Genomic DNA, 72,089 nt, shown 5'->3' with positions numbered 1-72,089 from the left:
TTGCCTTGTCCCCTAGTCACGCTGTGGCTTCTGAGGTGTCATGTCTTTTGTGTCTCTCCTGGTATATTCTGTTTGTCCCCCCCTTTTTTCTTTTTTTATTAAATATTCTTGTCTGTTTGTTCATCCTTAGTCCATGCTTCCCTGTCTGCTCTTCTTGTCCTGGCCCTGTTTGTTTTGGTTTACATTTGTTGCTGCTTATGGTGTCATTCTGTTTCCTATTTGTTGCATTTGCTCTTATCCAGAGCAACTTACAAAAGTGCTTTGTCCTAGCCAGTACAGAAGGTTGCAGTTCAAGATACCACTGAACTAGAATACTAGTTGTTGTGCCTTTAAAGGGGAAATGACTTCCCTCCTTTCTTCCCATTTTGTTACCCTTTTAGACCTTCCACGGGTCTTGTCTCCCTGCCAACCCCTCCATGAGTTTCTGTTTACTTCTTAGCTCTGCGTCTAGTCTCTCCTTGCTCGTTATTGTCAATCCAATTTATTATTGTCCTCAGCTGTTTGTGCTTACCTGGTCCTCTTCTGTGTGTATATGTATCCCTCTGTTTTGCCATTGTGCTTCATCTAGTGTTTCCCCATTCTCAGGTTTTGTTTTACCTGTATCTCTTTTGTCTTCCTGCATTTTGGTCTGTCACTTAGCCACAGTTATGTTGTATTGTGGAATATCATTTCATTGTCTTTGGAGTCTACATTGTTCAGCAGCAATCAATTGTTTAAATATTCGTTAATGTAACCTGCTTCTTCCCTGCAATCGTCACACATTATCTATTCACTTTTTAAAAAAAAATTATTCTTATACAAATGACTACCTCCCCATTGACTGACATACCATTTAACATCATGGACATGTTTAAAATGTATTGTTAGCTGTGGCAATAAATAACACTTGTAAAGTACATTTACCTGACTTCTTTATCCAAAGCAATTTACAATTATGACTGAATACAGCTTGAGGGTTAAGGTCCTTGCTCAGGAGCCCAACAGTGGTAACTTGGTACTGCTGGGGTTTGAACCAGCAACCTTCTGCTTACAAACCAAGCACTCTGTACATCAGATTATCTTGCAAGATAGCAGGCCCCTAGGAATCAAAGCATTCTTCTCAGCAGTAAGACAAAAAGACTACTCTAATATTCCTTCTGTGATTTCTAAGCATTTCAGTTGTTTTGTTGATACTTGCAAGGTAAAGAGCTTTGCAGTGGATGGTTAACTAGTAAAACTAGGTTTACCTAGAAGTTTTGTTTAACTGCTAGTGTATGGTATGTTGTCTTAAGGAGTATGAAAGGGCAGACTACCCCACTGCACAAATTATGAATCCAGATGAAAGTAGTGTAATTTTAATCTTAATTTAAGGAAAATCCTAGGCTAGTCTGTCTGTTTGTTTGTGGGTGTTGCAGGCATGTCATTGCAAAATGATTAAGATTTGCTGTTACTAAGCCAGGTAATCATTGAGTGTAATCACGTTTATAAATCAATGTTTGTCATTTGTCTGTTTCTGTAGTGGGTTAGATTGCGAAGAGCTGGAAACATTAAAGATTCGGCCCATTGTAAATAGGCTAACCTATACCTTGAGTGTTCCTTTCTTTGGACCTCAGTGTCTTGTGACCAAAATGTTATGCCTTTACTTTTGACTTTACTGCAAGTGGTGCTTGTTCACATATAAACAACACATTTAGTTCCCTGCAAAACAAAGACGGCATATCTGCTGACAGTGCAAAACATGTCTGCCTGTTTGTCTATATTTGGTTATATTTGGTTGTCTATATTAAACTTCTCTAAGCAAATTTATTTCCTCCCTTTCATCTTTGTCATTTCAACATCATTATTAGACTGGTTTGGAATTAACAGTACTTAAAAGGATCATGTCCGAGGACTGTATGGCATAAGTGTGAGTCCATTTTTATGAGCAAACATTGATGCTGAGTGACTTCAGAAGGGTTTTACGATGCTCTCCCTTTTACCAAGAATTCCTTTGCACTAGTAACTGATTTGTACCCAGCATGTGTTCTTCACCTTCAGGTTACAATACTTCTAAAGCATGGTTTGAAATCGGGGTTATACTCATTCTGAGTGCACTGCAACATTCAGGCTGGTAATGTGCACTACACAAGGTTAATGTCTAGTGGTCAGTACCAGCTTTCACCCAAGGATTAAAATTTCTGTGTCTAGGGAATATTTTCTGGGAAATGTTAAATTTAGCAGATTTTGGATTCCATTTCTTACTGCTTTGTCACTCTACCCTATTTGTATATTCTTAACTAACTCATTTAAACTGTCATGCTGTATCCCCATGTATCAAATGGGAAGGTGAAGTGATTTTATTTGATTTCTGGTTTTGAAAAATTGTCCTCTGACTTCTGTTCCACTTCTGCCATTTAAAAAAAAAAAAAAAAAATAGTATGGATCACTCACTTGTTTTTAATTAAGAAAAAGCCATGGGTTAACATTAACAAGAGAGCTCTCAGCTGAGTCTAATTCATGCCAGCAGAACTTATCCAAGGTGCTGTCTAGCGTGCGCGCACACACACACGTACACACGTACATGCTAGCGAATGAAACAACAAAGATACAGTCTGTGCTTAAATAACTGTGCTTAAATAAGTTCTAATGTTTTTGTTAACTCTGTACACCAGCACAATGTGATGTGATGCAAAATAAGGTTGAAGTGAAAAATGTGTGACTTAAATAAGACTATTTACATCTAAATTCGGTGATTGATGTCAGAATAACAGCCAATAGTTGTCATTTCAAGGGAATATAAGTCTTGAATAAAATTACCATATTTTGCATATGACTGCAGTCTATGGCTGCCTGAAGCCTGCTACCAACAAACAACTAAGTCAAATGCAGGCTAATAAGATTCAGGTCAGGGGATTGACTTGACCAGTCAAGATGAAGCCACATTTTAGCTCTGAAAAACTGATGGTTTAAGGTTATATTTTGGGGCAATCTGCTGCTGTGTGATTGCATCTACTGAGTGTGGAGGCATTTGTTTGATATTTAGAGGTCTGTTGTCAGCAGACATGTCATCAGTCCCATGAACCAGTTTCAATGACATTTCTCTTCATGGCTAAAAATATTCTCTTGTCATCTACTATTTCAGTGCAATGCCAAGTTGTATTTATGCTTCTTAACATATCTACAGATGCCAAGGGTAGAATCAACTCTAGACCTCTTGTCAGCTCTTTTGTGCATGGACTAATGATGGAACAGCACACAGGCTAAGGAACAGTGAGCAGTGAATTGTCCAGTTACTTATGGTGCCCTGAAATAAATGATGATGCATAAAAAGGCCACAGTTCCTGTAAGGCTAATTCAATAAAGATTAATACTTTTAAAGTTAAAACTGACATTCTGCACATTAACCTCATAGTTATTATTTTATTTTAAATCCACTGTGCTACAGTACAGGGATTCTACAGGGATCCCTAATCAAATAGAATTTACTGTAGATAAGAACAATAATTAAATCTGTAAATTCAATTTCTGTGAAAGAACAACTTATATGATGCATATTGCCATATGTGAATTTCAGGTTTTAATGTGCAATTAGTTTAGCCTTCAAGCTTTTGATGTACCATAGAGTGCTCCTTCCCCTTGTACCAGGCCGTATAATTGCCTTATTCGGTGTTGTATTTGTGTCCTAGCATGAATGATATGTCTTTTGTTGTGTTGTTTTGAAGCTCTAAGCAAAAAGCTATTTGGGCAATAAACTCAGTGCTTAACATTTTTCATATAGCCTCAAGTAAAAGTGATAATGCTGCCTTACTTTGTGTTCAAAAATGTGTTAAGTCTTGCTCACAGACTTTGTCACTCCAAGATCCACCTTATTAAGTCCATGATTACCATACAGATGCCAAGACATCTTGAACTCAAGTGAACCATGAATGTGTGATTTTATTTCTCTAAGAGCCAGTGTAATCTATTCCAAATCCCTCTATTATATTATTATTGGCAAAAGGGACAAAGGATTTTGTATTTCTAAGGAGAAAAAAAAAAGTTGAATATTTCCAGCTTGAGGGCACACATTTAAATTAAATTTACATTTTGTATATCAGATACAATGTGCACTCATATGTTGGGACTTATGACAACTAGCATTTGATGATTTGTTTTAACATTAACAGCATTTTCACTCAGGGGAATTCACAGTGGTAAACAAATGGGTAAAAAAAATATTCTCAATACATTGCCAGTTTCTTTGTGTTATGTTAATCATGCAAAGATATATCCTTTATGGCCTGATGACAATTAGTTGTATTAATGGAGACCTAAAATCCTCCAACAGATTTGATTTAGAAATACAATTCTATAGGTATTGGAATATAATTAGACTGGGAAGTGTACTGCAAATACTGACATTTTTAGTTATTTACCACAATGAGCCAATAATTTTGTAATTCTGGTGGTTCATGTCCATTCTAGCATGTATTTCTTTTTAGTCATGTTCTTATAAACCTTTCAGATTGTAATAGAATATGTTCATTCCTTATTGCAAAATTGCTGTATAAAGAAGAAGAATAACAATCAACGCAGCAGTGATATGTTTCGTATACTTGGTAACTTCCCATGTAGTTTCTGTAAAAAGAAAATGTCATTAGGCGATGGTAAATTATTACATAAACTTGTTGAGATAATGTTGAGCAGTTAGGAGGCAGACGCATACGCTGAGAAGAGCACATTTATTATGCGCAAATCCAGAATCAGAATCGTTAGGACAATACAGGGTCATAGAACTCATGTGAAGAGTCTGGGAAAACATAAACAAAAAAGAAACAAAATACACTATGACAAAAAGGGGAAACAGGCTATAACAATAACAAACAACTATCACTAGCTATAACAAACTAGACTTTGAACATGTGAACAGCAGAGAGAGAGAGAACACAAGGCATAGATTGCGCAAGAAATCACAAAGACCAGCAAACTAACGGAAAACACAGGGTTTAAATACACAGGGTAATGAGGACTAACAATAAACAGGTGATATAAATGAGAAGATAAAAACCAAAAAAAGGACTAGAATAGGAATGAAGAAAATGAGACAATAACATGAGACAGGGAAACCATGACAACAGGGATGCTAGGAGGGGCCAACTATGACAGCGGGCTTGATTATCAAACTAAAGATATCTTTAGCCATCAAAATCATTAATCTTGGTAAACACCGTGTCATTAATAAAAGCCTGTCAGCTATGAAAAATAGGGCTCAGAAGTTAAGGACTTTCTCCCCAGAGTTAAAGCCCAGCTGTAGCATTGCTCCATCATGTCTTTTGTACATATAAAAGCTATACCCAGACAGCATTCAAAACAGCTGTGTTAGCACATCCCAACTTTGCCATTGTTTGAGAAGGCCAAACTAAGTTTTGGTTATTTTTCCCTTACTGCTAAAAAGAATTTCTCCAAAGTTAGCTTAACACAAAGTTAGTTTTCATCAGACATTAATATGGTAATTACTTTTATTTTTACACATTGCTGCACACACAAACAAACTTAGGCAGAAATTTTAGTACCTAATGAATTATTTATACTGTCACTACAGGGAAGCTCAAGTGTGGAGCTCAAGTGCGTTCAGTGATTCACTTTTGTAGGTTTTGCTACATCAAAGTCTCACCTAATTAAGATTCATAAGGATGGGGGCTAGGAATTAGACACATTTGTGTAATATTCTAAGATGTGCAGCGAATTCATAGAACTATAACTAATATAACAAGCTGTTTTTAATAGATCATCATAAATATCTGTATTTTTATAGTAGTACAAGATGCATTATAATAATATCAGTGGGTTTTTATAACACAGAAAACAGAAAAGAAACAAGAAACATAAATTGGAGCAGATATGTTGGTGTATCTTTATTGTAAAGGTATCAGTTTCATGAAGCGCTTAGGACAGACTCAATTAAGTCAGCTGCCAATACTTAAAGGTAGAAATTAGTAAAGGGGAGTATAATCAAACAAATCTATATTTGTAATAGACAAATATGGACAAAATGGAGTAATTCGAAAGTAGGCAAAACAGGCATCAGAATCCAGGAATCAGAATCCAAAAGAGGCAAGGAAAAATCAAAAACGGGAAACATTAAGTTAAGGTTCAGTACACAGAAAAACAATTCAAAAGAATGCTTGGTATGCGTAGGACTCTAGAGGTAATACTTCGCACTATCCTAATGTTTGAAACAGGCTTAAATAATCAAGTACACAGGTGAATTCAATATTCCAGTGATGATGATCTGATGTGAAGTTCATGATTGGTGGAGTCCTGGTTTGGGTGACGAACAGCCTGCTGGGTGTTGTAGTGTAATGAGAAATTGGGAGATATGCCATTCTGAGCCCTCCCATCTTCAGTTATGTTGATCAAGTAAATAACTGTGTGCGGGGGAAGGGGGATGACTATCATGTGTGCATGTGTATGTGTTGTTATAGCAATGTGTGTAGCTGTGTACTTGGTGAGTGTTCTCGGTGTGCGAATTATCGGGTGCCCACTTCCATATATAACACGATGGGGAGGGTGCTTCAGGGAGTGATGAGCTCACCTGTGATTCATTTGCAATGGGCTTCTAGGGTTACATAAATCCCACATGACATTCTATCAGTGGTCTCTGAAAGACATTTGCCATCACAGGCTTTAAATCCATTCCATTTTGCTGACTCTCCTGTACTAGACACACAGACCTGAATATTGATAAATTAGTTTAAGGAAGATAGTAGTAACTTGAGTTGACTGCATTAGTTCATAAGCTCAATGTAAAAATAAATTGGAATATATGTTACAATTGTTATGTTGCAAAAAAGTTATCTTTAAATCTATGAACTTGAGCTCTCATGTAATATCACTTTACTGTAATCATGTGCTTTGGAAAATACTGCTGGATGCTCACAGTGTTAAAACTCAAAAAGGACAATGAAGTATCTGTTGTTAAGCACAAACTGTTTAAAAAAGTGAATTTCCTTGGACTGTCAATTCAAAAGCTATGATAGCAGCACATATGGTCCCCCTCTTTCATTTGTGTAAAAAATGTTAAAACAAAACAACAAATAAAGAGCGGCCTGCTGGACTTCACTTCCTGTCTCGCTGTCTGGTCACAAAACAATCACTTCACACCCAATTAGATTTTAATATTTTTCTAGGACGCTTTATAAAAGTATGACTGCAACATTTAACATTGGTACAGCCATAGCCTGAAACACAATTTTAAAGATATTATTTCATTGAATGTTTGACATTAAGACATAATTACATAATATGTAATTACACTTTCTGGCCCACTCCACTGGAAAGTGGTTTAGCTCTGAAGGGCACATATGATGGTTATTGTAAAAACATAGTTGACCACTATGGAAATCACACACTGTTGTCAGATTTGAAAGAGGGAAACAAACAAAGGTTCTGTTTTTGCTAAGCGATCAAATGCGTCAATGTCATCCGCACTGATCCTGTTCCCCCCGTGTACTTCCACCATCATTCCTACTAAATGTCCACAGTTGAGAACAACCCATTACTGCCTCAATGTCTCACTCAATGATACACTGTCTGGACATGTGACTATTAAGCAAATATAATATTGTGCTAGGGAGAAGGTGTGGGGGGTAATCCAATTACTTGCTTCAGTGCATTTTGGTCTGCTCCAAAAAAGCAGAGAAAGGGTGGGAGGAGAGAAGCTCAGGAATTTAATTTCAGAATGAATTACGGCGGCTGACTCCTCGGCATGGCTCACCGGCTCATCCATTCCAGATGGTTTAGGGAGCATATGCGCCATAAGCGTTGAGATGAGCGCTGTGGTTGCAGGGCCTGAGACCTGGGATGCAACGGTGGTGGCGGAGTGGGGGTGGGTCAGGGTGGTGTAGCAGAGCAGCTTGATACGTTTGATAGCAGCCACAAACGGAGCTTAATTACCAACCGTAATGAGGCAACAACTCATCCTGGCTCGGGAACATAAGAGCCATCACCCAGCTCTGGAAGCATGGAGATCAGCATCAATTTGTTTATCCCATTTAAGTAAATGAGGCCACAATTGATAGTTGAATTGCTATCCTTTTTTTCCTGCAAAGTTATTCTTATGATTTTAGTAGACTACAGTATGGACAAATGGACTATTGCTTGCACTGAATTTGCAGTACATTTGCATTGCAGTTTCCAAAGATGCCATTATGTAAGGATTCATTTTGGTTATTCAAATAAACATTTAGCTAGACACATTTTATATTTAGGCTGTTTCTTCAGTTGTTTTTCTATTGGGTTCTCTCTGCAATTATGTATGATTTGGTTTTAAAAGATATGGCTTCAATAATGTAAAGGCTTCAGAAATTCCAAAATCCTGCAGTAGCCAGAGTCAGTCAACAGCCTGTACTTGGCAGTCCCTTTGTGTGAAGGTATCTGTGGGTGAAGTGCAAATTTATGGCCTGTCACAGGCCTGAGCCCACTCGCACCCGCCTGCAAAGTCTCTTCTGCCTACAGAATTGTGCTGCTGCATGCCAGAAGACATCGGGCAGTGGCGGCGCCTTTCTGAGTTCCAGAACTGCCTTCATCTGATCCACTGCACGCAGATGAGTGGCTAGTCAGGTATTGGGCCAGGCAGAGTTTTTAGCAGTCTTGTACTCCCTTGGGGAAGTGAAGGCTGAATGGTGGATGAGGTCATGTGGCCTTCATTGGTAATGTAGATACATTTACAGCTTGGCTTTAGCCTCCTCTTATTACATTGATTAGTGTTATTATCTGGCCAGTGAAATGCACTGATTATCACAGGAAATGCACTTAGCCTTTTACATAAAGATGTAAATCTTCTGGAAAAATGTAAACTCATTAGAGCCTAGGTACTTTTATATGGATCCTAATTCCGAAATGTTCAGTGGAACGATCTGTGCAACTGAACGGCAACTGTGTCTACACAGCTACACGTTTCTCGCTAAGCTAAAAATATCTGCAAATGAATACAATGTCCAAGTTATGCTGTAAAATAGTTTATCAACTAATTTATTAGTTGTCCATTTCCAGTAAATTCAATTTTTTCTTCATAATGGTAATACACAAATGTGATGCACTATGCTGGCCTAAATATGATGGATTGTGGCAGTGGAGAATAGCTGCAGGACTTTGATGGATATTTGGATAAGCCTCTCAAATATTTCAACAACAATGCTGGGACAAAAACATATGTAAAACAACATATTCCCACTTTGGATTTCTTTAAATATCTGTGGCAAAAGTTCTCCAGTTCTCCATGACGATGAATAACACCTGCCACTGGTTTGTGTTTAGCAGGCTCTTGTGCTGTGAATGACTGATGAAATAAGCCATATGTTTGGGTCAATCAGCAATGTCGTGTCATCGCCATATGTGCATCTGAACAGGGGTGCTCGTTTAGAAGATCACTCAGATGAATCGGTTGTCTTGTCTTGACTCTATAGGTTTTGCCCTCTCAGTGATTTTCCTCATCAATGCGCATTTGATCAAGTGTGCTTCTACCCCCACCACTCGATTCATCTCTGCCACCTTCCTAAGCCTCCACCCAACGCCCACTAGCATCTTGGAATCCCTCGGCGTCCGAGCAGGCTGACAGGAACATAAGTCACAGGCAGCATTAAAAACACATTAGGCCGGCGGATAGCATTAGGGAGTTTTTTGCTTTGTCTGACTAAGAGTGCCTGTACAAAAACAAACCAAAACACCTTCTCACTAACACCATCCACACTCTGCCATATATCACCATTTTCCTGTTTGACAATTATGACTTATAGTTTCCTCTGATACACTCCCAAGCACTTTGTCAGTATGGATATACAGAATTTATGATGGCTCAAAAGGATCAGTGATTTAATGCTCTCATCACCTCTCCTCACAGGGCTGCATGCAGTAGTTTAATTTGCCATTTCTTTTAGTGCAGACAGGCACATATGAACTTGGAGAGGAATCAATCAACACAGTGTATCACTGCAGTGAGCCTCTGCAATCTTTATTGATGGTCAGAAATGAGAAGCAAAACTCGGCTTCCTGAAGAACTATGCAGAGGTAAGTTTGATCGATAATGAAACTCTATTGTCTCACCACAGTATATTTTACATTTTTCACTATCGAATGCCTGATGGGAAGCATCTGAAATGGAGTCTAAGGAACAAGAAGGTCAATCAGAGGGGTAGCAATGGTGGCAATGTTCCTACAAAATACTCGCTCTTGGTCAGTCATGCCTAAGAATTTAATTACTGGGAATTACAGGAAAACTGCAGACAACTTTAGTTTGGGTTTGGACAGAGAGCACGAATACAACACCTCACTTGCCAAAATAAGTTTAAATTGTAATTTCATTTCTAATTTGGCTAGGATATTCCATCCATGTAGAACTGATACCTTGTACATCATCTATGTATGCCTCACACAAAACCTGGTTTCTCAGGAGCTGAAAAGTTTAGCTTACCTAAGTAAACCACATTCAGCTATGTGAAGAATTCCACCTCTTTCCACAATATCCTCCCTTGCACAATGATCATGCTGTTTAATAGCCTATGTTGAACCTACATACATTTCATGCACAATAACAACAAGGTACATCCACTAGTTCTGTACCTGTAGGGACTGAGGATGAAACTAATTAGGACTACTGATTTTCTTACCATAAGATCTTAAGATATAAAGATATAGCTTTCAAATATTTTCTTTTTCAGTGTAAATTAAATTTAAATCTAACAAAAATTTAACTTAACTAATTAATTAACTAATTTTTGTCACGGAATGCTCCTCCACCCATGAGTCACATTTTACAGCCCACCGCGTGCAGGGGGATTCACATGTGTCGTTTGTAAACACGCCCTTCATGATAGCACACACCTGCACAGGGTTTAATGTTCTGTGGCCATCTGTGTATAAACCCCTGCTAGTGTGTGCATTGTTGTTGGTCATTGTTTGCTGATGTCTGTTAATGTTACTGTAGCCTGTGTCCAGTTAATATGTAGTCATGTCTATTGTTAATGTTGTGTGTGTGCGTGCCCCCGTCGTCGTATACATTCGGTGTTAATAAACGTCTTTCACTGTCGAGGGAGTCTGTGCGTCCTGCTCCACACCCATCTGCACTCGGGCCGTTACAATTTTTCCACTGTTTTTCCAAAACTAGATTGGCCCATGTAGTTTAGTGTAGTTTATTGCAAAATAAGATACATTTTTGAATTAACTTTTGGCCTGCATAACTATTTTAATGTATTCCCTTCTCTAATTTCTGATGGAGACAAAGCCATGTGTGAATTGGCATCCCAATCGACACATACATATGTGTAATATGATATTGCACCTTACATCTGTGCATCTGTGGACCACATATGCACAACTGTGTTGTTGGTGCTCTCCTCCAAGTGTGTTTAACTGTCCTATGACACTTTGTGTGGTTCGGGATTGAACAGATGAAGCAGCTGGCTTCACATCCAAGAAGAAGAATGTATAACCCTCACCCTTGCAGGGGGTACCTATCATGTAATGGGGGGATTACTGTTGTAGGAAAATTGTGCACCCTTTGGGATTGCATGAATCTCCTTCAAATGCCTAATCTTATTATTTATTATCTAATTATTATTATCTAATCTTATTACTTTTTAAAAAATATTTTTTATTTGAGCACCTCAGTTGTTGATTTATTCCTGTGATTGGAATTATTTTCCAAACACAGAGGTAAATCTGTGTTTGGACAACATGATGCATGACCCAACCGTTTGAGTTTCAGATTACAAATAGATGCCCTGACATACAGCTTGAAATTCAATGGTGTCTCATTGATTGCAAGCAATCCAGACCCTGAGGCTGTAAATATATCAGCCCCCTATCATTATATTCTCTCCATCATATTCCAGAGTGGAAATGAGGTTTTGCTATTTGGTGGTATGCAGTGTTTTATAAGCATCTCTTAGACAATGCATGGCCAAAAAAAAAGGTCACACACTCTAACATTTCATTGGACCGCCTTTAGCTTTGATTACGGCACGCATTCGATGTGGCATCATTTCCACAAGCTTCTGCAATGTCAACATTTATTTCTGTCCAGAGTTTCATTAATTTTTCCCCCAGATCTTGTACTGATGATTTGGACCACTGCGCAAAGTCTTATCCAGCACATCCCAAAGATTGTCATTGTGGTTCAGGTCTGGACTCTGTGGTGGCCAATCCGTGTGTGAAAATGATGTCTCATGCTCCCTGAACCACTCTTTCATAGTTTGAGCCGAATGAATCCTGGTATTGTTATCTTGCCATCAGGGAAGAAAAAATCCATTGATGGAATAATCTGGTTGTTCAGTATATTCAGGTAGTCAGCTGACCTCATTCTTTGGGCACATAATGTTGCTGAACCTAGACCTGACCAACTGCAGCAACCCCAGATCATAGCACTGCCCCCACAGGCTTGTACGGTAGGCACTAGGCAAGATGGGTGGATCACTTCAGCTGCCTCTCTTCTTAACCTGATGCGCCCATCACTCTGGAACAGGGTAAATCTGGACTCATCAGACCACATGACCTTTTCCCATTGCTCCAGAGTCCAGTGTTTATGCTCTCTAGCAAACCGAAGCCGTTTTGCCGGTTAGCTTCACTGACAAGTGGTTTTCTTAAGGCTACACAGCTGTTTAGTCCAAATCCCTTGAGTTCCCTTCACATTGTGCATGTGGAAATGCTCTTACTTTCACTATTAAACATATCTCTGAGTTCTACTGTTGTTTCTCTACGATTTGATTTCACCACACGTTTAAGTGATCACCGATCATGATCATTCAAGATTTTTTTCCGACCACATTCCTTCCTCGGAGATGATGTTTCCTCACTGTCCTTCCACTTTTTAATAATGTGTTGGAAAGTTCTTAACCTGATTTTAGTAGTTACAGCAATCTCCTTAGATGTTTTCTCTGCTTGATGCATGCCAATAATTTGACCCTTCTGAAACAGATTAACATCTTTTCCATGACCACAGGATGTGTCTTTCAACATGGTTGTTTAACAAATGAGAAGCTTCTTACTGCATCAGTTAGGGTTAAATAACTTGTTGCCAGCTGAAACATAATCACCCATGCAGTAATTATCCAATGGGAGGCTCTTACCTACTTGCCTAGTTAAATCCAGCTGGTGACCATTTTTTGGCCAGGCAGTGTATTTATCTCCAAATGTAATGCTGTATACAATTAAAGAGTTTTTTAAAAAGTTTTAAACAAAAGGAACTTTTGTTCTTTCAGTTCATAGAACAGCATGCCATTAGTGCTTTGGACCATCTAGGTGGTCTTTAGAAAACCTGAGATGGTTAGTAGTCTTGTTTGTTGTGTTATTTATTTACTTAGGTAACTGTCACATTCTCTGTCCATGAGTACATCTTGCAACAACCACCTACTATCAGCCCACCTGTCACCCCAACCAGCTCTTCTAAGGACAGCCAGCTCCTGTGTTCCGCCTCCCAGATTACTAATTGTTTTCACCTGTCCCTAGTTAATCCTGTCTACTTAACCTGATGTGATATGCTACACAGTTACCTGTTGTGAGGCATTGCCATGATTCCTCTATGCATACCGAGAGTTCCTTGTGTTTGTCTCCTGGTGTTGACCTCAACCTGATCCCATTCTTGTTTGTTTACCTACTCAGACTGTTTACTAGTTTTGTACCTTTTGGACTGTTCCATTTATACTGTTCTTGCCCACTCAAGTTTTTGACCTGCTTCTGTTTATTGACCATTGCTCTGGATACTCCTTCTCTAAATAAACCTAACCTGCCTGGTTTTATCTACAAGTGTCTGTGTTCCACCTGTCACATTACAGTAACTTATCCACTCATAGTAACAGTTACAGTAAGTCACTCAGTAATTCACTCATTTATTCACTTATGTTTAGCAGGCTAAACATTTTCCATCAGGGGGCATTATTAGCATTCAAGTAGGAGCACTATGTAAGAGTGCTATCACTGACTGCAAAGGATGCTTGCAGATCCTTCACTGTTACCCTAGAGATTTTTGGCAATTGTTTGAGATCTTTGTGGCATGAATGTGCTTTTATCTTTGTAGGAGACCCATTCCTAGGCAGAGTATCAATGACGTTGGATTTCTTATATTTCCAAACTAGCTGCCAGCCTGTGGCTTTATAGAATCTTTAAAAACCCTTTTAAAACCTGATTTATTCTTACTTCTAGCTTCAGGAACTTTTAAGATCCTCTAAAGTCTTTTTTCATCAGGCCATATAGTATTTTACCATACCGAACACATTTTGTAAAATCTTGTTATGAAGAGCAGATGACCAAAGCTGTGTTTTTATTTGGCAGGGTAGACCAAATGCACACCTGAAGTTTGTGCAGCACATGATTATAATTTTCATCTTTTAAAAAAATATCCTCAAAAATCTTAAACTCTTGCTATTTTCTCTTAGAGGATTTTTCCATGAATGACCTTAACTGTTTAAATCATGTTAACTGTTTAAGTCTTCAATGAAGATTTGACACCTGTGCTGCTTGTTGTTGTTGTTATTATTATTATTATTATTATTATTATTATTAGTTGTTGTTGTTGTTGGTATTGGCAAAATTAAAAATAAACAATATGTGGTCACAGTCTTTCAATATATTTTAATACATATTACAACAAATTGCTTTTGCGCTGAGAAACATACATCTCTACATAGTCTGATGAAATTGCATATTATAGCATCAGCATGGAAGAAGAATCAAGAGAATCTTCTGAAAGAAACTTCTCTTTAATGCAAAGATGTAAGTCTTTAGAAAGACTTGCACACATTAAAAAAGCAGAAATGGGAAGCCAGCAAAAAGAAAATGGGGATGGTTATTACAGACATGATGATGGTAGAACATTTCTAACATGTTCATTAACTACAAAAAGACAGCACTGGATTACACACAAATTGACTATTTGCAACAATAAATGTAACCAGAAGTCCACGGACAGGTGCGTGGCAATCTAGGAGTTCTCTGCTCTCACTGTCTGTGCTCATCTTTACTCTGCAGACTTGTCCAATATGTTGCACTGTATGTGTTGTATAATATTACCTCTGGAACGCAACATGCAAACATATGAAATGCAGCATACGCAAGTCTTTCATTCATTTTGTTGATGTCTAAGAGTGCCACATTTGAACTGTGGATTTTCAGCCTTTTGAATTGCTAATGAAACTGTAAAACAGACTGGGCACCAAATCAACAACTACATACAGGCCTAGTTATGTTACATGATATGATGCAGAAAAATGCAATACAGAGTGAATTTAACTATATACAAGTCTATGGCCTCATTGCAATATATTGGGGGACACATGTAGACTACTGAATGTATGTGGGTTATTTTTACTCATTTGTTACACACTAAACAGACCCTTTCACAATGCATAGTGGCTTTAGTTGTCCATTACTAGGATTAATGGCTGGCACCACTGTGGACGTAGATATCATTGACTTACTGTGTGCCATCAGGGTAAGAGGTAGCAACAGTGTATGTGTGGGAGAGCACATTCCCACATAAACGTCCCATTGTCGGTTGGCAGAACAGTCTAAATAGCAACTGCTATGCGTCATACTTGTCAGAGGAGGTGAATGCATGGCGTGGTACCACTCCTATGGACTTAATTAGAAATATTAATCCTATTGGTCTTTGGAACTGGCATGAGAAACTGAACTCTTTTGTAATTGAGTAGCACTGGAGCCATGTGCAGCTGACTTACACTCATGTTCCCCCAAAGGATGAACAGAGTAACAGGATTCCACTGATGCCAGCTTGGAAAAATTGACAATTTTACGCTGAGTGCTCCCAGAGAGATGTCAAAGAAAAGGAACACCTGAACAGAGCAATGATGAAACGGTGCCGATTATCTCTTATCCTGCGCATTTTTCTTATGAGAAACCAATGCTCTACCCAGCTCATTCTACACACACTTTATCTGAGACAGTGCATAATAGGAAGGACTGAAGACACAAACTTTCCTAAAAATAGTATTCATTAGCTTTGATTTAGGTTGTGAAACAAATTAGTTTTATTAAACATAGTATAGCTGTGTGGTTTCTGAAAAATAATATTTTCATGTGTTTAAAGTAAGTGACAGGGACGGTTGCCAGAGTTTAGGGTACGATCACCTACACCTACATTATATGGACAAAGGTATGTAGACATGCCTCCTAATTACTCAATTCAAGTATTTCAGCTACTCCATTCATAACAGGTGTATAAAGCATATGGAAACCATGCAATCTCCATAGATAAACATTAGAAGTAGAATGACTGAAGTCATCAGTTACTTTAAATGGCGCTCTGTAATAGAATGCCATCTTTGTTACAAGTTAGTTTCTGAACTGTCTGTCCTGAAAGACCTACTCTGGTCAACTGTAAGTGCTCTTATTGTGAAATGAAGCATATAGGAGCAACAGTAACTCAGCCACAAAGTGGTAGATCATTCACAGTGCAGAAGAATGTTGCGCATATAAATCGCCTATCCTCTGTTGCATGACTCACTACAGAGGTCCAACTGCCTCTGGAAGTAACATCAGCAGAAGAACTGTGTGTCAGGAGCTTCATGATATGGGTTTCCTTGAGCAGCTACTCACAAGCCTAAGATCACTATGCACAATGGCAAGCATCATATGGAGTGATGTAAAGCATACTGTCACTGGACTCTGATGTAGTGGAAATGTGTTCTCTGGAATGATAAATCATGTTTCACTATCTGGCAGTCTGATTGATGAATCTGGGTTTGGAGGATGCCAGGTTAATGCTACCTACTGGGATGCATAGTACAGTTTGAAGTTTGGTTGAAGCAGGACCATTGACATGGGGCTGTTTTTTAGGCCTAGGCTTCTTTGTTCCAGTGAAGAGTAAGGTCAATGTTACAGCATGATATGCGCCCAACTTTGCGGCAACCGTTTAGGGAAGGCCCTTTCCTGTTCCAGCACGACTGTGCCCCTGTGCAAAAAGCATAGTTCATAAAGACTTGATTTGTCAAGTTTGGTGTGGAGGAACTCCAATGGCCTACACAGAGCCCTCATGACAATCGAAATGGACATCTGAATGTGGACATTGACAGTGAGCCAGGACTTCTCATGTAATATTAGTGCCTAACCTCACAAATGTTCTTTTGACTGTATGGGCATAAATTCCTACAAACACATTCCAAAATCTTGTGGAAAGCCTTCCCATAAGAGTAAATGCTGTTATAGCTGCGGGGGTGGGGGGGGGGTTTCAATAAGTTTGATGTCCAACAAGTTAATATAGTGCTAAGCAGGTGTCCACATACTTTTGACAACACATTGCATTTCTTCTAAAGCAAATCCTTCTGTTTTTGTGGGAAACATCAATGTACGTGTTGTAACAAAGTTTGAATACCCTGTAATTATAGCAGGCCAAGAGCATAAGCAGATGACATGTTTCAGCATGTTACTGAAGCAAAAATAATGAGTGCAATGTGCCCTGCTTTGTATATTTGCACTGCCTATTTAAACATAAGTGGTAATAAAGTTGAGTCAGAGCAAAATCATTATTTAGCAATACATTTTCAATTGCAGAGTAATTTCTAAGACAAGGCAGAGTGGAAACTGCATCACATTTACCCTTAAAATGCTTGAACCCTTGTAGAAGCATCTCCTTGGTAAAATTTAGAGTCAGATTCCAGACTAAGATTGTCATGATTGGCCACTCCCTAGCATCTTCGTTGTCATGGTTACCCTGTCTCTTGTGTTTGTTTTGCTTTGCTTCTTTGATATTTCACCTCTCGTTTGAGTTCCCGGCCTTACATTTGTATCACCTGTTCCTTGTTAGCCCTTATTAGGTCATGTATTTAATCCCTGTGTTTGTGCAGTCTTGTTGCTGGTTATTGTTAGTCTTAGTTGCGGTTTGTGTTTTGCCTCGTTTTTCTGCCTGTTTTGTTTTTGGCTAGTGTTAAGTTATTTGTTGTTATCATTGCTTATGTCTTTGTTATAGCCTGCTACCTCTGTTTGTTATCATGTGTTTTGTTTCATTTTTGTGTATCATGTATTCCTGGTCCCTCTGTATTGGTTTTATGACCCTGGACTGTTATAACAATTATGACTCTGGATTTGCCCATATTAAATCTCACTCTTCTCCGTGTATATGTTACACAGATTAATTAGTTGCATAATATACAGCATGGCATCTAAGATAATATCAATAATATCAAATAAGTGTAATTTCATTATAGTCTAGGATACTGTAAAGTCATGAAGAAATGTATATCCCTAGCTGGGACAGTTAAGGAAAGCAGGGAATTTACCAAGAACCTTAAAAGTCAGTTTTATGTCCTGGTCACATGCTGTGTGTCACATACTGAGAAAACTGTAAATTTTGTTCTAGTTTCTTGAAACTGGCATAAGACAATGGAGGAATGTTTTTTATTAAATCACATGCATGGCACATGGCCATGAACATGGATGCATGACACAAGAAATATTAAACATTTAAAAAGAACAGAAAAAGATACAGCATTTTACATCCATGTACATTACATATTAAAATAATTAATGCCATTTATTATCTTTTTAATTTTATACTATAGGAATTGTAACATTTTGCAAGCAGCATTAACGAGAGTAAATACAAAGTAAAAACTAAGTTTTATTTAACAAAAGCACCCAGAAGATCCCAAAAGGGCTAGCTCATGAAAGAGAGCAAGTGAGGAGGCATGAGGATATGAGGCACAATGAAAAGCACTGAGTGACTTGAACAGATGGTTTTAAACAGTGTGGGCAAAATAGGAAACAAGTGTGTGAAATGTGAATCAATATCTGGGTGAAGGTGAACATGATCGGAGGGATTGGGAGGTGTGTAGTGATTGGGGTGTGTGATAGAATAGTGTCTGGGTGTGGTGTCTGTCCTGAGACAGACAATTTTGTACAGCAATGAGAACACAAATGGAATACAAAAATTAGATGATTGACATGCCATGTGTATTAAAAACGCAGAGAAGGAATCTCCTCTCTATCAGCACAGAGGTGAGTCATTGTGCATAGCTATTGCGGAGGGCAGGAATGAGTTCCTGTAGCAGACCTTATTGCAGCAGAGCTGTGTTCTGACTGAACATACTCCGCTGTCTGTCCAGATTGTGTAAGGGGTGTATTGTGTTGTCAATTATTTTGATTTGTATGTGCAACATCCTTCTCTCCACAACCATCTCTAGTGGCTCCAGAGTAGTTCCAAGCACAAAGCCAGCCTTCTTTAACAGTTTATTCAGTCTCTTCGAGTTGCTAGCTCCGATACCACTTCCCCATCAGATGGCTGCAAAGAAAATTGCACTTTCCACAGCAGACTGGTAGAAGATATGCATCATCTTCCTGTACACATTGAAGGACCTAAGTTCCTCGAGAAGCACAATTTGCGCTGTCCTTTCCTGTAGAGAGCCTAAGTGTTACATCTCCAGTACAGTCTGTTGTCAAGGTGAACACGCAAGTATATGCAGATTTCCATCTCCACATCTTCTCCCAGGATGGAAAAAATTCAGCACAGTCCGGGTTCTCCACAGCCATCTCTTTTTTTCTTGGGTATATTTAAAAAGAGTTGGTTGTTTTCACACTATGCCACAAGGCAGTCTACCAGTTCTCTGTATACAGTCTCCTGTCCACCAGTGACAAATCCCACGATTGCAGAGTCCTCTGAGCATTTCTGTAGGTGACAGGACTCAAGAGTCATACTGGAAATCTGAGGAATATAAGGTGAAGAGGAAAGGTGAGAGTATACTCCCCTGTGGTGTATTGCTAACCTCTCGTACTCACATCTCCTCAGCTGCACAAACTGTGTTTCATCTGTCACATAGTCAATAATCCAGGAGTTTGTGGTGGCATCTACCTGCATGTTTTAGAGCAGCAGAAAGGGCTGAACTGTGTTAAATACACTGGATAAGTAAAAAAAAAAAACATGATCCACACAATCTTGTTTCTTTTGTGCAGGTGAAAGCACTCTAAAACAGGTTGATAATGTCACTTTCAATTCCAACCTCAGGGCTGTAGGCAAACTGCAATGGGCCCAGAGGTGCTCACCTGATGTCTGAGATGAGCTAATATAAATCTCTCCAGAACCTTCATGATGTGTGATAGGGTGACCAGTTTGTAGTTATTGGGGTCAGATGGAGATGACTTCTTAGGTACTGGAACAAGGCAGGATATTTTACATAGCTCTGTAACTTTCCCTTGGCTTAGGCTAAATTAAAAAAAGGTGCTGTAGAACCCCAAAAAGCTGGGGTTTTACCAAGACAAAATCTTCACCAGCTCTTTCATATAAAGTTTGCTTTCTTCAGAAGATCTTTTTTAGCTGGATCCAGTGATTTAGATATATATTTGAGCTGACTCAGGAACAGAAGTGATGACCACTGGATGGCCCATGATGGCCTATATCTCCTAAAATGTAAGTCAGTTAAAAGAGAAATGTTGCCCCCAATTATATTACAAATGTCAGACTAGTCTTTAAAAAACAGTTGATCATCTTAAAATCCACTGTAATACCATTTGGAATTTTCATTACCTAGAACTAATATTGATAAGTAGATAGATGACAAACTATTCATGCAGGTATTTATGTGAGTAATAAGAAGCTGTGATTAAAGTAGCCCTTCCGGGAATATGTTGACTGGACTCTTGGCTGAGACTTCAAACTGATTCAACTGATGTTTTGCACAAATTGGCACAATTACAGTAATCCAGCTTTTTCTGGTGTCTACCCAGGTGCTATGGAAACAGAGAGGAGTAAGATGGGAATAGCCACACGATGTTTGCATTGCACTTTATTGTAAAACCCCTTGACAAGCAGACTATAAAGATATCCATACTATTAGTTCAATGGTTAAGTATTAATAACAGTGTGGTATATTAAGGATGTACGTTGATAAATTAATGATAACTAATAATTATATGAATTAATAAGGGCTTTGTGTTGCTTAAATCATGCACTAAACTATTGCATATGCTTTAAACACCCCTCTTAACCATTCTGTTGTTTTAGACTCATCATGAAACCTCGAGGCAAGTTCATATCGATTATTATCAGTGTTTGACACCAGCATGTGTGGACAATGTCTGATCACCACACCACAGATGTCAGTTACTGAGTTAATTTACAAAAAGCCATTCAGTGTAGGGAAGGTTCTATTAGCATGTGCCAGGGGATATGTGACTTTGTAGCAAGAGGACACTTCACTTCTGGTTAAGCAGAAAGTGGATTAGCCTACTAGTGGATAAGATCTGTGCATAGACTGTCTTTGCTTCCTCAGTTCCCCTGCTGTTCCTCAGAGGGACAGGGGTCTGTTGAGCTCTAAGCACAAATGACAGGCAGAAATGGTACACGCACTCTTGAACTAGGCTGAGTTTTATAAGCTAAGGTGGGTGAGAGGTCAGAATCAATAAACACCTCCTCTGAAGCTCTGAAAATCCTTTTTTTCCCCTTTTGGATCCTTTTTTTTTTTCTTGTATTTTTAGATAAAACCATTAGATAATGACTGATAAAATGAACACGCAGTGAAATGAAAGCAGACCTCTTGTGCTCCTGTTTCTTATGTCCAGTGTGTTTAAGGGTCTTTCCTTTTTGTTTGACTGGTTTTTTGTTTTTTTTTGTATTATGGGACATTGCAGCTTTTTTCACTGAAGCAAAAAGATGTTCTCATGTTTCAATGCTTTTTTATATAATAAAATTAAACAACATATTTATTAATACTAAAAAAATCCTGCTGATGAGGTGAAAGGAAAATAAATGAATCCATCAGACAGAACACAGGAATCTCTGCCCAAAATCAAGCCAACCCTGTGCTGTACTAATACAATTTAACAAGAGACCACTTGGTTTCACGGTTGACCACGGTTTTGCTATTTGCTCGTGTTAGTCAACTGTTCTTATTAATGCTTGTGTTTCTTGTTACAGCCTGTTACCACTTTTTGTCTTTGTGTGTTTTGTTTCCTTTCTGTTGATCATGTATTCCCAGACGCTACATGTTGGTTCTATGACCCTGGATTGTTCTAACCACTCTGAATATCGATTCGCCCTTAATAAATCTTGCTCTTCTCAGCATGTGTCCGCCTCGTGATCGCACTGTGTTACACCTGATCTATGTCCCACATGGGCCGCGTGACATTAAACCACATGCCAGCACAAGCTCCCTCCTTTCAGCCGGTCCAGAGATGTGCTTCTTATTAAAAGTACAATAGGCTCATTAAATGGTAATGAGTCCATGCTAAAACTCCATTAGTTGTAAAGGACAAGGGTATGAGCTGTTTGGGTGGTTCCTCCAATCCATTTGAAATCATTGCACTCCGCAAATACAAAGAGAGAGTTGGAGGGAAAATATGGGGAAAACCCTTTAGCCAAAATATTCTCAACAGTTAGGAATAATTTGATATAGATTTGGAAATGACCTGACTGTCATTGGATCAAAAATGCCAGTCTATTTTACAAAAAAAAAAAGGACTATCAGAAACATTCATAGCTGATCTTGTGTCATAAAATACCTTTTTCTTTTTTAAGCTCTCAGACCACGAATTGAAAATGGTTGGGGCTGAGGGAGGGGTTCAATTTGACTTGGGTCAAGAGGCCCATGCCACAAAAGAGGGGCCGATTAGCGTGCACTGTTGCACCATTCCAGCAGGTCTTGGCTTGCTCTTAAGCACCAGAGCTGCTAAAAGCAGGCCCTGAACTCTGGGGAGGCTGCCTCGTTCTGTATGCACAGTGCGGGAGCGCGTGCTGTCGGTGTGCCAGAAAAATTACAGATGTGCTAGAGAAGGGTGAGTCATGGTTCGATGTTGCAAAATGAACCTGTCTTTTACAGCCACTGACATGCCTGGGATGTTTTGAAAACCAGGCTCTAGAGAGAAGTACTGCAGCTATTTATAAGCATGCAGTTGAGAACTGGCCTTCCTCTCAGGCTTAAAAGGTCAGACTCATTAAACATGTCCTTCATGCATAGGTATTGCACACCCAGACTGCATTTCTTGAGAATGGGGATCTTTTAACACTGAATGTGTGTCCTATATGCATGCTTAATATAGAATATTGTAGAATTTGTGTTCATATGTATAAACTGTAATAGGTAATTGTTAGGAACTAGATATCATGCAGAATGTCTCAGTGAATTATTTATAAATCAAAGATATTACTAAAAAAATGTTTCTTGCAATTTGCCACCAGCTACACTTAAAGGTTTAGCAAACCTTAAAAGAATTATAATCATTGACTGCTTTTAATATTTTTAAATTGTTTTGGTTGATTCTATCATATGGATTCAACATTACACTGTTCTCCACTGGACTGAGTTTTTTTGGCAATATGTGCACAGACATCTCAGCCTAACCATTTTTGTATAACTTCTACTGCCATTAAAAGACATTCATCTGCTCTGGAACAAAGGAGCCCAGCTTTAGTCTGTCTCATCATTTATTTTAGAAAGTTCCACTTGCCTGATCTTTACCTTCTTCAGCTCCATTTTGGGGATGCAGTACATCATTGTGTCATTTCAATAAATAAATTAGTTCCAGCCAAATTATTCTCTAACTTAACCATGTAAGAGCTTTGTATGCTGAGGGTGCCATTAGGCACATCACAGAGAATGGAGAGAGGCAAGCCATAGCTCAAAATAATGAGAAGTTTGTTTTTGTCCTTGAAAAGCAAATGGCAAGATGACTGTATTGTTTGATGTTTTCTTACAAGGTAAATAGGATAGTTTATATATATATATATATATATATATATATATATATATATATATATATATATATATATATATATATATATATATATATATATTCAAAATTGTAAATTGGATGCCTTTGCTTGTGTTTTACCTGGACCTGGATGCACTGACCTATAAACAATCTACTGCTAAGACTACAAGAATTCTTTTGGTGCTGATTTATCATCCTCCAAATAAAACAGTGGCTAACATTATACTTGAGCACTTAAGAATTCTCCAGGATGATGCAGAGACTGAATCCCTTTTTAAAGGATCCTCCAATAATATCGTACAGATGAGAAAAAAACATCAAAGACATGCTCGACAAGAGTGAGATAAATGACCATTCAGATAATAACTGTGATACTGCAGCCTGCAACCGCTCTAGATGTGCACCTTGTTCATTCATTAACACAGACATTAAAATAACTGGCACATTGTGATTGCCCATTCCTTTTCATGCATTACAACAGGACTTTTAAATGTATTACTTGATTATTGTATTACTTGCAAGATATGTAATCAGAATTACACTGGAGAAACCAGGAGAAGGCTTGCTGATCAGTTTGTTTAACACCATCAGACCATCAGAATTAAGGCTGTCATTACCAGTAGCAAGGCATTTTATTACATTGCATTAATGACATATCTATTTGTACTGCCAGTTGTTGCTATGGCAGCAATGAAATTAGGAAACTCAAACAAAAAGCTCTACAGCTCTTACTACGGTACACTGCATTTGCTCACCTGGAATCTTCTTTGGATTTATATATATACAGCTCCGGAAAAAAATAAGACACCACTATAAAATTATCAGTTTCTCTAGTTTTACAATTGATGGATATGTGTTTGACCAGGCTGAGCAGTTTTGTTTTATTCTATAAACTACTGGCAACATTTATTCCAAATTCCAGATAAAAAATGACTAACGGTCGAAATAACAAAACACTCACAGAAATTTCAGAGCACAAATAATGCAAAGAAAACAAGCTCATATTTATTTATAAACAACACAGTACCAATATTTCAACTTAGGATGAGTCGAGAAATCAATATTTGGTGAAATAACCCTGATTTTTAATCCCAGCTTTCATGCGTCTTGACATGCTTTCCACCAGTCTTTCACATTGATGTTGGGTAACTTTACGCCACTCCTGGCACAGAAATTCCAGGAGCTCTGCTTTGTTTGATAGCTTGTGACCATCCATCTTTCTCTTGATAACATTCCAGAGGTTTTCAATGGGGTTCAGGTCTGGAGATTGGGCTGGCCATTAAAGGGTCTTAATCTGGTGGTCCTTCATCCACACTTTGATTGACCTGGCTGTGTGAGATGGAGCATTCGCCTGTTGAAAAAAAAAATCATCAGGGTTGGAAAACATTGTCAGAGCAGAAGGAAGCAAGTTTTCTTCCAGCACAGTTTTGTAAGTGGCTTGATTCATGTGTCCCTCACAAAGACAATTCTGCCTAATTCCAGCCTTGCTGAAACACACCCAGATCATCACTGATCCTGCACCAAATTTCACAGTGGGTGCGAGACACTCTGGCTTGTAGGCCTCTCCAGGTCTCCATCTTACTATTACATGAGCAGGTGTTGGACAAAGGTGAAAATTGCACTCATCAGAGAAGATGACCTTACTCCAGTCCTCTACTGTTCAATCCTTATGGTCTTTCGCAAACTTCAGTCTGGCTCTTCTTTGCTTCTCATTGATGAAGGGCTTTTTTTCTAACTTAGCACGACTTCAGCCCTGCCTCCAGAAGCCTGTTTCGAACCATCCTCGCTGTGCAGTTCACCCCAGCTGCTGCATGTCATTCTTTTTGTAGGTCACTTGACATCATCTTACGGTTGTTAAGTGACATTTGAATGAGGTGGCGATCATGATGGTCAGTAGAGAGTCATTTTTCGAACTCTGCCAGTCTGTAGTTCTTGTTGTCCCATTATTTGCTGCTTGACCTTGTTCTTTTGAACCACAGCTTTTTAAATTTTCGAGATGCAAGCAGCCTGACGCTCACTGTATCTCTCTGCCAGTAAAGCTACAATTGAACCCTTCTTTTCCTCATTAAGAATCTTCCTTTTCAACTCTTTTGGCATGGTCTGTAGATGTATTTTGACTACACTTACTTTTTGGGTAGTCCTAGCACTGTGCTATAACAAGAGAATAGTGATGACACCAGCAATGTTTTTTCTACTGTTTTATACTGTTGCTCGTTAGAATAGGATTTTGTTAAGGTGATCACCTATTCAATCTCATTAAGTAGAATAAGGTGTGTCTGTGAAGGAATTCAACAAACACTTGAATGGAATGGCTGCTGTACGTGTGGAGAGGCTGAGTTAAGAAAAAATTGGAGTGGTCTCTTATTTTTTTCCTGAGCTGTATATATATATATATATATAAATATATATATATATATATATATATATATATATATATATATATATATATATTCAGAATATTGTAATGTGATATTCAAAATTGTAATGAATACATATCCATGAATGAAGAATTTTATAACCCTAATCCTAGGCTTGAACTGAATCAGGAGCAGGGATGATAACCACTGGATTATGGTAGGATGGCCTACATCTCTTAAAATGTAAGAAAGTTAAAAGAGAAATATTACCTATAACTGTATTACAAATGTCACAATTGTCATTAAAAGATAATTTTAGTATATCTCCTGTAGTAGCATTTTGGATTTTCATTATCTAGCAATAACATATTAACAATATGTAGATAAATGACAAAATGTTCATGCAGTTATTGATAAGAGTGGTGACTACAGAAGCTGTGATTAAAGTAGCCCTAGTGAGAGAACATGTTGAGTGGACTCTTGGCTGAGACTTCAAACCAATTTGAATGATTTTTTCCCCCCTTGTTGGTTCAATTACAGTAATCCATCTTTTCCTGGTGTCAGCCTTTGGCTTGTCTAAATATAACTCTGCAAAGACCTGCAGGACTCTACATAGGAGGTGTCCTGCAGGAGAATTTTAAACACTGGATTGTTTGTATTAATACCTTTGAAAGAGATTTTAGTCACAGAAATTTCACAAAACCAAATAAAAAAATGTAACCTACCAATAGAAGAATACTACATACTTAAAGATTTAAATAATATAAGCAAAATTGTTATTAAGATAGTTAATAAAAGTTGAAGCTGTTTAGAAAAAGGACCTTTACAAGAAAGAAGCAATCATGCAGCTTTCTGATACCATCTTTTATTAGCAGAACAGCTCTGACATTACTCCATAGATACATTTATTCATTCTGTTGACTATTTATCAATCTATTTGAGTAGGACACCTTCCAGAGTTTCTGCACTGAATCTTACTATAGATAATCCTTGCTGTAGCCATTTCTATCTTCTCTCTAAAATTCATAAGAAAAACATTCCTGGATATCCTATTGTATTTCTGAGTTTTTGCCCAACAAAAATTATATACCCTGTTTTTCTAGCATTTTTCAATCTATTGTTCATTCCTTACTCACATGTTAAAATCCTCTTCAGATTTTCTGCAAACGCCTGAAAGAACAAATGCTGCCTGCTAGGTTTGCACGTTTTCAATGCACATTAAAATTTTGCACTTGGTAATTCCTAACAAAAATGGTTTGAGAGCTTTAAAGAATTTTGTTAATGCAAGACATGAAAAGAACCCTCCGACAAATATTCTGTTAAGGTGGTCGAAACTTGTGTTAAACTGTCTAAACTACTTCAGCTTTTACTACATGTACTATTCACAGACATGAGGACTTAGTATGGGTTCTAAAACAGGACCATCCTATCCAAACCTTTTTGCTGAATTTTTGAGAAACATACTGGACCTGTACCTATAGTGTTTTAAGATATACAGATTACATTTCACATTTTTAGCGAAACTCCATGCACATAGGAGGAATTCAACCTGTTTATTTCTTCCTACTCCTATTTACCCCAAGCTCTGGAATGAACATGAAGTATACTTCCTAGCATGAGGATAACATTTTGGGTCGTTTCACTTAATTCTGAAAATTAAAGGTTTAAATATTACAAAAAATTATAAATGTACAGACTCTCTTCTTTTTTTGGAGAACAACTATTCACATTCCAGGGACTTCAAAAACTCCAACCCTTATTTACACTTTTAAGGGTTACATGTATTTGAAGTGACAATGCAATGAGAATTAAAAACCTGCTTCAGAAAAGTATGAAAATATGTGAATGTGAAAATATGTGAATATTTTCATAGATATGAATTTCATAAAGAAGTCATAGTTGATGCCTTTGCTCATGTTTTACCTGTTCAGTGAACAGATGCACTGGCACTATAGGCACTATAAACAATCTGCTGTTAAGACAACAAGAATTCATTGGTGCTCACTTATCATCCCACATCCCACTTAAGCACTTCAAAATACTCCAGGATGATGCAGAGACCACATCCATTTTTAAGGAGCCTGCACTAATGTCCACTAATCTAATTTCCTTTTCTTGCACATCTGATGAAGGGTCTCTGTCTGAAGACTACTGTTTCTCTGGAAATCTCGTGTATCTACTACACTACAATTTATAGGACCTCTACATCTTTAACCACAGTATACTGCAGTTACTATCTGCTACCTTTGATGTTTTTGTTTGATCTATACAAGATTAATGCAGGCTCCTTAGAAAGGGGTGTAGCCTCTGCATCATTCTGGAGGATTTTGAAGTGTTTAAATGTGATATTAACTACTGTTTTATTTGTAGGGTGAGAAGTGAGCTCCAAAAACTGAAACTAGATATAGGTGTGTGCTCAATGTACACACTGAACTGAACTATGTATTCAAGCATGTTTTATTCAGACCTGCCATTTAAGAAAGAGCATTGTGATTTTGTTCTTCATGTCACCTCCAGCAAAAATCTGAATAAGAACAAAAGAGAGCTTTGTGCTCAGAATTCTAATTTAGAGTCATCATAATATGCTTAACATGCCTCATAGAATGTTGTTTTTAACCAGAAAAGGAAATGTACACTTACCAGACACCTTATTAGAAATATCTATCTTGTACCTACATAGATTGGCCACTTCATTAGGTGCACTTGTCTTAGAACTGCATTTAATAAGTGTACAAACTAAAATCCATCTGTTGGCAGGCACATTTCATCTCCCATGCTCTAACTCATGGTTTCTGACCACAAGACCACTGCTGTTATTTGGGTGATTGACCATTCAAAAGATAATACTAACACTGATACCACACAGACATGGCTGTGGGTGTTTATCAGGCATTGCAGTGTTGCTGGGGTTTTGACAAATCACTGTGACTGCTGGGTGGAAAACAGTATGCCACCCAAATCATCCAGCCCACAGTGGACCAAAATTGACCCTTAATGAACAGTTGGTGGATGGCCAATGCAACCGGTGAATAGCAACAGATGGACCATAGACTCTAACAATATACCTACAAAGCTATGCATCATGTGTAAATATAATTTTTAAAAATAATAAAAAATAACATTAAAAAAACAAAGAATTCCAGTGATGTGAAATCTTACCTTTTTGAAAGCTTTTCATTACTAAGAACTCACACGCAGGTGATGTTTACTTTGCTTTTCATATATCTGTTTTGTTTCATCGCTGAGGAAAAATTAATTAGGCCTTTGAGCATGTTGTCCCCTATTTCTGCTCCTGACAGTTAGAATATACAACCATTTATCTAAGACCTGACATTGCTTTGGAGTATATTCATGTGCTAGAATATTTTTGACAGGTGCTTTCACATCTCTGCTGCACTCTTTGGTAACTCTGGTAACTTTGGCACTCTTTCTGCTTGCTTTCAGGTAAATAAAATCATAGTCTTCACTTTAACCACATAGCAGTTATACAGAATAAGTAGGAGACAGTTTCTCTGGGGTGAATGCAGTTACACCTGGTCAGCCTTTTGACATCTTCTTGTGACAGTGCATTGTAGCTATTTCCAGAGAGATTATGCAAAAGCCTTGTTTCCTGCAGTGACATAAAGAAGTACCCTTGGAGTTTTATTGCCTGCACAGTGGAACATAGACGTCTGAGTCTCATTTTAATGCTCTCAAACAATTACCATAATCTTAAAACATCCAGTTACAGTTTTCTCTCTCTCTCTCTCTCTCTCTCTCTCTCTCTCTCTCACCTAGTTGGACCTTTTCCTCTGGGAGATGGATCACTTGGCATTCTCCCATTCTTTCAATATACCAGCTTTTCATGATCTCAGAACTGTAGCTGTACATTGTTAAGTGTAGTTCCTTGAGTTTACTTACATCGCATAAGATAACTTGTTGCTATGACTCATCTCAGTTGTTCTCTGTTAAAGGCAAATCCATTTTATGCACTTAAGGCATCACAAGAGAGCATAAGCCATGAAAAGGATCCAATCTCCGTGTAATTAATGATTGGGAAAACAAGATTGTTTCTGGCAACAACAAAACATACTGATGAAAAGCATGCTTAAGCAATGACATTACAACTTGAACATTTTTTGACATACGCATTAAAAAAGAATAGCTATGTGACGGTGCTAAAGAGCAGAAGAGTCAATTCATAAACATGGGAATAAAATCACCAATGATCAACTGAATAGTACCTGAATAGCATGAGCACATTAATAAGGAGATGAGCCCTAACAGTAGAACATCACAAGAAAGTATCAACAAAAAGAGGGGTGTCTAATCTTGTCAGGACAATTCTTTCCCATTAACATTAACATTGTAAATCCCATTTCACCGACCTTCAAATCCTGTATCCATGCATGCCATGTAATGAACAGCTGCACAAGCCTCTCAAGAGGCCTGCAGATGTTCGTTGTTTGTGTCACACTCTTGCTTTTCCTTGTTTGGTGGGGATGTTGAAAAAAGATAGAGGCTGTGGGCAAATTATAAATCCTCTGTAAAGCCTGATAATTAACTGGCCACCCTTGAGCTACTTGGTGAGACAAAGTTGCAATTATTTATGAGTTGCAATTATTTCTGCTGAGAGAATGCTACAAGTTTTCCATGAGCGTTGAGGGCACTCAAAAGTGAGTTAGGCTACACAAATTTCAAGGACATCTCAGCACCAATTGTGTGAAGAGGAATGCCTTGGTGACAGTACAAAGAACGAACTTTGTGAGCAAGGATGAAACTATGCAGCACTCAGATAAGACTGGTGACTGCAATTGTACTTCCAAATGAATAGCCTAATCATAATGTGAGCTAGAGGAGGTTGGAAAAACAGTCTAGGGTTCTGCTTCATTAGCTGTGCAAAGATGAAATACCAGAAGACATACATACAATAAAAGGTAACCATGGATGAAATAAACTATGAATCTGCAGAAAAAGCAACAAAAAATACAGCAAATATTTTTTCCAACAAAAAATACAGGGAAACAGGGTTTAAATGCATTGACCTATGAGGGAGAAACCAGACACAGATGAGAACGATTAAGGGCAGAGAAAAGAAGACACACAGTGGGGATGAGATAAGAGCAGAATAAAAACAAACACAAGTCCAGATAGCTTGAGAATCATGGGAACCTTGATGCCAAAAAGGCAACCACAGCAAAAATTAGAAATGTTAAGAATAACCTCATTGATGTCATATCCATTGCTTCCTAACACGACACGGGAGCAGAGAAACGAAAGGAACAAAAACAAATATGGTGTGAGTACCATGGGAATCAAGATGGCAGCAGATTTACTTAGGGGACCAGCAGGTCCTGGAGTTGGCATGTCAGAGGAATGGAAGGTTGGAAAGGAGGTATAGGCAGGTGGTCAAGCCTGCCACAGAGAAGGGCAACACAATCTCTCCCATGCAGGGCCCAGGGAGTGGCAACCTTGGTGCAGGCCACAGGTAGCATAGGAGCAGGAGTAACCAGAGCAACCTCCAGCTACCCTCTGAAGCCAACAATCCCCCCTATGCAGGGGCTAGGGGAATCATGGCTAGCAACAGTGTGGCTGGGCCTGAAGACATATAGACACTCCCCAAAGAACCTTCCTGGAGGGAGCTAGAAACATAGATGAGACAGAAGCAGCTAAGAATATAGGCCAGGGAGTAGGAGAGCATTGGACACCAGGCAGCAAAGCTGAAGTGGAGGGCACCACAGGAAAATGAAAAAGAGGCTGACACAGTGGGCAAAAGATTGGAGTAGCCAGGATCACAAGAAATTGAGCAAAGGAGAGCAGGATTACAGACAGCGGAGCAACTAAAGCCAGCACTGTGTTCGGTGGAGCATATGTGGCCTGGGGCCACAGGCAAAACAGCAGGTGTGGCAGAGTTTGAGCTTGCCCTCACCCCTGCTATCAGATTAAAATGAGCCAACAACAGGAGAAAGAAACCCCGGGAGGTTTTCGCTAATTCATCCCCCTGCCCAGTTTCTGCATGTACTTCAGCTTTACCAATAAGCTCTTACTTGATCATGGATATGCACAGTTTGTATGTCATTGAGTACACTCTAAAGTTACACTGGCAATGAAGTGAGGAGTTAACACACTCACCGAGGAATGCATCAGAACTGAAACCCAGAGGAGGAATCATTGCAGAAAATTTCAACAATTTGTGGAATTTGTTCCCATGGCATGAAGAGGAATACTGTTCATGGTGCGACCACATTGAGAGTGACTAAAGTCTTTTTGCTGCAGGGTAACAACAAAGTTTCACACCAGTGATGGCCCCACGATCCAGGCCATATTACACTCGCTGCATCTGTAATGATGAGCAAGGCGAGGCTGCATGAAAATGAGTGAACGAAGTTTATTATGAATAATTCCAATTGTTGTCAAATGTTGTGTTCATGGTTGAAAAACTGGAATACATAAAAAGGTAATCATGGATGACTAGAAAAGAATTCAGGAATTAATGCCCCCCAAAAAAACAAGATAGGGAAAGAGGTTTAAATGCATTGACCAAATGAAGGTGAAACAGGACACAGATGAGAATAAAGGGTGGGGGGAAAGCAGGGAGGAGACAGGACCAGAACAAAAACATAAACTTAGAAAAGTCCATATAACTTGAGAATCATTGGAACCCTGATTTCAGAGATGACAACCATAGCAAAAATAACAATGTTAACAATAACCTCATTGATGTTATGGCCATTGCTTTGAAAGTGTCTAGTCAGTAGAAATGAAAAGTCCTCGATCCCGATGTTTTAGAGGTGCTCAATACAATAATGCGATTGTCCAGTCTTCTTTAGTTTCTCCAGAGTGGACTTGATTATTGCAAGTCTATTATTTATTTTAATTTGCCATTACTATTTAAATTCAGTCCATATCCAGTCATGTGATTTCCTCAACCTCCGAAGCCTTTTACACATTGCTGTGTGCAATAAGTGTCAAAAATATAAAAGTTATTGACCTTATCTTTCTGTGCTGCAGATAAGGAGCATCCCTATATTTGATATTTAGAGACCTTCAAGCTTTTCATGGACATTCATCTGATGTTGCCACATTCTAAACTGAGGCGGTGATAATGGGAGCGGATACAGTCGTTTCCAAATGGACTCTCACTTATCAGTGAGGGCTCAGTGTGCTTTGAATGTGACTTCCCCCATCACTATTCAGCTGATGTGGCTGCTGGGCTTGTGATTTGCACTTTGTTCAGGGTGTGATTTGATAGCTCTCTCATGGTGTGTAGCCTCCCAGGCACATTAGATTTCTGCTGAGGTCTGTTGCCGAGGTGCACAGTAAAGACCAGTGTTGGGAGCACTTCATTACAAATTGACAAATTAGAACACTCACACTCACTCATACTCCTTCCCAACAATAAAAGTAATGCAACATTTTTTATTGGAAGTCATCCAAATAACCACTTTCTTACTTTTACATAAACAAAAGGGAATATGGTAGATAAAGATACTAACAAAGATACTAGTTTATGTCTCCAAAAGGTGGCAGTGATGCATATACTACAATAAAGGCAAAAAAAGAAGGTATCAACCCGTTTTAAGCCTAAACATTCTTTTGTCCAGATCTGTAAATGCTCTGTGGAATTAAATTCTGTGGAAATGGCTGAGTGATACTAATTTCAGAGTCCATATATAATTGGAAAAAAAAATTGCATCTGTATATTTGAATGTTTTGAAATGCTCAGATTTGTAAGTCATGCAATACCTGCTCCTTTTACATCTATGTCCAACAAGGCATGATGAACACTGAAAATACTATGCAATTTATAATTTATCCAAGGTGCATCTTCACCTATCATCCAAATGAGTGACAAATGATACAGTGTACTGCATGTCACTCCCTGTGGTTGAGTAATGAAAACCATCAAAAAGATGGCATGAGTATTTTTTCTGTATATTATAGATGTGTTGGTTTGCTTGATGTGTTGGAGTTAATTATGGGACATCTGTTCTTTAACCATTGAACTAAAGGCAATAATGACAAAAATCTAAACATATTAGAAACAAAGCCTGTTTAAAATTGCATGTTTGTTTAAAAAAAAATAGATGGCACAGTTCAGTTGTATTTGTCCTTGGTCATAATTGATCTTTTTTTATAGTTGTTATTTGTATTTTTCTGAGATGCAGGCCCAGATTCTAATAAACATGCCAGTCTAGGACATTAAAAATACAAATACTTGGCAAGTTGGTACTAGAGAGCTCTTTAGATTTTCTATATCATTGATGGTTATGGAGCTATAGTTAACCCTTCAGCTAATGTGTGAGATTGTGAAGTAATTTTTGATTCTGTACTAACCTTTGAAGCTCATGTCAGTTATAGTTAAATCTGGATTTTTCTACCACTGTAACATTGCCGGTTCAAACCACCTCTTAGCATGTCAAATGCACTTCCAATACACTTCCAAAGTCTTGCCTGTATTACTATAATGCCTTATTAATTGGTATCCTTGTTGAAACATCAAACTGATTTCCTCATGTACAACACAAAGCAGCTAGAATTCTAACTCATGATTACTAAATCGGGTAATATTACTCTGATACCTCAGAGTCTACACCAGCTACCTACCAGGTACCCCATTCAATACAAAGTGCTTACAAGGCTATGCATAGTTTTGCCTCAAACAATTTATCTGAGCTTCTTCATCTGTATGTCCCACAGCAAGACCTTCTGAAACTTGACTGCTACAGGCTCCAAGGTTTAGGCGAGCCTCGATGGAAAGACTATCCTTTAGTATCATACCTCCCACATCCGAGAATTCTCTGTTTAAGTCATGTTTAGTGTTTCCATCCCTCCTTGTATATTCCATATTCCATCTGTTTCTAAAATATTGGTGTTAAAATCTATTGTTGTTTATTTTCTATGTTCTTATTGATTTCCCTGTAAAGTGACCTTGAACATTGAAAAGTTGCCATATAGATAAAATTATGATGAATGATATTGATCATTTAGAAGGCCTGCCAGAAGAAAGGGTCTAAACTCACTAAAACCACTAATGTAAGCAAAGGGATTGTGCTGGAATGAAGCTAAAAATAAAACATTTTGTTAATTTATAAACCAGGAAGATTTAGCAGGAAAAGAGGGGTGAAATAGCCTTAAATGAAAGAACATTTCACTTTCGTGTTGATCATTCTGTGATGTGACTATGCTTTCTGCTTCTAAAATTCACCAGTCTCCTTAAGATACATGGCTTCACAGTCTGTGTCAAGTTTAACATATTTTAGAGCAGAATCATGTTGCATTTTCCAGGAGTCTAAAAGTGGGTCAACAAGTGGGGCTTCCAGCAGGATAGTGATGCAAAGAATTCTTTTGGATCCAAATAAGTCTTTGAAAGGACCATCCCAGTCCCTTGAACTAAACTATGAAAACTAAAAACCTGTTAGTTTACTGGAAAAGGTGAATCCACAAGCCAGCATGAAGGTTTCTGAAGCATATTTAAATACATGCAAAGAAGATTTGTCTCAGAGGTCTTGCTGATTACAAATTTCCTTAAGACACACTCTATATTACAATCCAGGTCATTTTGTCCAGTATGACAGGAGGTCCACAATACAGTGAATATAATCATTTTATGCAATAAAGGTTTACATTTATTCAGATATCAATTTGAGAGCAATCAATTCTATTTAGTCAAAATAGTAAAAAAAAAAAAAAAAAAAAAGAAAAAAATGTATGTTGTCCTCTCTATACATTTCAATCATAGCAAAGTATCAGTGGTTGCTTGAAAGTCTTATAATTTAAATGTTTGGGAAATAATTTTCAAAACCTCTAACTTCTAACATTTATAAGTACACATGTTAAATTTAAAAAACATTCAAGCTTCTTAATCTGACAAATGAAACACAACTCATTGTAATGCTTGCTATATGCATTCACTACCCCTGTTAAAATGTGTAATAGGTACACTTTATAGGTGTATAATTACACACTGCTGCCCATCTGTTGTCATGTGCAATTTGTCACCAACCCTCTACCCCATTTATCACTGGTCAGTTTTTGACTACGAGGTTATAGATATAGCCATTATTTAGTTGGCTGACTATTCTCAAGTGGAATACCAGTAGGTGTCCCATTCATATGAAACACAGCAGAGTTGCTGGATATTTTCACATGCCAGTGCTATTTCTGGGATAAGTGTGGTCTGTTATCTAAAAATATCCAGCCTGCGCTACTCCATGACACTCCCATGGACTGACCACTCATGAACATCTGGAAAATGCCTAACACATCCTGTGCATACCAACAGATGGCTTTAGTTTAGGAATACTGCTACTAGATGTTTCTAATGAATAAATGTGTACAAGTATACTTGGCATATTAAAGTTGTCAACATTCTGACTTTAAACTCCTTGACCAAATTTTCATAAAAGAGACAAAAGAACATCAATAAAAACCATCTGGTTATATGAAGCAAAAAAAAACAACTTTTTTTTTTTTTTTTTTGTAAACCTACAGCTAAATCTACAGATGCTTCTTCTAAAGCTACAGATGCTTCTTAGTTATCTCTAGTTTGCCTTAATTGGATGCTTCCAAAGGTGGCGAGCACCTTAATGTCAGTGTGACTGAGAGATGGTGTAGCGGCCGGAGCCAGAGTGAGGTTTTTCATTTATCCACAGAAATGGAGGGCACATCATGCTCTCTATGCGTGCATCACTACCCCTCATTGCTGTTCATTAACAGTTGATGAATGTGGGCGCATAGGACAAAGGTTCGTTAAAGCCCTTTAGCATGACTCATTAATATTTTGTCCATTGCCTTCGCCTCGCTCCCTCAATTTCTCCCCTCTCCGCCCCAGACACATATGAAGCAGGTCATCAGTCAACTAGCCACTCCTTATTAGCCTTTTCCTGTATGGCAAGAGAGCAGTGACTCTCGCTCTGCCCACAGCACCAAATGGGGCTAAATCGAAGTGACTGTTGGGTCAAAACATTTTACAAATTCATCCCACATTTACTGTAGGCTGATGGAGCCATCCATTTTTTGGCATTGCTGTCCCACACATTTAAATGATTGTGAACACTTCCCCCGTATTAGAGGATTTTTTGCACTTAGATGCAAAGCACAGGTGTCGCCTTGGCTTCTGTATTTGGTACATACAGTATAAACACTGATAAGGACTATGCAGAGTTAATTACTTAAGTAATTAACTCTGCCTCTTTGTCTATGTGTGAAATGTAGTGTTTTATATACCAGTGGCAAAAAAAAATAAAATAATAATAATTCACTTTATGTAACTGAACTGGCAAAGTATTCTGAATTCATAAATCATTTACTCATTTATTCACCAATTTCTTTGTTTCAGTTCAAAAAGGTTTTTGTGGTGATTGACATTGAAGGACTTAAACAATTTAATGCTAAAAATTCTGTCAGCAATTTTACATTACTTTAAATGTATTCTGTTCTACACTCGTGTTAAAAAGGCTTAGAAATAGAGCTGATATGTTCGTTATTAGTTCTTAAGGTTTTAAAGAGGCAGGGCATCATAACAATAACCATTAAGCAACAATTTGGTAAGCCTAGATGCCTAATAGGCAGATTAAAATCATAAAAATAACAAAGAGAACCACCAAACTACACAGCATGGTACATTTAAATTAGGTTTTTTGTTTGTTTGTTTGTTTGTTTTCTTTTTACAAAATACTGCTGTATACAAGTTTTATTTAAATAGTTTATCAAAGTATGTGACATTAGATAACAAATACACAATTAATGTACTCCATATATAACATGCCATTTTACGCTTCTGTAATTTGTTTTGGTAAAGTCAATGTCATTGCTTCCCTCTTGTGGCTAAAATTCTTGGTACACTGTGTAATTTTATATAAGGGGTGCAAAAGCTCTAGACCTAAAAGGTTCTAGAGGGTCAGATGATCATCCACGCCACATGCCAAGTGACAGTATAGAAAGATTATGTGTGGGTGGTTGAGTTAGAGTTAATCAAAGACAGATAAAACATGCTAACATGCTAAGTTTTTTCTCAAAACCAAAAGACAAAAAATGTGCTTCTCAAATTTGAGAAGAAGCAAATGGGCACCCCAGTAGTCACTTGAAACTCTGTTTTCTAGGAATGAGGCCAATCTCAGACAGATATATAGAGCTAGATGAAAGTAACAGCCAATGAATTAAACAATTAGCTCTGAAGTTGCAGTTGCTTTCCATGCACTATAACTGTAATTAGCTGCAATTTGTGTATGATTGTAATTGGCAGGAAAAAAACCTCTATTATTAATCAGCAGTAATTGGCCATACACTGCTTTTCTCTCAATCTGCTGATACATTCATAATTAGCTCACAAAAATTCATTGCGTGGTCCCCCAGTAATCTACTAAAGGAAAAGTTTTTCTAAATTTCCTATTCAAATCTATAAATATGTATCTCATAATGGCAAACTAGTCTAATGCTGCATTAGCCAGATATCAGTGCAATAGGTGTCATGGTAGGCCAGGCCAACTCCGAGAAGGAGATGCCCACATTAGAGGAAGGAAGTGCCGGTCATTTATCCCAATCGAAATCACCTGTTTACTGATGGGAGACACTCAGGAACAGCACTGCGGATTAACGGTCCTGGAGAACACTGGAAGGCTCCTAGACATTAAGACTCACATTTCAGAGTTTACTCTCAGACAACTTTGTTTCAGGCAATTATCATGAATAATAAAGAGCACGTCAGTTCAAGTTCGCCTCTCACTTCTTCTGTGCCACCAACGTCACAATAGGCCTACTGGAGCTCAACTGAGAGTGAGGAAGCAACTGGGCTAACCTTTCCCAAAACCAAACTTGTCAGAGCATCTTAATAAAGGAGACACAGGACAAGCAGGAAGAGGGCTTTTACAACCATCCGGCCTCCTACTTCATCTGATCCCAGATCTGTGGAACAGCTCTTCTTATGCTTATTTAAGCAGGTGTCCCTTCTACCAATTCTCTCCTGGGAAACCCTCACTGAGGTTTGTTGACAAGCTTGCTTCCTGTTGATCCTTTTTTTTTTTTTTTGTCTCTGTATTAATCCCCAAATCAAAATCAATCTCTCAAATTTATCCTGCTCCCACCTCCCTTTTCTCTAATCATGACTTCCATCCGCAAAATGCCCAGCATGGCTCTGTTCCACTTGCTCTTAACACAGCTGATGGAACCTATTTCCTCATTAATCCTGGTCCTTATGCGTCTTCTCCTGATAACTACAGGCCTCTCTCTCCATCTCCATGAAAGCTCCACCTTTACATAATACACCTCACCATCCTTGGATAAAATTGATGTTCACTTTGCTTTGCTCCCATGTTCACTAACAGTGTGCATCATTAGCAGTATTTCCATCCAAGTATGGAAAATAAAACTTTTAGAAAGAAGCAATAAAATAAGCCTGCCTTGGCTTGCCTCACCAAAAACAACAAACAAAAAATTATATTTATCCACTATGTCTTTCTGGAATTTGTGCTTTCACAGTCTTCCCCATGTGTAAGAGAAAACAGCCAATAAATGGCTTTTCCAGTACCAGTGTACTGGCCAGGGCATTGTGCAGTTATTTACAGACAAAAGCATTCGTTAGCTGAAACTAAAGGGAAAACAGAACTTGACCAATATTATTAACTTGTTCCTATACTCTGTCGATTGTGAGTTTTTCTACACATGTAATGTCTTCTTTACCTGAAGTTGATTTCTAAGACTTGATTCAACATTTTGATGTAGTTCATATTATTCATGATACATCTTTGCATAACAGACTCTGAAGCTTCATAAATTCAGCCTAATGTCTCCTCTTTTCAGCACTATAGAGGTTTTAATGTCCAGATGTTGAGTCCAATTTCCAACTGAATATTTAATGAAACTACCTGGCAACTTTGTTGGCACCCCTCTTATGTCAATGGAGGAAGGAAAGTGCATGAGCCTTGAGTGATGTGATTCAGATAGTCATGTTCCATCAAATTAATTAACTCCCAATGATTACAACATTGACATGGATTTTCTGCTGGTGTCTGAAGGAATAAATCTTACAGCTAGTGTAATTTAATACTTATGAAGTGTTTCTTGGCATCCACTCATAGTCTTTAAATGTTTGGTGCAGTCCCATCAAACAAAATATTTTCATTTATAATACACTGTAAAACCTGTTTTAATGGTTATGATTAAACCAACCTCCAATGAAACATAAGCTTTTTTTTTTTAATCATCAGTCCCTTACATTTTCACAGCACCTACAGTACAACCACCACAAGTCTCATCACCAGTAAACTGTGCCGTAAACACATAAATACAGTAAACTTTCCACACTAAATTGTAATGGGGGACTCATCCTAAGATAGGATCAATCCCAGGCCTCTGACTGTGGGAGACAAGGGTTGGACACCAGTAAATGATGTGAAAATGCAAATATAGAGAAGGTCCTCCAAGGAGCTTACCAAAAGACCTAATATGGAGTTAGAACCATCACTCTCAGGAATACCAAGCTACTTAACACAAAAAAACTCAACATAACAGATCTGAGGCTGTCAGGGGAAAACAGGCTGACATGCTCAAATTAGTAGACCAAAAGGAAAACTACAGCTGACCAAAGAATTGGCTTTCCCTAAAGAAAGGGAATGCCAGAAGAATCCCAAGGGCTGGGAGAATGCTGGCAAGGGCTTGAGGAAACCTGAGAGGGCAGAAGATGCAACTCAAGGCTCACTGTACAGGAGGAGCTTAAAGGGCAAGAGAGAAAAAAAGACCCAGAAGGCAGCTGTTGAGGTCCCTACACAAAATACCAGCCTATTCTTTAGTCAGACCACTGAACAAAGACAGCACACCAAAAATGCCTGTAAGGTGCTCTTAAGTAGGCAGTTATACAGGTGACCTCAGAGCCACCCTATGCCTCCCCCCGTTGGCTGAAGAGAGCCTAGCAGATGGCCCAGTCCTGGGCTGGGACCTTTCATAAACAAATCACGTCATACCCAGTGTTGTAGCTCAATTAGTGCCTTACAGACTCACTTTAGCTTGGTAGTTAGACTATAATGAGCCTGTAGTATTTATATCGAATGAATGAATCTAAGTAACGTTACCTAGTACAATATGATGCATTAAGGGAAAGTAACATTTCTCAGTATAGAGTTTGAAACATTCATATTCATTGATTTGGTTCTCATTATACTGTCTTCTTTTACATGGTTTTTTAAGGCTATTTTAAGTGACAGTGCTGAAAACTGTAAAAGAGTAGCCTGAGAATGGCTGAAAGAAAACTTGATGTCCAAGCTCTGTTGGTTAGGGACAGTTTAACATTCATAAGGTACTGAAACAGTGATTGGAAAAGAATGTTAATGAAGCAGTAGAACTTTCTAGCAAATGTCAAAAAAGTCACAGCAGCCAAACCTATAGTAACCTATAAATACATAAAAAAGAATAGCTCTGCATTACTGACCTTGGTCAGTACTACTATACTGTCTTGCAGCAAGCCACCAAAAACCCCCAGCAAACATGCACACATGAGGTCTTAAACCCATGGAAGCACTGCATCTGTCATAGGGCAGAACTGTCACATGGGTTTAAACACAACAAAGCTTGAGATGTCACTGTTTTATGTGTATTTATCAATACTGATACAAGTTTCAAAATCTTGCGTAAAGATAAAGTGCTGTGCAAATTCCAATGCAACCTCGGGCAGGCTGGGTCACCATTACATCACTATGACTGAACATTGTCCAAAACATTTTGTTTCTGTGAAGTTGGTTGCAGGATGGAGTTGAAAGATGGAAAATGAATTAGAGGCATATCCAAATCAACTGCGTGATACAGAAGCAATGGGTTATCATGGCAATAACAAATGTCTCAATCTACCTGGGAAGACTCCAGTAGTGGATGACCAAAAATTATGATTTACAATGATGAATAAAAGAGTGTTCAGCTACTAAGTAGCTCAAGAACAGGAGGCATCGATGTAAGACAAAGGCAGAAGTGAGAGGAATGCACTGGCACAGCTTAAGAAAGTTGAACACAAAATGCAATGGCCAGGTAACAGTTTGCTACAAAGTATAAGCTGTTGCCATCGGGGGGCAAAGTCTTCAGCACAGATGAGAAGATGAGCAGAATAATGAAAACAATAAAGTGGGGGAGAAAAAAGGAATTGCTCTTGAGCATAAGCAGACCACCTCATCTGTGAAACAGTGCCATGGGCATATAAGGCTGCTGGCAGACCTGGATCACATTTATGGCGGGAATGGTTGCTGATGCAAGCAGCAGGATGAAAACTGAAGTGTACAGAAGCATCTTAACTGCTCAGAGACAAGTTTCCCAAAAGCCTTGTAACATATAAAGAACATTATTAACTGAGATCGAGTGCAACACTGAATATTCTCTCTCTCACTAAGATAACCTTAACACTACACCACTTTGGGGAAATTGGCCCCTGATATGACCAGGAAAATGACCCAAAACAAAATCCTAAAGCAACTATCCAAGCTTAAGCTATATGGGCTGTTTATGGTCTCATTTTAAAACTGAGACTGTCTGGGCCCTAGATTTACTCCTACATTAAAAGGCCTGCCGCTTTTAATTATGCATTATCATTTTGGTCAAATATAAATTTAACTAAAATATTCTAATATGAGGTTGCAAATCTCTTGCTTGATTGCATGCCTTCATAATGTAAATTACAAGGTGAAGTTCTTTATATGTAGGTCTTTTCTCCATATGCAGCCACCTTATTAGAATATTATCTGGCACTGGTTACATGGTTTTCCTTTAAAGTAGACAGCAAGAGACAGGAGAGGCAAATTAATTCCTTAGGTGTACTGTACATTTGCACAATATTATTTATTTTCTTGATGCTGTGTAACAGTAACTTCTAATTATTAGAATTACTAACATATTCATAATACAAACTGCTGGTAAAAATCAGGAGAGATAGAGATTATGTTATAAATAATAAAATTAAGGTTCTGCATTTGTCCACAAGATGGTGACATTCGTCTAATAATGGAATGAAATGTGTTAAGGACAATCTGGTACAAGAGTCTATTTATTTATTTATTTATTTTGGTACTGATTATTATTGTATGATTTTTGCACTCACATACTTCTCATATGTTTGTAGTATATCTTCCATTCCAACCATTAACCAATGCTTATTTAAATAAAGCATCAAAGGCAGCATAAACACGAATTCACAATTAACATCTTCCTAACATGACATATTTCAAGGATATTTAGGCAGGAAAATAGGTATGGTAGGACTAGATTTTATTAATTGAATAGTTGGATAAAATTGGATTGGACATTGATTGTGTAATGACAATATTATTGTCCCAACTGCTTGGCCTCAGTTTCATCACCTAGAGTGGCTAAATCATTGTATTTTGATTAGGAAACAAAAATGTGAGGATTTTGAGTCCAGGCCCAGGTTCATGTTCATGTTTCAATTCAGTGTTCTTTCATTGTGTTATTTCATTGTTTTGATACCTTCCCTGTTCTAAAATGTAGAAAAGGTTAAAAAAAAATGATAAAGAGTAGATGTGTCCAAAACATTTGACTGGTGCACACACACACACACACACACACACACACACACACATACTGTATATATATAGCTGGTTCTGCTTCTTGGTTGATAACATCACAAATGGACATTCTGAGGATATTTGTTTAATTTTTAATGAAAGAGCCGGTTTCACCTGGTCTGAATTCTCTAAAGTTTTTAACAGAAAAACATACACATTTTGAGAACCTAAAACTATCCATAGATGTAAATATTATTTATATATTGACACACTCTGTGTAATAAATTGATTGAGTCAAAACTTCTACAGTTCAAAATGACTCAATGATTAGGGATAATGTAAAGGGTCTAGGTTCAAAGAGTGAAGTCATTTTGTGTACTGGATGTCATACTCAGTGTGCAATAAGATGTCCATAGAAGTTTATTGACTTATTTCATTTAAATGGTCCTTTTCACGCATATGCTCATTTTCAGAGATTTAGCTCATAGAGGGCTGATGGACCTATATATATATATTATATAATTTTGTGGTCTTTTGTGTTTTAACTTTATTATGTCATTGCTTTAAGGGAATAATTACTTAATTCAATTGGCAAATTATTGAAATTCAAAGTAGCAATGGATAATCCCTACTAAATTTAAGAGGTTTTCAAAATCGTACACATTTTTTTACAGAGCAAATCTTTTACAGATCTTATGTATAACTCTGTTTATCTATCGCTAAATAAACAAGGATTTTCACAAACACAGTTTACTGGATTTTGGTAATCATTTAGCTTTGGTAAAGTCAGTAGCCAAAAGGATATTGACCTGTTATGTACAAGCTTTTACTGGTTCTTGTTGCACCTGAATTTAAAAAGGTTTCAAATACTGGTAGTACTAACTAACATTTAGCTATTTCATATTTAAAATATGAATGCAATATATACTTATAGTATTTCTTAAGATGTCAATGTACTTTGTCATTTTGGAGTCATTTCTACTATTGTAGTTGAGTGATTATCTACAGTATTTGTACTATATCACCCTTTATGTAAAGAAGGAGATCAATTGAAATCTGGAACCACCAGTTTATAAATCACAGATGCCTGTTTCTCATGCACCACATCACATGACTACATAGTGTCTCACTAATACTGAGTGTTTCTTATCTTTTGTTAGTTATTCCTGTACACCAATAGTTGCCTGTCTTAAGTTTTAAACAAACACGTCTATTCCTGCAATGTCTATTTGCCTGGGTTGTGACCTTTGCTTAATGGACTGCTCGGCTGTCTGTCAGATTTAATCAAAGAAATATCTACACCCAGTCTTGCGTTTACAAACTTGTGTTTACAAATGCAGCAGTAATGAGACATTCACATAAACCAGAAAAACTCACTGGGTATTGCTTTACTCTCTCTCGCTGATAACTTCTTGGACATCTTGTATCTGTATAGGCTGCTGGGATGAAGAGGTCATACATGTTCCAGTTTAAACTTACTATAACACACACACACACACACACACACACACACACACATGCACACACACACACACACACACACACACACACACACACACACACACACACACACACACAACTTCAATAGCAATTACTGGAAATAATATTAACATCTGGATGCCCCACCATTTCTACATAAAGACAAAACAGGGATAATTCTATTTGGTCTCTGTTTTGCCCAAGGGAGGTGATATGAAGCCCAGGAGACAAGAGTTTCAGTTCCATTTATTATTATTATTTATGAGCGAAAGGTGACGCAAAAATCACATTAAAAAAAAACATCAAAAAAACAAAACAGCTTTCTTGCACCAATTCCAGTGAACACATTTTTCAGACAGCAAAATAATTTTAATAACCAGGCATAGCAAAGCCAGCAATAGAACACTTCCCTCCCAGGAAATTGGTCAAACTGAGTTGTATATCTTAAATACCATAAAAGATGGGTGTAACCCATTACACCTAACCACGGTTACCAGGGATATTCACACAGGCACAGAACCTACACAGATATCTACACAGAAATGAGTTGGAGCTCAGACATTTAGCTAAACATAATAATACTCATAATTCTTATTACAAAGCATTATAAACACTAAAACAATTATTATTCTAGTTAATTTGAATAATGTTAATTTGTGATAATCACATTATGCAAAACCAGCCTTCCATCATCTCAAAATAATGCCAAAGATAGAGATAGTCAAAAACATAACCGATCAATGCCTATTTTTCCAGCAGCCTGGACTGTGCTGTCTGTCCCACAGTAAGTTTGAAATGGTGACTCCTAGATTTCAGCTTCTATGCAGGATCTAAGTGGAGCTAAAACCTAAACTTAAATTTAGACTGAAAACATTTTGATAAGTTGTGTACTATACCATTTCTGTGTTTGACCTTTTTTTAATTAGTGATTTTTTTTCTTTTATATATGTCTATTTAACTTCTTATTGTATCTTTGTATGTTTTATATGCATTTTGTTTCCTGGTTTGGTAAAGCACTATAAAATGTGGTACACAATTAAACTTGCCTTGGCCCATATCTATCATCCACACACAGACATGATTCATCAAACTCACTTCTCAAAACTACCCCTTGCAGTTGTTTCATCACCCTCCTTTTGTAAACATAATAATAAAAAAAACATTTGTGGTATGTAGCGAAGAAATTGTGAAATCAAATATTTCAGATGCTCGAAGGGCTGTGGGTCATGAGTTGAAGGATGACACGCACTTAAAAAGGGAAGCATTATACACAAACTTATCAAGGTCTTTATTTCCAGTAACCTGGACTACTGGAGTACCAGCATTTCACTAGTTACCCACAAAAGGACTGAAGAATGCAACTGATGCTAGAATGCCATTCAGGACAAAAATAAATCAGCATATTATTCCAATTCTCACATGAGGTTAATCGTAGCTCAGTGATGATTACTTGATGAGTAATCAGAAGGTTGCCAGTTGAAATCCCACCACAGCCAGAGTGTTGAGCAAGGCCCATACATTTAACTGATGCTTTTATCCAAAGCAACTTACAATTATGATTGAGTAAAACATAAGGGTTAAGGGCCTTGCTCAGGAGCCCAACAGTAGAAGCCTGGCAACAGTGGGACTTGCTCCAGCAACTGTTTGCTTACAAGTCAAGTATCATAATCACTGAGCTACCATCACCCCTAACCTGCAATTGCTCAAGTTGTGTTCAGTCAGAATTGTAAGTTGCTTTGCTTTTTTGGGTAGTTGTTTGCTTGCTTTTTTTTCTAGTGTAAGCTAGATGCCAGAAATGAAATGTAGAACATACAAACCCTCTTTGATACACAGGGACTGATCAATTAGTAGTGCTTAGAATTAGAACAAAACATGGTGACTCCCAGCTTTCAGCTACAATGCAGCTGGAAGCAACTCCAAAAAGATCTATGAAATCTAAACATTCATTTGTCTAGACCAAAACCTTGTTTTTTCAGTGCCTTTGAGTATATTCATAGCCTATGTACTACACCCATTTCTGTGTTTTAGAATTCCTTTAATCATTGTCAATTTTGAGTAATTCCATTTATATTTTGTGATTTTTTACTTCTATTTAAAGAATATATCATTTATGCTTTTATGATCATTTTCCTGTTTTTGTAAAGCACTATGTGCTAGACATAAAATAAACCCCCCCCACAAAACTTGCACTTATGTCTTCCACCTCAAAAATGATTAATCATATTTAACTCCTCCAAACTGTAGGTCTTGTTGGTGTTTCATCATTATTACTTGTGTAAGACTGGAACTTGCATAAGATCTAAAGAAAAAACTGTTGAAATCTACTTGTTTTTTTTTTTGGGGGGGGGGGGGGGGGGGGAGTGGGTGGACTCTAAAAAAGGCTGTGCAAGAGGGCTGGTTTGGCTTCTGTAAATGATTAACAAAGGATCCTCATTGATCCATTATGACCAATGCAGTCAAGATATCAGGAAAGAGGCCACAAAAATCCCAAAGTTGCAATCATCTAAAGGACTGAAATCTAGAATGCAAATGGCTGTAAAAAACTTCATGGTTGCCATTTTAGTATGTTCTTTCACACTAGCTCAAAGTAAAGGTAAGGTGCTTTGTGTAATTAATCTTGTTATCTTTCATTTTGTTTAGATTTATAGAAAGATTAGAAGGTGAGATCATTCGGATTGCTTTTAATAAAGACAGTTTTTCAGATTCTTGAGTCTGCATAATCATGCTTTCCCATTTGATCAGTGCAACCACAAATTTTCAGAAACTACATACAAGCCACAGGTTTGGAGAAAGCTTTTTGGAGAATGATCTAGATATGATATAAGCTATAATGATATATTGTTTAGGACTTTCATCTTCTAAACAAAGCTATAATCAATCAATGTTAAATCGATTTTTAAAAAAATATGAATTGTTAATATGTATTAGATGACAATAGGTACTAAATTACTTTGTTTTTCAGAATGTCTTCAAAGTCAGATTACTTTTGAAAATATTAAAAGAAGTGATCTGAAAGAACAATACGAGGATGGGGAAATAGTCAAACTGGCCTGCAGTACTGGCTATATTGGTTCTTTTAAAATGATTTGCAAAAATGGCAGTTGGCAAGTTAGCACTAGACGAGAGTGCAGAAGTAAGTATACCTTGGTCAAGAGGAATCTGTGTGAATTATTATTGTAATCAATGTATAACCTTTATATTGTGTATGGAAACTGGCTAATTTCCACAGAAAGACCATGTGGACACCCAGGAGATGCACCAAATGCAGACTTCAAACTTATAGGGGACAAAGAGTTTGTGTTTGGAGCTACAGTGGAATATACTTGTAGGAAAGGGTAAGAGGAAACTTTGTTGTACAATGAATGCCTTGTAACTGCTTATTCTTTGATTTATTTTTGAAGGAAGGCAGCCAGTCACCAAAATGATGATAACTAGAGTCTGCATAACAAAAAATAATTTCTATAATGTAACTCATTATATTATCTTGATAAATTAAAAATGCCATAGCCCTGGACTTAGTTTTACCATTAATTTAATTGTACCACAAAATGTATAATTTGTTTTTTATAGTGGAACTGCATTATTTGATTTTTGCATATTGTTCTCAATTGCTTATGTCTGCGCGTACTGGATTAAATTCAAACTATTCATCAATAAGGCTCACAACTAGCTGTTAGTTCAAAACTATCTCCTGATATTGTTTGTGAATGTGGCTATCCATTTCATAGCTGACATTTAAGTTTTAATACTTTTTCCCTATACTGTCGCCCTAATCAAATGAGTGAAGTGCTGTACTCGTGTATGTAGCCAGCTGAGTCTGCTGAAGTCTGGATGTCAGAAATTTGTTTAGAAGTAAAAATACAGTTTCAAGATAAAAACAACTAGATAAAAAAAAATCTGAGACAAGTGAATGCTCGAAGATGAGTGCATGCTCAATTCAGTTTAGATTTGGTAGTTTCTGTTGTATGTGTGAGAGGGTGCAAGCACAGACCTTTGCATTAGTACTTCAACTGACAGCAATTATAATTTATGCACATTGCTGGCAGCAGCACTGTAACAGGTTGCTTGTGTGTAAACGGACAGGTACCATACCATTTGGTAAGACAAAGCAATGGTCGTTATGCCATTATCTGTAAGAAAGGTACAAAACAGTGATCTGGTACAGCATCTGGAATAAAGGCAACTGTATACAATATTAACTGTGCACACTCTGTCCATTATGATGGACTAGGATATTTCTTTCACATTAGTAGGTCATGCTAATAGTTCATACAACATTGATTAGAAAGCAGCTTATGTAGGTGATGGTATCAATAACAGTAGGCTTTCATAGGTAGGCCTATTGTTATTGATACCTAAGCTACATAAGCTTTCATAGCCAAATTTGGAAATGAATATGATTGTATAATGAGGTTAGCTTGTTATATTACTCAAGGTTTTTTTAATTTTTATTTTTAAAGCTAACTTAGGATAGTTTAATGATCATACTTCATACTGTAGCTGTACATTATATTCTGACTATCGATCTATCTATAAGGTTCTGACTATTAATTCAGCAAAGCATAGTAAAATGAAAGCTCATCACCTGCCTTACAGTAAACTATTGACACATTGATAATTGGTCTGATTTAATGATCTCCCACAGAAACAAGTAGGAAAGATCTGGACAGAACTGCCCCGAAATTTAAAGCAGAGTACTTTAGATATATTCCTGACAAAGAAGCCATACCTAAACAACATCATGAAGAATAGATGGGCAGCCAGCAGGAGAAAATCGAAGAAGACAGAGAGAAAAGGAACAGATAGGTGGATTATATTAGAGAGGAAGGGAACACAGTGGGGCAGGAGAAAGAGAGTGCAGGCTTCAATTTACCATCTCTTTGATCCTGGGAAAATAAAAATAAAATAATTGAGGGTAAGGCAGTTGCAGGTGGACAGAATATGTTTTCTCTGACCTGCCCTGATTTTTCAAACCCTGGCTACAGCTCTGTATGTATCAGGGTATGAGTTCTATTTTTGTAAATGGTCATCATTTGCATCATTTGTGTGATGTATCATCAACTGTCATAATAATAAATAAACTTATAAAAAACTTTTACTTATTCTAAGGTACATAATGGCCAGCCGTGAAAACCGTCGAAACTGTCGTGCACAAGGATGGGATAATTCTGTCCCTGTCTGTGAAGGTAAAGTTTCTCTCTCTCTCTCTCTCTCTCTCTCTCTCTCTCTCTCTCTCTCTCTCTCTCTCTCTCTCCAGTATTCTTCCACAAATGTATAGTGTGACTCACTAAAGTTACTGTTATTGTAAACTAGCAGTGAATTTGATCTGGAGCTGTGTGAGGATGTGACAAAGACAACAGAAATAAACATCTCACTTCTATGTCAAAACAAAACCAGTCTTTATTCAAAATGGCATGTTTGCAACAAAATTATACATACATGCACCAATTATTCTTTCACACCAGCAACAAATATACTAAAGACTGTATGTAGTTTGCATACTTTTAAAAATTTCTCATACAGCCTTTTGTAAAAAATTGTTCCAATTCAGTACATTTACTCACATTTCTTTGAACACAAAAATAGAAAGGCTTCGGAAAACAGTTTTATTTGGATTGATTCCACCTGCCATATGTTTGCCAGTCATACATTTTATAACTCTAAGCTGAAAATAATTCCTTAATTGTACTCAGAAATGGGGAGTGAAGAGGCAAATATAAAACTGTGAAGTTGTTGTGGTTGATGAACCAGACTGGACCACAGCAGCCCAGTGAAAACTGATAGCTCAAATGTCCTCCTGCATAAATGTCAGTATTATAGATGTAGTGACTCAGGTGGGGCTGGATCTCTGTCCAGTTTCCTTCACCGTCAGGGTATGACTTATAACATGGTCCACCAAAGTGACCCTAATGTCGCCGGACATATGTCTCTGTCTATCGCCTCGTCGCCTTCCATGGTTTTCTCCTCCTCTTCCTCTAACTCCCTCCATGTTTGTAGGTTTGCTAAGACAGATTGGTGTTCAGTTACTGAGTAAGGGTATTCAGGTGTGTATTGCCAATCGAGTGTGCTAGATCAGCACGGGAACTAAACAGGCAGTAGATATCCTGAAAAAAAAAAAAAAAAGCATGTATAGCATGTATGCCCAAACTGTCAGAGACAACATTTTGGGACCTCACACAACATTCTTGATAATAATGTCTGGTGTTCTGGTTGTACTATTAAGGTTTATTGCTGTGATGGGAAGCAGGAAAGATGCGCTGAAGTCAGCTGACTATTCGGAGCAATCTGATATTTGTCATTTTTGTTTAAGCAGTTCAAAGTCAGAATAACAAAATACATAGCAAAGAAAGAAAGAAAAGAAAAACTAAACAGGACAAAAAAAACCAGGAAGACTAAACACAGGAGCATAGACAGTACAACTATAAAACTTTCAAAAATGAGGACTCAGAACACTTGAGAATAAATGCATACATAAGGAAACAGGATAGCAGCAGAGATCAGCCAAACACAAGCCAAGGAGCAGAAAAAGAAATGAAATGAAAACAAAAACAAAACCATACCAAAAGAAGGAAACTCACAATAACAGAGAAACAAACCAAAGTAAACTGTATCAAGAAAATAATACAAACAGTGAATGTAAACAAGGCTAAACATTGCTAATGTAAAAACATGGCTAAATGACAGACAGATCTTATAGGAAACAAAGACCAACAACGAAGACTCTAAAATAAGGGATATTTATTCAAAGACTAACAATAAGGGATAGAGAACTAAACAAGGAGACAGAATAGATAAAAACCAAAACAACAAACAGTGGAAGGGTATCACCGTGGAAACCACCATCCCAGGGAAGGTGAAATCATGACAGTTGTGCAGTACAGTTTCATGTCTTCTGTCTGTGCCTGCTGACATTCAGCAAATAAAGGGGAGCTCTTCAACCCTACCTGTTGTGTTATTGACTTGCACAACAACAACAAAAAAATTATGACTTAATGACAGAAGATATTGAATCAAGTGTTGTAAAGTATGTTGTTTCTCTGGACATTCCTAGATTTTGATGTACTTCAATTAACTTATATTACACACTATTTGAAGACTTGGTTGTCACTGTATATAAACTCAAAAGGCTGTGCAGCCATTTGCCATAATAGCAATGCAGCAGGCAAACGGCAAATAGCAGTTACCCTCTGTACCTGACATCCTGATTGGTTCAAGTGCCATGGGTGCCTGATCTCCCACAACAGGCCTCCCTTTCCCCAGTGAGGTCACCCATTCATAGGGTCACTATGGGGCTTGCCAGGTCCGATATACCAGCACAGTTAATTGCTTTGCCCGAATCGAGCAGTTGACCTTGCCCAAGCACTCCTTCACCACACAGGGACCTTCCCATGATGATTTGTGGTTGGGGCACAGTCCCTTACAGTGATGCAAGTAGAACAGCCACACCTGCTCCTCTAGCAAGTGTAGCTGGCCTTGGGAGTGCATGTTATACATACTTCTGGCAGCCACTAGCAGAGCCTTGGTCCCTGGTGAGCTGGTACACAGTACTCTTCCAACCCAGATGGGAAGCCAAACGTGAGCTCTGTGGACATGATTACCTCATGGCTGACTATCAGAAGAGCCATTCCCAGGCACACTGTTGTGGTGTCGTGATAAGAGCTAACTGGGTGGTGAGTTTACAGTTGAAGCACTTCACAAAGCTGTCACTCTTGGGGTTGGAGCAGCATAGTTCAAGTCTTCTCAATGTCCAGCTAATAGCAGACCTCAGCCATGACCACTGACCCTCTCCATGGACATGCTGGAGTAGAGCTACTGAATTGGGGTATGTTCCACCTGTCCACTGGTTGCAGCAGTGCACGTAAAGCTCCATTGCTGCTGCTTCAGCATTTTCCCCTGTTAAAGGCCTCCTGCTCACTGGCACTGTGTCCAGCATAGTTTTCCTCAGATTGTGTGGCTTCAGTACTTTCCATATGCTGGCCAGACACTGGCTTCTCCCACAAATGGTACAGTAGCTCGTCATGTAGCTGGAGACTGTCCCAGCCAGCACAAAATGCCTTAACTGTAGTCTCTGCATGGCATAAAGTCTGTCCAGCTCAATTTCCATCCTGTCTCTAGCCATCCGTATGTCCATCTGAGACCTCTCCACCCCTGGGCATGGCAGAATTCCTCACAGGGATAAGCCAAGTGTCAGTGGGGGTGACTGCAGTGGCAGCTGCACTCCTTTCGACCATTGCTGCCCTTTCATTAATGTGTGCACAATACTAGCATTCCTCAGTGGCACATAGGTGACTGGACAGGGCATCCGCAGTGGCACTGTGGATCTATGACCAACCCGACAGTTAAGGTCATAGAAAAAATATAACAATGTCATTCAGTGTGTATTCTAGAAAAAGTCCACCATGTCAAACATGGAGTGGAGAATGCTTCAAATCAGTGCTGAGTCACACTGCATCAAGAAATGGGATCTCTGTGCATATTTCCTGGAACTACTTTCAAAATGACAGCTTTTATGGAAAACCATGAGCAAACAAGCAAATAATTTATTTAAATTGGTTTATAAAGGCTACATTTACTTTTTATTTTTTAACCAACCACAAAATCTAGTAATAATTTCAATCATAAGGTCAAAGGAATTCTGATGTGTGAATTCCTAGTGTGATCATTATTCATTAAATGTAAGAATGAATACCTAGTTTTCAGTCTGAAATAAGAAATGTAATAAATCTTTGAGAAAATGTGGTGTACATCAAGCAAAGTGCAAGTGAAAGGCATTTAATCAAAATGAAAGCAAAATGTGTTGAGCAAACAGCAAAACAACAACATTAAAACAAATGGGTAAAACTGAACTTGAAGAGGAACAAACAGCCGAGTCAGAACAAACAGCCGACTCAGGGCTCTGCTGAGGGACAGGCCAGGGACTGGTCAGGGAAACAGGCTGGACCAAGAATGGGACAAGAGGCACTAGGACACTGACCGGGATAGGAAGCGCCAAAAATGGGGAGAGATAGGAACATTGAGTGCAATTGTGACAGGGACAGAGACCATGATAGTAACCAGTACAAGGGCTGGAGGTCAAAGGGCTGGAGAAGCGAGGGTCCAATGTTTGCTTCGGTATTTTCCTGCACGTTTTTCACCCGTGACACTAACAATTTTAAGATGGCTAATAAGTAGAAGTATAGTGAATGTCAGATTCATTGTTATTCTTTATCACCACATGTGTGTTGGGTGAGTAACAGAATAGTTACTTTTAGATATTTATATTGTAATGTTATATTGGAGGGCTGTCAGGAAAAATTCCCTATCCTCCTTAACCTTGTCCCTCTGCTCCTTGTTTGGGTTGCTCCTCCTCAGAGCCTGTGGCATCTTTCTCAGAATGAATGACACAGAATCAGAGAGGCGGAGAAGCACGCACGCTTTATTCATAGATACATGAGTGTATATGGAGAATCAAATCATTGAATAAGTGGAAATTTGTAAATGATATAGCAAGTGCAATATGTTCAAACAAGACATAATATCCTGATCTAAAATGAGGCATTTGTCTGTTGCCAACTCCGGACCATATTTGACATGGCTTATCAACTAAAAATCTAAAAATAAACAACAAGACAGCAAAACATGAGAGCAAAGGAAAATGTGGCACTACAGATTAATGAATAGGTTATTTACAGAAAGGGAGCTGCATTGCATGGAACTCTAACTAGTGCTGCCCGGGTGATCCTGGGTGAAGCCCCCTGATAGGCTTTGACCTCGATTGATACTCTAGGAAAGAAGGACCATCTAGAGGGACCCAAGTGCAGATGAGGTGGTGAAAGGAAGGCATAAACCAACAACAGAGCAAGGCACACTTGACAAGCCAGGGACTAAACCAGGGTCTGCACTAGTCAAATCAGGGCAACTGATGGAACTGATGGGACTGCTCTGCATATGATGTCCACAATATCATCATACAAAAAAAAAAACTAACAAAAATAAAAATGGAAATTGTACATTGTATATATGCATAGTATACGTCCCAGTCGCTGGAATCTGTGTGTCCTGCCCCTCACCCTGCAACACTTGGGCCACGACGCATTACAAAACAGCATTCCATTTACCTGTATCTCTCCTCAGCCATGGACAGAGCAGTTACAAAAAGTATTTCACTGCCAGTTATACCATGTATGACTATGTGCATGACAAATAAACTTTGGACTTTGAATAAATTCTTTAATCTTAATCAACACGCCGAAGAGCTGGTGCATGAAACAGACACATGAAACAACTGGTATACAGACAAACAACTGACACAGCAAGGAATTTTGCAACAGTTGTTGCGGATGCTCCAGAGGACAACTTGGTTAAACACCCATCTATAAGCAATTTCATCACAGTCAGGTATGAGACCGATGAATGTGGTGTCTGCAAATTTCTGGATATTGACTAAGAGGTCCATGGAGGTGCAGTCATTTGTGTACAGCAAAAAGAGCAGTGGGGAGAGTACACAACCTTGTGGGGCACCCTTACTGGTTGTCTGGGTTCTTGAAGTGAACTTTCGCAACGTCACCAGCTGCTCTTTGCCAGTGAGGAAGCCAGTGATCCATGAGCAGGTCAAAGCCAGCACTCCAAGTTGAATGAATTTGTTGTATTGTTGGGCCGAGATGCCAAGCTGAAATCCAAGAACAGAATTCTTGCCTAAATTCTTGGGTATTTGAAGGATTAGGTTAAACCCCATGTTCATAGCATCGTCCACCGACCTCTTGGCCTGGTATGCAAACTGCAGGGAGTCCGTTAGGGGGGATGTGATGTGCCTCAGATAAGTTAGTATCAGTCTCTCAAAGGATTTCATGACCACTGAGGTCAGGGTGACATGTCTGTAGTCATTAAATCCTGTGATGGTGAATTTTTTTGGGTATAGGTATGATTGTGAGGTATTTGAAACAGTACTTTGCACAGCTCCAGTGTTTTGTTGAAGACCTTTGTAAAAACAGGTGTGAGCTGGTCTGTGCAGGCCTGCAGACAGGAGGATAAATCTCCATCAGGGCCAGGTGTCTTCTTCTCTTTTTGTTTTTTGAAGAGTCGGTGCACATCTTCCTTGTACATCCTCAGGGCAGGTTGAGTGGGTAGCTGGGTGTGAATGAGGTGTGGATTGTGGTTGAATAGGTGTGTGATGCTGGGTTTTGGAACCTGCAGAAACCTGTGGGGGTGCCTTTTGTAGCTGGTGATGTCCTGCAGGCTTTTCTAGATGACTGATGGCTTGTTGCTGGACATCATTCGTTATCCTCATTTGTCAATTTCTTAACAGTACTCACTACAGGTTCATCAGTGAGTTTAGCTCTGTTGAAGTCTCCAAAAATAATGAAAAATGAGTCAGCATGTTTGTGCTCTGCACTCATGATCTGCTGTTCTAGAGCTTGTTGTGCCTCGCACATGCACGCATGAGGTTAAACGTAAACTCCTACCAGCACAACAGAGGAGAATTCCTGTGGACAGAAGAATTGTTTATAGTTTCTGAAACATGATTCTAAGCTAGTTAGAACTGCACAATTTCATTAGAACAGTGACATCTGTACATTAACCTTTATTGATGTAAAAGTAGTATCCTTTACAGCATAACCTGTAGCATAACTGGAATAAATTACATTGTATTGTATATTGCATACACTTGTTTGGTGTTCTTTATACAAGAAATCCTAGTTAGAAAATCTATACTATGTGTCCTGTCTATGTTCAGATCTGTGAGTCATGCTGATCCAGTATGCTGATCCAGTAATAATGGGACTGGTCACAGGACCCAAACAAGCACAAAAACTAAATGGACCAGTTTGAGGATCAGCTCTCAGAGATAAATTTATAGGATCCATCTGCGAAATATTACAAGAACAATGAAATCCATTAATTCATGGAAAGAGACATGATCCAGAACTCTGTCGAGAACATTGGCTTAATTTTTTGTTGCTCATTTAAACATTCTGTCTGGATGCTGCCCCCTGGTGCACATTCACGTTATGCTAAAATATGTTAGATGACTCCTCTGTGGTAATGATAACAGCTCCAACTTGTCGCTCAAACCCAAAAAGGTTCAACACAGATGAGTTCTGCATCCACGTCAAACATTTTGTTTTTGCCTAAGAAAAATATTTAAATACAGGAAAACCGGTGAACGCAGCATGTCCTCTTAAATCAATTGGATGAGCAGTTTTTGAATTAATCTGTTCATATGAGTAGCTCCTGCATGATGCCCTAAGATGTGGCCCCCAATGGTACTTGTGATTTGTTTGTCTGCCTCTAATGTATTTGTGATTAATTTGACATATTTTTCAGTGGTGAAATGCCCCACAATTAGAACCTCCGAAGGTATCATTGCAACAGGCAGCATTGAAGAAGCAAGCTTTGATGATGTTATTCACTTTGAATGTACATCTCCTCGCAAGATGTTGGATGGAGCAGAAAGCATACACTGTACAAAGGATGGGACGTGGAGTGTATCTGTTCCAAACTGTATAGGTATCTTTCCCAGTAGTTGTAGCTAAAAGGTTTCTAAAATGTAACAGATTTTAATAAATAGTGAGGTGATTTCCTCAAAGCTATAAAATAGTGGTACATTCAGCCCTGCCAAAATATTGTATTATTAGAAGATCATGTTTTTTTCACACTCTTAAAGCTGAAGTTACATGGTTACATTTTGATTCAATGCTAGTCTTACCAGTGGAAAAGGTAATGTGCAGAATTACTCCACTTAGCTTCAGAATGTAGTTTTGGTTCAGTTTCAGTGACCTTTGACTGTGTTGAATCTACAAGATGTGAGGATTTCACTAGCCCTTAGTTCTAATGGCAGTGGTAGTTGTGTACGACTAAAAAATTAGATGAGAAGTGAATTAGATGAGAAGCAATACTAATTAATTGCCAAAGACCTTTATTTACTCCAGCAGTGCTTAGAAAAGTCTGTTAGACTTTTTTTTAGACATATTATGTAAATAGGTCCCTCAATGTCTTTCTCTTGCAGACATAAAATGTCTCCCACCTCAAATACTATTTGGGACCATTATTGAACCACAGGAAGAGTATCAAGAGAATGAACTGATAAAATACGCATGTGATAAAGGATACAAGGCCACACCTGGAACCCCTAAATGCACTAAACATGGCTGGAGTATAAAGCCAGAATGTGAAGGTAATCGCAAATTAAACAAAAGATTACATTCAACTCTTATCATATGTGAAGTTGGTCATGTGTTACATCATTAATTCACAAGGACATTTTTTATAGACAAACTGGCTTGCAGTCATATTTTCCATCTTATTTTTATTTTTTTTTACTTGAATCTTACCATTATGTTGATATTTATGAGAGGTTTAACCTTTCTTTTTTTTTCTTTCCTTTTGTCTATAACAGAAGTTACCTGCGTGCTTGAGTTTGGCATACCTGGAGTACATAGTACATCTCCAAGTGGAAAAAATATATTTAAGCCTGAAGAAAGCTTAACACTTACTTGCAGAAAAGACCACTGGATATTTGGAACAAGACTAAACTCACAAAAAATTAAATGCAAAGACAATGGTGAATGGGAAAGGTCACCGATATGTAATGGTAAAATAGCTAAAATATAAAAACAGAAATATAAACACAAAAATATTCTTTTTGCTACAGTTTTCACATGTATCAAAACATATCTTTGCAGAAATTACCTGTAATGTTCCCCATAATGAGAATTTGGCTTTCAACTACTTTTCTGGTGATAAAAAACTGGGGGACAGAATGTTTTATGAGTGTAATTACAATTATCGAAAAACAGCTTCATACGCTACATGTACAATCGACGGCTGGAGCCCAAAAACACTGTGTACAAGTACGTGCTCCTTTTGGATTCATTAGCAAGTCAATAATAAGCATGTGTATACAGTGTATATAATGAATCAGTCTTTTGATTATTTTACAGAGATGACTTGTCCTGAACCAGAGATTGCACATGCAGAGATACTGAGACCTAAAGATACTTATACAATAGATGACAGAATTACGATACAGTGTTTTCCTGGATATGAACCAGTTAGTTCTTTTGTCATCACTTGTAAAAGGCAGCAGAAATGGGAAAATATGAAACGCTGTACTCGTAAGTATCTGTTTGTTAATCATTTGAACAAATCATGTCAGTATGTAATCCCACACGATAGTATGCGCTGAACATTTGTCGTTCCTAAATCCTCAGTCAGATAGTTTTAAACATTCAAATAGAAAATAAAGATGCAGACTTAAGAATTAGTAGAAGAGAATATTGGGTCCTGTCCTTTATTGCAGGTTAACTTTAACAAGCATCCTTGAGGCACCCTTTGGAGAATGTCTAACAATCAAACAAAGAACCCACATTTTTATACATTTGTCAGAAGTGATTATGTATTCACCCTGCCTTTTTTACAAACTAGTGTTAGCATTTGTCACCATTACATCCAAACCATACATTAGCCAACATATTCACCCAGACCAGTTTGAACCCATTACCACCACATTCCAAGAGAAGACTTCTCTTAACCTTATCCTAAAGAAGATTGTTTTTCTATATGGTCCTGGGCCTGGTGGAGAGATCATGTATCTTACCCTGAGGTCCACCAAAGCCTACCCAGGTTCCTTTGCTGAAGCCTGCAGAGGCCTCTACAGAGACCTCTGCCCTGTACGTAAATCATTCTGAAAGGACACAGAATCTCGATACTCCCTTATGTCTTATATTATTATGTCTAATGCAATGTTAGGCCTCTTTTCCCTGTAAACACTCTTTTTATTACCTTACACTACAGAACAGTGTTCACAACTAACAGTTATGATTGTAGACAGAGTGGCCTATATTCATAGGACTGCACTGAATATGCTGAAGTGGTGTTATTTAGACATATTTAAAAGAAAATACTGTATAAAACTATATAAAAGCATTGACAGCAATATCATAAGTAGACTAACACACCTGTCCAGATCAGCATTGCAGGTTGGTCTATCATCTTCTGTTTCTCTGATTTATAAAATCTCAAAGTATACACATTAAACAGCATGTTATATGTTAAATAGATTTTCAACGAGAAGGCCACATGTAAGCTAAATGAACATATTTTTCTATTTAAGTTTTAGCAGTCCTACTGGTGATTGAATCTTACTACCTGTCAGTTCCTGCTATAGTCCAGTGCTCCAAGCAGTTGAAGAGAATGGAGATTTTTAAAACTTTCCATATAAAACCCATTTCGGCTTCATGTAAAAGTGGTGGAGGCATCACCCCAGTACTTTGAAAAGTGGTGGAACAAATGTTCGCATATCCTCATTCTTGAAGCAGCCTTGCCTGAATAATATATTAACTATTTCAGGCATAAATTGTGAAACTGGTGAATGATACCGAAACAAGAGGTGATTAGAGTGTAACTGATTAATCATCTTCAGCTGCATAGAAAGTAAGACATTACTGACATCAATGAAGGTAAAGATAATGATTATCTAACCACAAATTAAGCATTTTTATTGAATGATTATGCTTAACTTTACATGCACACCAACCAGATGTGAATTGGATAGTACAAATATGCCAAAGATGAAATTGATGAATAATAGTACTCTCAGTGAATTTTGCATGCACTGGTTGTATGATGAAATTTGATTTTATACAGCTTTGATGAATAAGTGCCAGTATATTTTGAGGACCATTTTATCACAATGAAGCAAAATCCGTTTGCATGAGTTTAAACAATATTAGTAAATTTGATCTCATATGCCATCAAATGATTGGCAAGTTGCTTGGTAAAAGTGTACCTGCAAATTATTCAGGACTCAATGTTACCAAACTGACTAGCAAATCATATGCAAAAAAAATTCAAAGCACTCAGCAGGCAATGAGAGTTAGCATTCGGGGTGGTAGAGAAAATCAGACAATGATTTTTTCTGACACCAACAAGGTATACAACAAAGCAGTTGCCTTGAGAACAACTAAAAACATTAAGTCTATGGTCTTCTTTTATCCTTGTTCTTATCTCATAGAGACAAATCCATCCTTCATTCTTATCTTCTATTCCTTAGGATGGTAATCAGCCAGAGGGGAGGTGATGACTCTCTGTTAGGAAGGGGAAAAAACAATAATAATGAATGATGAGATGAATTGATGAGAGCCACCTTCAGGTAGCTAAAATAACCCAATAAACCCCAACTCCCCCCACCCCCATCCCCGAAACCCAAGACAAACAAACAAACAAACAAAAAAACAAGCATATAACCAAAAGGGAAAAAGGAAAAAGGGAAAACGAAAATATCTAGACTAATGAAAAAAATGGAGATTCAACTAGACCTAAAAATGACCAAATCAGCCAAAACAACCGATGAGCTGAAAACACAAAAAAAAAGGGAGAAAAATAAATATAATTGAAGACAAAATAAGCAAATAAATATCAGACACAAACCAGTATTTACACAAAACATTAAAGAGAAAAAAATACATGTACAAAAAACCTACAAACTATGTCTGAGTCAGACTTGGGCATGAAAGTTGGAAAGGCACGTCAACAGGGGCTATAATGAAAGCCTCTGTACTCAGCAGTAGCTTCATTGAAACAATCTGGTATGTCCAAAATCGGGTATTACGCGCTATACACTTATTTGTAATGATAGTTCATACTATTCTCATGATGCACTTATTACTATTTCCAAAGGAGTGTGGATTGTTTCAGACATATTTTGTCGTTACAACTGAATGCTGCATGACCTTTGAACTTCCTGAAGAAAATGCTCTAATTTAAATTAATTAATTAAAATTAATATTAAATTAATGTACCTGTGAGATTATAAAGTTCACGTTGTCTGGGTTTCACCTAATAATCCTTTACAATACAATCAAGATGCATACAATACTATGCATCAATTATGAAACAGTGTCATTAGAGCGGTCACATATATACAAATCAAATCAGAATCACAATCTTTAATTTTTAACTAAAGGAAGTCAAAATGATTTGATCCCTGAAGGATTTAAATGACAGTGATTGACGATATTGGAAAAACCACAATCTGAATGATATCAAGAGAGCTTGGTTAGAATAAATTATATGTTTATTAACACAACTACTCTAAATCACAAAAAAAAACCTAGCATCAACAATCAGTATATTTACAATTCAAAAAATTAAAAGTGAGTGTATGTGTGTATAAAAGGGGAGGAAAGTGCATGTGCGTAAGTGTGTGTGCATAAGAAGGCCTTGCTACCTTGGTTCTCCTATGGAGAACAAAACAAATAAAATGGAGCAGAGGTTAAACAGCAGAGGAAAGTGGCTGTATGTTAACGAGCTCAGCTGGCTTGTTCTAACATGATCATAGAATAAAGGATAATGAGACTAGTTTTACTAACTAACAATAAGGTCATTGTGTCTGAGCCTAGGGAAGGCAAGATAATCATACATATGTTTATTATTTAAGAGAGAGAGATATCACATGCAAAGAGGAGAAAGAAATGTGTACCCATTTTAAGAATATCTAAACAAAGATGGCTGGAACAAACATGGATACATTAAAACAGTATTTCAACTATTCACCTATGTCAGTTACTGAAAAGGTGCAGTTTAGATAAACTATGCCCTTTTAATAAACTTTGCCCAAATGTTAAATTCTCTCGTGTTGATTTTGGGTGAATATCCTAGCTGATTGTCCTCACTGAATTTCTCTAGAATTAGGTAGAAATTTCTGCTACAGGTTCTTTGTTGATAAAATATGACATCATCCAGGTGTGCTGGCAATTGTCTTTCTGGTGCTAAATCCAGGGATATGAGTTTCGTCCACATTTTAACAAGAGGGAATTGATCGCCTTTGTTTCAGGCTGCGTGACCACCTTTGCAAGCTTGCTTGAAGTAATTCGGTGAATTTGTTGCCATGGTAACATTGACCAGACATTCGTTTAGATTCCACAGAATTTTAAAAAGATTGTCAACTGTTTCATATTTGTCCTGTGTTTACATTATAGTTGCAAAAGGAGCATGTGGTAAGCTCACTTTGACCAATGGATTCATACAGTATTCCAAAGACCATGATGGAGCCCAACGTGCTTCCTATTCATGTGACACTGGTTACAAAGCATTTGATGAAAAGTGGTGGGGAGTAGTAACCTGCCAACAGGGGGTTTGGAGTCATCAGCCACAGTGTATACGTGAGTCACTTTAACTGTTCAGAGAACTAATTTCAGCAGCATATGGTGCTGTCATAAGAGGAATGGTTCATCACTGGTTTCATGGTTTGGGATTCCTTCTTGACAGGAAAGAATGAGTGTGGTTCTCTTCCCAATGTTAAGCATGGAAAACAAATTCAAATAAACGAAGCTCATCAAGGTGGCCAACGGTTAAAAATCGAATGTGATTTTGGCTACAAATCCAGACCGTCTTCCATCAGATGTTTGAATGGCCAGTGGGAGACATCAGTCTGTGAACGTAAGCCATGTTTGTATATGAGTTCAGACCTATAAAAGACTGAAAGACTTTTGGGCCTCTTGTGTGATGGCAGTAGCTATTAACTGATGGTTTGTGACATACAATAGAGCATATTCCTTGTGATGTCTTAAATCAGCTGACATTGGAATATAAGTCAATATAATGCAGAAAGCATATTACTTTTCATTATGGCTTGCAGAAAAAAATGACATTCTGAAAGCAAAATCTTCATTACATTTCCCTGTTGTTTCCTGATCTTTGATGAAAATTAATTAGCAAGGAATGACCTTTTCAAGAATTACATGCTGAAATTGTGTCAAAAGTGAATCTACCCTGTCTTGAAATGCAAGCTCTGTCTCTTCATTGCTTTTCACTGTGCAGGGCTTTCAATGCATCCAAAAAACGTAGGCGTGGTTGAAAATGCTCTTGCATGTGAATGTTGCCTGTGAATGTTAACATTAATTTTTTTTTAATTTAATTTAAAATCATTTAATGTATTTAATGCTAATTAAAGATCACTTAGAATGTGCTGCAAGACAAGCTGTTTGCAGAGACAGCAGGGTGGCAGTCAGGGAAAAGTGCATCATCATATAGTAAACTTCACACCTCTATGGCAGAAGTAGCATCTAGCACTAGGCTGTCTGAAAATGGTTATGGAGCTATATTGTTAATATATATATAACTGATGCATGTTGACATAGTAACTGAGTAAATAGCTAAGAAGCTAGGTAATATTACTTGGAGTGCTGCTTGGTAGAGAGTACTGCTTCTTAGCTTCTTCTTCTGTGGAGATACTAAGTCAATGATAGTGCAAGTGCACCTTTTCATGACTTTTTAAGAGCTTCTCTTAGCACCTGTGCCAGTCATTGCATTGTTCATGAGGGAGGATACATAAGCACAACGAAATAAACAACAACAAATAAAATTTATTATTTACACCAGCAGTATGTATAACATTTGTTAAATATTGTTATACAGAGATAGAATTCTGTGTGTGTTAGGGAGAGAGTTTGTGAATACGGAGAAAAGTGTTTTGTGGTATGTAAGGTGCTATGGAATTGAGTATGGATTTCAGTGTACCTGCTTTTTCAGTGGTGTTCATTTGGAGGCATGATTACTGCAGAACATTAATGACAAGGGTCCAGATTGAGTCATATTGTGTGGTTCTATTTTTGATAGTAGTAGATATTTTTCGATTGATTTATGATCCATTACTGATTTTTTCCCTTGAGTAATGGTGTTTGTTGATTTTTAGTTCATGAAGATATTTTTATTGATGATGGTTATAGCTATCATTACAGTGGTGGTTTCTTTTGTCATATCGATTGCTGATGTGTCTCCTGAAAGTCATAGTTCTGAGGATAGGGGAATTGTGATGTTTAAGTGAAGAGTTAACAGATCAGTTTTTTTCCAAAAGTGTTAGTGAAGTTAAAATCTGTGGTGTGCTGTGTACAGTGTGAACATATTTGGTGAATACCATTTTAAACATGTGTTGTCTAATATAGCATATTCTGTGGATGCTTTATATTGTAGAAGTTGTAGAGTAGTTGTGATCATACAGAAATTATTTCTGCATGTTTTTGTCCAGACAATGATAGATTATCTTCCCATTCTTTGGTTGTTTTCCATTGTTTGTTTCCCCATATTGTGACAATAGGGCGCAGATGTAATACTCCCCCTGAAGTAGAAAATGCAGTTATCACCTCTTACAGTACAGACCAGGAATTGGAGCAATTAGTGACATTTAAATGTAAAGAAGGTCTTGAACTGCACGGGCATGACACAATTTCCTGTATTAACTCAAAATGGGAGCAAACACCAACATGTAAACGTAAGTAAAATACAAGGAAAAAGTATTCTTCTTTAGATATGATTTTATTTTTAGTATTATTAAAGTATATCCATTACGAATATCCTATATACTGAGTAAAACATGTAAGAGTTACTGAAATTGACTGTCAGTGTTGTTTATGTTAGCATTTCAATGCCCAAATCCCGACCAGAAAATAGAGAATGGTGTTTTGATGACAAGTGACCATGACAACAAGGGATATTGGGAAGGAGACAAAGTAGAATACAAATGTAATTACGGTTTTCGGTTTCCTGGAGAGAATATAGCTAACTGTACACAGAGAGAATGGAGTTACCCAAAGTGTGAAAGTGAGTAATCTTTAAGTATTTCAGCATTTTCTATTGACTGCAGTCTACAGTGTGAAGGGGAAGAAATTATTAAATTATTAGGGATAATTATGATAGACTCTTTAATCCTTTTCAACACTTTTGAAATGTTGTTCTTTCTTTTTTTCCATAGAATTTAATATGCTGTTTTACTATATTTCATTACATTTGAATTCAGCACATTTGAAACCAGAACACAACTGTTTATCAGCCCATTCCTCTTCTTGGCTGTTACTTGGCATATCTAATCTATTTTGCTTTGTTGTATATTTAATTTTGCTTTCATGGTAGCATCACCAACCATTAGTCTTGACCAAGACACTGAAATTCCATTGAATGAGACAAACCAACATGGTGATAAATTGTTGGGTCAAGAAAACAGCACAGTCGCATGTAATGGACAAAACCAGACAGACTCAGGCTGTGAAGGTATGCAGCTTCTCAATGTTTAGAAACTATATTACAAAAATACTACTGCCAAAGATTATTTTTTTTTAACCAAACAGCATTAGATCTGCTGACTGGGTCAAAAGATAATTTCCCAAAATAATTGTAGCGTTAAGATTACTTCTTAAAATGAGCCAATGTCGGTGAACTGTACTTTTCAAAACTTGAGAGAGGTGGCTGTATGTGGATACAACTGTAAGGGGGACTGGGCTACTGGTGCGTGGAGAATGATTGAGGAGTGTAGCTCGGTTTAGGTCTCAAACTCTGCATAAGCTCTCATTCAGTAGAGTATCCATATATCCCCTGGATCGAAATTGCTAGCATAACTGTTGAACATCTTATCATGGTCAAATGGTCTCACTCATCAAAGTTGGCTGTCATCCTTTACCACTTAAAATATGTCTCACCTATAAATACAACTTAAAATATTTCTCACTCACAAATATGTCATCCTTTATCACTTTGCTTCAGTGGCAAACCTGATACCTGATGTATGTATTCTTTGTGTATTGAGCGATGGTGGTTCAAGTTGAACCGTACTAGAAGTTCGAAGGCTGCATGGTGCAGAACTCATATTTGTGGAAGGGAAGGGAGCTTGGAAGAAGGTGTTTTGAGAATGATGCCAAGCAATTTAAGGGAAGTAGTGGGCCTATGGTCTTTATCGGGGAAAGCAAGATGCCAATGTGGCAGCAGACTGATGACAACATGAAGGGTCCATGGCAGGTAGGGAAAAGGGAAAGATTATGGTAAGAATGTCATTGAGGAGGTGGAGGATGACATTCAAAACAATTCATTATGGGAATAACTAAAGCTGTTCTTGCAGCCAAATGTGAGGTGCACAGAGAACTAAAAGGCTCCCTCCCAGCAATCACTGAAAAGTTTATGGAAATCAGGGAAGACAGGGAGGACCTTGGAAGCAAAGTATTTGATAAGCCATTCCTTGTCCCAGCAAGCTTGATGATGAAAAAAAGACATGATTGACACTCACACTGTACACAGAGAAGGTGGAGCTGGTAGCGTATTACCAGCTTATTACCAGTTTATAGAGGGCTTGGAGAAGCCATGAGGAGCAGAGAAGGGTTACAACCCTCCTCATCAAAAGAAAATAAATCTAAAGACTAGACAATCCTCTTCCCCTGTTTAAACAGGAAGCTCCTCCACTTCAGGATCCAGGCCATCCCATTTTGATCAAAACAACAATACATAGAAATCAAGACATATTGGAGAAAGTCAAGACAGTGATTGGTGGGGATGAGTAGAAAAAAAATGAGAAGAGGATCTTAAATGCTCTCATAACAGAATACTTCCACAGGTACAATCACCCGTATGATCCCACAAGAATCTTCCTTTTGGTGATCAAATGGCTCTAGGGCAGATAATCACATACTAGAATCATGACAGCTAAATGCTGTAAAAATAAATGTGATGTAGAAGAAGAAGACGGTTGTAACAGGATGAAAGTAGTAGGAGACACATTCAAATAGGCTTCCATGCCATTGCTGCAAAAAGGCATAGAACTTAATATTTGCTTGTTACAATAGAGCTGAAACCAATAACGTGTGGACAAGTGCACCTACATGGATTATGTAAGGCCCATTTTAAAACCAAAGGGAGTCTCTTGTCTATACCAATGTGGGAATGATAATTTAAATAAATGACAGTGACTACTAAATGAATGAAAAAAAAGATAAGGACAAGATAGTAGAGACTACAACATACTTGCAAGCTACAGAAACCAATAGGTAGATCAATTTTCTCTGATTACTCAATCATTATAAGAATCAAACCAAAGCAGTGCATCACTATCTTATTTTCTATTGAGTAGATCTAAATTCTGAGACTTCTGGCAACAGCTTGGTTCTGGCATTTATTTATTTATTAAGGATGCTTTACAGACATATCATCTTTTTACAATCACTCACACACTGATGAGAAGTGACAGCCAATTTACACACACCGTACTCTCTATCGGAAACCACAGCCCCCTGGGGGGCTACACTGGATGCAGGGGAAGGTAATGAGGTTAGAACCAGAACAGAGCACCAACAATCACTGAACATATGTGCACTTATTCACACACACACATACATGTATACACACTGGTCACATTCATACTGGTCAATTTAGAGTATCCAGTCAACATAACCTCCATATTTTTGGACTATGGGAGGAAACCAGAGACCATAAGGGAAACCCACTCAGACACAGGGAGAACATAGAAACTCCACCCAGTTAGAGACTCAAACACAAATCCCTAGCACTGAGAGGCAAACAGGCTAACCACCAAGCCGTCCAAATGCTGGAAACCCCCCCCCCCCCCCAAAAAAAAACCAACAACCATACAATTAATTATTGCAAAAGTTATGTGAAGAAGGAGAGTAATCAAATACATTTGTATAATAAAAATGTTTTATTGCAAAAAAAAATGCAATTTAATATAACAACATTCTGCATGTGTGTGTATGTTAACAGAACAAACACCTGGTTGCGGACAACATCCATCCATCCTATCTGAGAACATAAAGCAGCACTATGAGGAGGGTGATACTGTTAATTATACCTGTCCAGAACTGCACACAAAGCCTCCTAATTCTTTGCTGACCTGCACCCAAGGACAATGGACAGGAGAAGAATGTTTGAGTAAGTATAGAAATACTTTGTGTTATACTGTGTGGTTGTCAAAGAAGTAGTGTAATATTGAATATAAACATAACCAAAAACAGTGACTGTAACATGTTGCATTTTATTTCAGAACTCCACAATATAACTGAAAGAAATGAATCAAGGTCAATTAATGATAAAGTCTCAAAAAATAACAAGAATGTTGCTGCACATGAAGAGCAAATTGCACATGAAGAGAAAATTGTGTAAAGTGTGGTGGTGGAGGTTTACCTTTATAAGTATGGTGGTAAAGTAGTTTTAACATGATTCTGTTTGAAGAGGGTGATTTAATATGATTCTGTCTGAATGTTTTGTTGTTGTTTTTTGTAGTGGCTGATTCAGAAATACTGCTCTGGTTCAGGCTTTGCATGTATATTTCAACATCATCAGTGAAGGGATTTATAAATGTGTATTAGAACTAATAGTAAGATGATGTAAATAAGAAGTTGACCTAAAATGATCATCAAGGCCATATTAATCCAATGGACTTTAGGGGCTGCAGCCCATGGCCATTGCCACCAGAGGGCGCCTTGAGCAAGTCTGAAAGTCATAGTGGTAAAACAAAATTGCAAAAGTAGCCTAACTAGGAAAGTATGCTTGACTGAGATTTCTCCTTCTCCTTTTACATCCTTCTATATTAGTTTTCTTTTGCTTTGCATCACTTTTATCCAGTTGCCTATAGCTAGCATTAATCTTAGCGATTACTTATTAGACTGAATTAAACAGAAAATACAAACATGTCAAAAGCAACAGCTCAAGTTTAAAAAGCAGACACAAATCAAAGAACTCCTGAAAATAAAAGCAATTGGGTCTTGGGACTTAGAACATTTGGCTCAACCTGAGAATGTATGACCCTAACTGTTGTCAGTCTTTCTGTAACTTAAAAATATATAATTTTTAGTTTTGTTACAAAAGATTTATGTCTGTAGGTTGTATTTTTGTGGTTTTTGTGGATACATTAAATTCAATGTGTTGGATTAGGGATGCTTGGACAATATGACTAAGGAACAGAACTGAAAAACACAATGATGTCAGAATAAATACAAATAATGCTGTCCTTGTCAACACCTCTGAATTAAATTAAATGAACTAAAACAATTGATCCCTTATGTATATGTTTATCTAAAAGTTGAAAAATAAATAAATCTGAAATATGGAAATGGAAACTGCAAAGGGTGTGGTTTGCAAAGATGGAGTAAGCAAAGAGTACACAAAGGCAGAAGGTAGTCCTGGAGGCCACAGTACAGCAAATTTGCAAAAAAGGCTGAGAGGTACAGAAGACCAAAACGCAGCCAGCCTGAAGGTGGCAGGCAGGTCTAAGAGACTATAGGACAGAGTGAACATGAACTGGCAAGGACACCATGGCTATTTCAAGCCTAGTTGCTAAGCTCTTGCCTTCAATGATGCAGAGACAGTTCCCTGCTTGGAACAGGCTGTGGGTATTGGGGCTGGAACAGCTGGTGCAGTGAGGGACCAGACAAGTGAGAACAGGAGCATGGATAGCAGAGCAGGCAATGCCAAGATGGAGTTCGGGCAGAGAAGCTGGCCTAGAAGGACAGGATTGGCTGCAGCTGCAGGCAGTGAATTAGGGTCTGCTCAGACTGGAGACAGTGATTCAGGGGTAGTCAAGAAATCTCTCAGATAGACTAGTGAGGATGGGTGCTTTGGCTGCAGAGCAGAAAAACCCTGGAAATCTAGCAGTGGGTTTGAGGACATGGTTCAAATCAGTCCATAAGCCTAATAAGAAAATCCAGCTAATCATGGGTTCCTCCTTCCACTCCATCTCCATCTATGATGAGAACTTTTAAAGTCTTAGTTTAAAATGCTATTGCAAAATTGCATTTTCATTCAGTTTAATTGGAAATTAACAAAGAGTTAAATGCAGTGAGAGGGGGTAATGGGAAATCTCCCCTCGCATGTCAGGCTAAACAGTTACAAGCCTGTGGCTTGAATTTTGTAGCCTAGGGTCTCAAGCATGACTACTGCGGTGACATACACTAGTTTGTTGGTTTCAGTTATACTGGTAGTTGGAATCGTGCTTGTTGCTGCATTCATATCCGCTATAGTATACTGTCTGATGTTAGCTTGCCACTAAGTTAGGGCAGCGTACATGGATGACAGACAATAGCTTAATCATGATCATCTTCTGCATGTCCACATTATATTCTGGTACCGGTGGATTCCAGTTGTATCCTGCGCTTTCTTTCTGAGATGTAATAGGCGGTCAGTCTGGGCAGTGATATTTACCCTTTATTTCATTCATCTCCATCTCCAGTGATAGGAGGTATTGTTTTAGGTTTGCGCTCCAGGTAGCTGATTGCTTATCTAAGCCTTTTGCTTATGCATAGTTGCCTCATGCACTTCATATCGCCTCATACTAAAATGCTGTGTGTGTGTGAGTTTATGTGTTGTGATGGTGGTGGAAATGTCTCTTGTTGTGCTGTATAGAAACTGTGTGGGGTGAGCTACTGTAACCAAGAACAAATTCCTTGCATGCATGACCATACATGGCCTAAAAAGCCTGATTCTGATCATTGAATTGTTCCGATTTGTCAGCATTTGATATGGGCCTTATTCCAATGTTAATCAAAGCGATTTCATGGCTCTCTTTGTTCATGCGTTCATGTTTGAGAGCTGAATAGATTAATTGTAGCATTAGATGTTTTGCCCAAGAGGTCTATATATAAGCATGCAAATGTCAAACGGTCAAAATGACCAATATGACCATTTTAGTAGTTATGTAATATTATTATACAAATTTTTCCGTTACAGCTAATCAAACACATCTCACCACACAGAGGAGTGTAATATTATACCATACTCTAAAAATGCATTAAAGTTGTGTCATTGAAAATAAATATAACAGTATTTAGAAAAGTACAAATGTACTCAAGGCATGGGGATTTTATTACGTCCAAAAATAGATAGCGTTGCCTTCTGTCAGCAGTGCCCTGATAGGGAAATGTGCCTACCTCCTAGTAAATAGTGTCCAGGCTAACGTTACCATGAAAGTTCTGTGGCACTGTTGCATACTACCTTTATGAAGTATAAGCAAGTTATATATATGAGTATAGCATGATCTCAGTGTCTGATTTGAATATGTCAAATAGTTTTTGGGTTTTAATGTTCCATTTAATGCATAGGGCTCTTTTAATCTGGTAGTTAGTGTTGCAGATATAGGGTAGCTTTCTTATAGCTTCTACATCAAAAACATATTCAGACAAATTCCATGAAATGGTATTTTATTTTTCGAACCAGAAGTGCTGCACTCTGCAGACTTTTGGGATTACATCACTTTCCCATGGCTGCCTGCTGAGAATGTCATTCGTGAACACATCCCCATCACACTGTCAGTCCCATGACTCCACCTCTGACCTCCCTATTTTGTTCTTACCAGCCTGTTAATCACTTCTTCATGCATCACACC

General features: G+C 37.9%; 1 protein-coding gene across 2 annotated transcripts; it reads left to right on the top strand.

Moving 5' to 3' along the window:
• The first annotated feature begins 47,420 nt into the window (after window positions 1-47,420).
• LOC113582398 (complement factor H-like) lies at window positions 47,421-69,765 on the top strand. 2 transcript variants are annotated; one of them, XM_035523197.1, is made up of 16 exons: window positions 47,421-47,552; window positions 47,922-48,092; window positions 48,189-48,294; window positions 50,069-50,145; window positions 57,263-57,445; window positions 57,945-58,112; window positions 58,335-58,529; window positions 58,621-58,788; window positions 58,879-59,052; window positions 62,917-63,099; window positions 63,206-63,376; window positions 65,034-65,207; window positions 65,354-65,536; window positions 65,846-65,983; window positions 68,474-68,641; window positions 68,754-69,765. In XM_035523197.1, the coding sequence occupies exons 1-16, from the start codon at window positions 47,483-47,485 to the stop codon at window positions 68,870-68,872; spliced, it is 2,448 nt and encodes an 815-aa protein (XP_035379090.1). In that variant the 5' UTR covers window positions 47,421-47,482; the 3' UTR covers window positions 68,873-69,765. The 2 variants fall into 2 exon arrangements, with proteins under 2 accessions (XP_035379090.1, XP_035379091.1); XM_035523198.1 differs by lacking the exon at window positions 57,263-57,445.
• The last annotated feature ends 2,324 nt before the right edge of the window (window positions 69,766-72,089 follow it).

The sequence above is a fragment of the Electrophorus electricus genome, chromosome 26 (genome assembly GCF_013358815.1).
Source record: "Electrophorus electricus isolate fEleEle1 chromosome 26, fEleEle1.pri, whole genome shotgun sequence".
Lineage (NCBI taxonomy): Eukaryota > Metazoa > Chordata > Actinopteri > Gymnotiformes > Gymnotidae > Electrophorus > Electrophorus electricus.
The sequence above is the reverse complement of the archived record's forward strand: the minus strand, read 5'-3'. Positions and strand labels throughout refer to the sequence as shown.

Bases quoted from the DNA above. Each gene is read 5' to 3' on its own strand.
- LOC113582398 (XM_035523197.1), top strand. From the start codon at position 47,483: ATGCAAATGGCTGTAAAAAACTTCATGGTTGCCATTTTAGTATGTTCT. The intron at 65,537-65,845 runs GTGAGTAATCTT...CTTTCATGGTAG, and splicing joins GAGTTACCCAAAGTGTGAAA to CATCACCAACCATTAGTCTT. The intron at 68,642-68,753 runs GTAAGTATAGAA...ATTTTATTTCAG, and splicing joins GACAGGAGAAGAATGTTTGA to AACTCCACAATATAACTGAA.